We start from the raw sequence: 72089 nt of genomic DNA, 5'->3' as shown, positions 1-72089 counted from the left end.
AGAGAGAGGAGGAAGCAGGCTCCCCGCTGAGCAGAGAGCCCAATGTGGGGCTCGATCCCAGGACCATGAAATCATGACCTGAGCTGAAGGCAGAGGCTTTAACCCACTGAGCCACCCAGGCATCCCCTCATTGTGATTTTAATTTCATTTCCGTATGTGGTTTCACATACTATTTGCCTCCATACATTCTCTTTGGTGAAATATCTCTTCATGTCTTTTGCCTATTTTCTAATTGGATTTTGTTTTTTACTGTTGAGTTTCAAGAATTTCTTCATCTATTCTAAATACTCTGTTTTTGTTGAATATGGAGTTTGCAAGCCTTGGTGAGTCTGTCATCACTCACTACAGATCACCATAACCAATAAAATAATGGTGAAAGTGTATCAGGATTTGTTGAGAATTACCAAAATGAGTCACTGACACTCTAAGTGAGCAAATGCTGTTGGAAATATGGTGCCAAAAGACTTACTCAACACAGGGTGGCCACAAACCTTCAATTTCTAAAAAACACAATATCTGTGAAATATAGTAAAGCAAAGTGCAAAGTGAGGCATGCCTGTAAATTGCCTTTGTGCCTTTGTCAAAAATCAGCTGGACATATTTGGGGGGATCTATTTCTGGGTTTTTATTCTATTCCATTGATCTACTGTCTATTCTGCCAATGACACAGAGTCCTGACAAATATACCTAATAGTTGTCCTAAAATTGGGTAGTCCTATTGTTGGTGGGAATGCAAGCTGGTGCAACCACTCTGGAAAACAGCATGGAGGTTCCTCAAAATGTTGAAAATAGAACTGCCCTATGACCCAGCAATTGAACTACTGGGTATTTACCCTAAAGATACAAACGTAGTGATCCAAAGGGGCACGTGCACCCGAATGTTTATAGCAGCAATGTCCACGATAGCCAAACTATGGAAAGAACCTAGATATCCATCAACAGATGAATGGATAAAGAAGATGTGGTATATATACACAATGGAATACTATGCAGCCATCAAAAGAAACGAAATCTTGCCATTTGTGACAACATGGATGGAACTAGAGTGTATCATGCTTAGCGAAATAAGTCAAGCGGAGAAAGACACTATCATATGATCTCCCTGATATGAGGAAGTGGTGATGCAACATGGGAGCTTAAGTGGGTAGGAGAAGAATAAATGAAACAAGATGGGATTGGGAGGGAGACAAACCATAAGTGACTCTTAATCTCACAAAACAAACTGAGGGTTGCTGGGGGGAGGGGGTTTGCGAGAAGGGGGGTGGGGTTATGGACATTGGAGAGGGTATGTGCTTTGGTGAGTGCTGGGAAGTGTGTAAACCTGGCGATTCACAGACCTGTACCCCTGGGGATAAAAATTTATGTTTATAAAAAATAAAAAATTAAAAAAAAAAACAACTAAAAATTGGGTAGTCCTAACTCTTTAAAAAAAAAAAAGTTATTGCAGATATTCTAGTTCCTTTGACTTTTCACATAAATTTTAGAATAACCTTCTCTATATCTATAAAAAAGATCCTACTGTGATTTTGATAAGAATTAATGGTAAGCCCATATATCAAGTTGTAGAGAATTGAGGTCTTTATTACACTGAGTATTCATATCCACAAACATGTCATTTCTCTCCATTTATTTAGATCTTTGATTTCTCTCATCAACAGCTTATAATTTTCATGATATACACATTGTACATGAAAATTTACACCTAAGAATTTCTAATTGTTGTTGTTGTGAGTGATTATAAGTGGTGCTGTATTTTTAATTTGGTGTCTACATATTCATTGCTAGTATAGAAATTCAACTGATTTTTCTATGCTTATCTTATATCCTATAATCTTACTTTATTAAATTGGTAGTTCTAGGAGTCTGCGAGTCTCTGCAAATATTTCTTGGGAGTTTTACATACAGAATCATATCACTTGCAAATAAAGATAGTTTTTTTCTTCCTTAATAATTCTTATACCCTTTATTTCCTTTTCTTGCCTTAATTCACTGACTAGAACTTTCACTACTCCATTTGAATAAGAGTGATGAGCTCAATCCCCCTTGCCTTATTTTGATATATAAAATATAATGTTATCTGTAGGATTCTTGCAAAGTGTGAGAGCACCTTATCAAGTTGAAGAGGTTTCCAACTATTCATAGTATTCTGAGATTTTTATCATGAATAACTGTTGAATTCTGTCAGATGATTTTTCTGTATCAGCTCATATGCTCATTGGGATTTTTCTTCTTTAGCCTACCAATATAATCAATCACACTGATTGATTTTCAGATCCTGAACTGAGAGATGACTTCCCTGGAGTAAACCTCACTTGGTCATGGTATATAATTACTTATGTATATTGCTGAATTTTATATACTAATATGTTGTTAAGGGTACTTCCCTCCATATTTATGGTCTGTAGCCTTCCTGCCTTGGCTGTGTCTGGTTTTGGTATCAAGGTAACATTAGCTTCACAAAATGAATTGGGATGTGTTCCCTTCTCTTCTATTTTCTTGAAGATGTTGTATGAGGTTGGTATTAATTCTTTTCTAAACATTTCTTAGAATTCTCCAGCAAAAGTATCTGGCTCCAAGGAGATTTTTAGTTAATAATTCGGTTTCCTTCAGAGTTGCAGTGATATTTAAGTTATCTATTTTATTTTGGGTGAATTATAGTAGTTTTGTTTTTTAAGGAATTGGTCTGATTTATCTAAATTCTCAAATGTGTGGGAGCACCTGGATAGCTCAGTCAGTTAAGCACCTGACTCTTGATTTTGGCTCAAGTAAGGATCTCGGGGTCTTGAGATTGAGCCCTGGTTTGGGTTCTGTGCTCAGCAGGGAGTCTGCTTGAGATTCTCTCCCTCTCCCTCTTCCCTTCCCTGTTCAATAAATAAATAAAATATTTTAAAAAAATAAATTCTCAAATGTATAGGTATAGAGTTTTTCATAATATTCCATTTTTTATTAATTCCTTTCTTCTGTTTGCTTTGGGCTTTACTCTTTTTCTTGATTCTTGAGATGCAAGCTCACATGAATAGTGAGAGCTTTCCACTTTTTTTATGTGAACATTGGTCTTATAACATTTTCTCTCAGTACTGCTTTAGCTACATCTCACAAGTTTTAATATGTTGAATTCTCATTTTTATTCAGTTCATTGTATTTTTAAATTTCTCTTTAATGTCTCATTGACACATGGACTATTCAAGAGTGTCTTCTTTACTTTCTGATTGTTCAGAGATTTTCCTGTTATCTTTCAGCTATTGATTTTAGTTTGATTTCACTGTGATCAGAGAACATACTCTGTATGATTTAAATTCTTTTAAACTTATTAAAGTGTGTTTTGTAGTCCATAATATTTTCTGATGGTTTGAACCAATGGTGACTCAAAAAACAATGTGCTCTGTCATTGGATATAAATATAACAATTTACATATAAACATAAATCTATAAATATCAATTAGATACCTAGTATGTGCATGTGCAGAAAATAGAATCCACTCTAATCCCCTGTGTTGGAGGCCATGGCATGGTTGGAGTCGAGGACCAAACCAGGCCCTGACTTGTGTCTCTTTCAAAGTCCGAACACCTTGACAAGGTTAAGGATGGGAAAGTTGAGTAACTGAGAAAAGGGTCTGTGCTATGTGTCGTTAGCTCGCCTACGTGACTTCCCACATGCTCTCCCTACAGAAGGGAAGAATGTGGTCAGGGTCATGAGTTCTTAGTTGGTCCTTGTTATTCTGTACCTCCCATGATCCACTCCCTGGTTGATTGTCTTGCTAATGGCTTTAGCTGAGACTTCCTGGCATCACTAGGTTTGCTTGTAGTTAATGTAAACTTGTTATAGGAACTTGTGGTCATCTGACTAGGTACTGATGTATTACTCCCTCTATTGTGATCTGCCTTATAAATGCTTGTAAGATGTGGAATAAAATTGGCACTGTTGGACATCATCTTCAGTGTCCCCCCTGCCCCCATCTCTTTGTCTCTTAATTTCTTTTCCCCATCCTCTTAGCCCTCACGGTTTTCCTTGTCGATTCGTCACACTGGCTACAACACCCTTGTTTCTCATCTCCATTTCTATAGAACCCCAGTCTTCTGCAAAGTGTTTCTAATAGTGTTGTGATTTTGTTACATTGACTGCGACAAAAGAAACATCATATTTGAACTTGGCATGTGATGCTACCATGGGATGTTAGCCAGTTCCTTAGGGATCTTTCATGTTTGAAGTGGGTAATCCAAACTGTCCTGCTCCATTGTGCATTGTTGATGGCAATAAGCTCAAATGCAGCACTTACTCTAGTGCAATTGGAAACACTTATTAGTGATTTTATAACTAAGTGTGCCAATTATTTTTAATGGCTATAAGAATCTCAAAATGGAGTAAAACTCTTGTTTAAGAATTGAAGTTACATTTAATAAAAATTCTCAAGAAACCAATTATTTAGTAACAAAACTTACTGTTAGAAAGATAAAATTTGGGGGGCACCTGACTGTCTCAGTCAGGGGAGCATGTGACTCTTGATCTTGGGGTTGTGAGTTTGTGCCCCATGCTGGGTGCACAGATTACTTAAAAATAAAATCTTAAAAAACAAACAAAAAGGGCACCTGGATGTCTCAGTCAGTAAAGCATCAGACTCTTGATTTCGGCTCAGGTCATGACCTCAGTTTGCGAGTCCTGCATTATTGGGCTCTGTGCTGGGCATGGAGTCTACTTAAGATTCTCTCTCTCCCTCTGCCCCTCAAACACACCTCCACTCATACACATGTGTGCATACACTCCCTCTTTAAGAGTTTTAATTTAATTTTAATTTAAAGAAGAAAGAAAAGCTGGATTCTACTCTTTAATAGTATAATAAGTTAATTTATTAATGACAGGTCACATGAAGCTGAAGAGGTTCTGTATTGTAACTGAAAAACAACAGTTTCTCCAATCAGGTCGATGAGTCAACCTATTTCTTTAATAAACTCTTATTCTGTACCATCTGTAAGATTTTTAGATGACAGTAAAATTCGAGAAAAGTATTTTGCTGCAAAGATCTATCCCAAAGAAACAATGACCCAGATATATTTAATATTTGATTTTCCTACCTGGAAACAAAAGGTCTGTCTTGAGAGAGAAATGTTGGCGTAATACTAGTGATACTCGTCAATGGTTGGCTACAAGAGAGGTTTTTGCCTCTCTTGTGTGAAAAGAAAGTCCTAACATTATTACTATGCAATATTTTCTTTTTATTTATTTATTTATTTTAATTATGTTCAATTAGCAGCATACAGTACATCATTAGTTTTTATGTAGTATTTAATGATTCATTAGTTGCATGTAACAACGAGTGCTCATCACGACACGTGCCCTCCTTAATACCCATCACCCAGTTACCTCAACCCCCCCCACCTGCCTCCCTTCAGTAACTCTCAGTTTGTTTCCCAGAGTCCAAAATCTCTCATGGTTTTTCTCCCTCTCTCATTTCTTCCCATTCAGTTTTCCCTCCCTTCCCCTATGGTCCTCTGCTCTATTCCTTGTGTTCCACATATGAGTGAAACCATATGACAATTGTCTTTCTCTGCTTGACATATTGCCTCAGCATAATCCCCTCCAGTGCCAACCATGTTGATGTAAATGGTAGGTATTCATCCTTTCTGAGAGCTGAGTAATATTCCATTGTATATATGGACCACCTCCTCTTTATCCATTCATCTGTTGAATGAAATCTCAGCTCCTTCCACAGTTTGGCTATCCTGGATACTGCTGCTATGAACATTGGGGGGCATGATGACACACTATTTTCTTCACAGACGGAGGTGTTGCTAAAAAGTACAGGAGATGAAGAAAGTTCTGGACAATACAAAATATGTTAGATCATTCAACAATGTTTTAAAAATTGAGAACCTGGACGAAGAGCACATGAGTTTCCATGCCATACCGAGATGTGGACTAAAGAGCAGGAATTCCCAACAAGGTGTTTGAACATCAGGAGTTCTTCAAGGAAACATCAGGCCAGATTTGCAGAAGGTTTTGAAGATGAAGACTAACTACAGAAGTCAGCCTACAAGGCACACTTCTTTTTTTTTTTTTTTTTTAATCACATGAATTAGTTCAGCAAATTTCTGCAAAGCCTCGGGGAAAATGTTTTCACTTCAAGTAATCAGATTCCTGGATTTTAAAGGAAACTGAACTGTTAGAAAAATCATGTGACAAAGGGAAGTCTTGGAATGTTTCTATTGCTACTTTGGTTTGATAATGAAGGACACCAATAGGTCTCAAATCTTATTGTAATCCACATCAAAGAACTACAGAGCAAAACAGAATATTCTCCTTCCCTTTCAGTCCAAGTGTACAATGGGGTAAGGGATCCATCTCTGAGCCCTCACTCATCTGAGACCTTGACTTTGAGAAAAGAGGAAGAATTTATAAACTGCAACAGTGTATTCAAGATAAGATTTGCCAATATCTCCCTAGATCATTTCTCTAGGGAGATGCTGTCATTCAAAAGAAACATTTTTGGCTCTTTTTCAACTTCTTACATGTGTGAGCAAGACTTTTATTGCTTCATAAATATCAAAAGCAGGGACAGAAATCTTCTCATTTCAACTGAAAATGAAATCCATGTGTGTTTATCTCAAGTACAACCCAGAATTGAGTATTTGCATAGCAAAGAGAAAAAAAAAGCAAAAAGAAGAAAGAGAAAGAAAAAGAAAGATTCACATTAAAGAGTTAAACTTTATTCTGTGTTTCTAGTTTCAAAACTAAAACTTTATGCATTTATAAACTAAAAGTAATCAATGCAGGCAAATAATAATTTTGTGATCTCTAGACCTATGTTTGAGTCTAATAAGGTTATTTGTTTAAAAATATATATATTTCTCCAGGGCATCTGGGTGGCTCAGTCAGTTAAACATCTGACTCTTGATCTCAGTTCAAGTCTGAATCTTAGGGTGATGAGTTCAAACCCTGAACTGGGCTTCATGCACTTTAGAAATTAAAAAAAAAAAACATGTTTTCTAAGTGATATATGCATCTTAGACTATTTTTTAAATTCATAATACTGCTTTGGCTTATGATTTTAGAGACCTCACATTTCAACATAATCAATAAATTTTCACATTGGAAATAACACTATTTAAAATCAACTTACACTCTAAATTACAACCTAAATTAAGTCTACCAAGACTACCACTGAAAAAAATAATTTCCATTTTAGTTGAACATGGTTATTTGGTAGAGATTTATTATCTTTTGCCTTTATAAAAAGGAAAGATTAGGGCACCTGGGTGGCTCAGTGGGTTAAGCCGCTCCTTCGGCTCAGGTCATGATCTCAGGGTCCTGGGATTGAGTCCCGCATTGGGCTCTCTGCTCAGCACGGAGCCTGTTTCCTCCTCTCTCTCTCTCTGCCTGCCTCTCTGCCTACTTGTGATCTCTCTCTGTCAAATAAATAAATAAAATCTTAAAAAAAAAAAAAGGAAAGATTAACTACCTTTTTATCTAAGAAAGATCAGCAAAAATGACATTTTTTAGTTTTAAGAAATGGAAGGCTACTCTTGACCACAGTATATACCATAACCATACCTCACTATCATCAACAGAGTAGAAATTTTTGACAAGACTCTTGAATCTACTTGGATATGGCAAAAATGTCAAAATAATTTATTTTTAAGGCAAGTCCGAAATCTCTTCTACCTGTATTCTGACTGGTATCAGAATTGATATTCTTTGTGGAAAGGGGAACCACACAAAAGAGAAGACTACTAAGTTACCCAAAATAAACAGATCCACATAAAAAGATGATTGTTAGAAGAGACTGACAATTGTGACTCAATAATTACATCACAACTCACAGACCACAGTAACAATTCCAAGAATTGGAAATAAATCTTTTTATTTGTTGTTTTTTTAATTCTTGAAGCAAGAAGTCTTGAAAACCCTAAGTCACAGCCTAAGAAGATTGCAAGTATAATGTAAGAAAGATAAGTGTACCATGTAGAAAATGACCTATGTCTTGCCAACACTTATATCCTTAAACTCTGATTAACAGAGGGCACATGTTGTGATGAACACTGGGTTTTATATGCAACTAATGTGTTGTTGAACACTACTTCAAAAACTAATGGTGTACTATATGTTGACTAATGGAATATAATAATAAAAAATAAAAATAGAATTAAAAAAAACAGTATTGAATGGTAAGGGTTAGTTATATCATGGTGTGTTTGTAGATATAATCATCTTTAAATACAGGTGTTCCCTGAGATCTGGAAATTGTTTTAAGGCATTTTAAGGGTAAAGCTTGAAAAAGGATGCTTTAGTCAATTTGAATAAGAACAGGTTTGTTACAGCCTATTAAGCAGCCCACAGAGTTATGGGGAGAGTTGACAAGAACATTAAAGAGGTTGGACTTTCAGGAACAACTTGTGTCCAGCAAGGGAGCTGCTGCCCTTTCTATGATTAGGTAGCCAGTTCCCAGACTACAGCACCAACATAAGGAGGAGATGGAACTGCTAAGGGTTCCAGAACCTTGCCTCACCTACTACAATAATACAAATGTTGGCTCTCTAGCTCTCAAAACCCACAGAGCTGGTGACTGCAGACTGTGTCCTCCAGGACTGCAGAGAAAACAGTCACAGGATGGTGTCTGCAAGGAAAAAACCGCAAGACAAGCAGCTCGGCATCTTCTATGTTTTGTGTAAGTGCACCTGATCATCAAAACCTAACTCTTCTTTGGAATGTGACTGCAAAGGCATTTAAGAAGTATACTTATTTTTATTTTTCAGCCCCTTCCGTATACATGGGATCATTAACAAAAAAGAGTGGAATGGATGTTAGGAGCAAATCATGTATCCAACACAATAATGAAGTAAGTTTGGAGCAGTGTGTGATTTTATTCAGTTTAACTTAATTTTCAGTCCTGAAACTATGACCTAATATTGAAATAATATTATGGTAATATAATAATAATATTATTATAAATAATATAATTAATTATAGTTCATATAATTAATTACTTAATAATTAATTAATTAATGTGATTAATTAAAATGATTATGTTATAAGTAATATTATGGTAATCCTTTGCCATTTGGTCCACAAATGATCCCTTTACATTCTTTAATTCAGATAATTCAACTGAAATCTCAGGTACATGTTTTTTTTTTTTTAATTATGTATATTAGTAATGAGTAAATGTATTTGAGACATGCACACCATACTATGGTAACTTCAGCTGTCATACTGGACCTAACAGGGTATTTTCATTCATTCAACAAACATTTCCTAAGCACCTATTCTGCAGTGGATATTGTATAGACCATCCTTAGTTTTCTGCTTCTCATTTGTGTAGATTCCAAACTCAAAATCCAACAAGTCTCCAACTATAACTTTGATTGAAGATGTGTTGGTTGGTACTTATTTGCAGAGTGGAAGTCAGAAAAGTTCTGAAAATCCTCTTTACTCCCTTAAAAACCCATTTAAGCTCCACTTTGATCAGCTCCAAAGGAACAAGTTCATGGTAATTCCGATAATACTATGCTCCAGATCTAAAAGCGCTTTCAAGTCCCCCAAGAGTCCATTGTCTTCCTCCAAAATATCAAACTTCCAACCACTCTCTCTCATTGCTTCTCATATTCAGTAGAAGCTGGCCTTCTGACTCTCATTACCAGGCTTTAACTAGTCCTCCATTTTTTTGCCAACAGTCCCAAATATTTCATAGTTTGATGAATTCCTCACCACCCCCACCAATTTACATAAGCCAACAAAGATCACAAATGTAAGAGAGAAAAGCAAAGAACACCAGCAACACGTCTTGATAAAGGACAAACCAAGAATAAATTAAGAAGTCCCTGTCAATAGAAATTTAAAGCACAAAATTTTATTTCCTTTTTAATCTGTTGCTATAAAGTGTCAGCCATCTTCGGAAACAGAGTGAATCTGACAGTTTTGTGTTGGCTCACATTTCCCATTACAGACACCTCTCATGGCTGTCCTGAAGCAAAAATAAATTTCCCTTTTTAAGCTTCTGATGATAAAAATCTCATCTGAAGCCTCATAAATGATCCTTTATTATCTATATTAATAATGAATAAATGTCTTTTGAATACCCCTGATCTTTTGCATTAATATCACCAGATGTATTATAGATAACCTTTTGATTTAACAGCACAAACTCTGAAACAATATTAAACACTAAAGGACTGATCTTATGGAGTCACTGAGGTCAGGATTATAAACATTTCTTTCAGTTCTATGTGTCCATTAGGTGACACTAATACCTATCAGTATTTATTTTTTGAACGTGTGTGTGTGTGTGATGTGTCTGTGTGTGAGAGAGAGAGCCCTAGAAACCAAGCTCGTAAATTTTTATTTTCTTCAGCTTTTTATTTTTCACACATTCCATGTTCCTTCTCCAGTTTTTTCTAGTATGAGCTAAAGATCTCAATGGAGACAGAATTTAAAGCACTCCTATAACTTTTTGTTTCATTTCTAGCCTCCTTTTTAGAATAAAATTAATCTCTTATGAGTGAATTCCACTTGGAAAAGCTCTAGTTGGAAAGATTCTGTTAAAAAAAAAAAGTCATGAATGAGAAACGGCTATTCCTTCTTCAGGTTTTTTTATTCAACATTACTGAATACTCTTCTGTGATGAAATGCTTCCTTCCCTCCAACCCAGCCTTGCACAAATGAAGGAATGTCAGAAGCTAAGATGGAAGGAATGAGTTGCCAGGTCCCAGAGCTAATCAAGGCAGAGACACAACAATAAGGGTGCATGATATGAACATGATTTACGGCTGTTCACCTGGACCTTGATCACTTGATCAAAGTGGCGTTTGTCAGGTTTCTCCTCTCTGCTGTAAAATTATGATTTGTTTTTCCTTTTCCATTCTGAACTCTTTGGAAGAAAGTCACTCTGTGAAACCCACACCTAAGGAGTGGGCAGTTATGTTCCAACTCCTGGAGGAGAAAGTAATTATAGAAATATAAATTATTTGGAGTCATTCTGTGTGAGAGATTTGTCTACTTGCTCATAAGCATCCAATTTCTTGAGGAATGAAAACTTCTGCTCCTCTCTTTCAAACACTTCAAGTTTGGGTTAAATGGATGGCAGTCAGGGTAAAGACACCTTGTGCCACTGAAATCAGACCATGTGGGAAGCTGTCCATCCTGTTCCTAAAGGTAGCTCTACAGTCCAGTAATTGGTAAGCAGCTAGCGAGAGTGCTATGCTTGCTTATGAAATTAGAGTCATAGTTGATTGTAAGTCATGTAAAATCCTTTTGGAAGAAGATAAGGCAAAATCAATGTAATACATTAAGCTGACCAAATCCCTCGTGCAATGCTAGGCTCAGTTCTGGACCAGACATCATGGTAGAAATAGGAAAAATTAGTATGGCCAGAGAACTGACCAGTGCCAAGGAGTTAGAACCCATGCCGTAGAAATACAAATTCCATCTGTATAGTTTTCTAGGGTTTGCCAAGTGCAATCATCCACACTATGTCATCTAATCCTTTCCAGAATTGCAAACCCCCAGCTTGGTATTCCCCAGCTACACTTCTCTGCTTTGCTTTGTTCATAGTATTGTCACCAATCAATATTCCTTATAGTTTACATATTTCCCATTCCTCACCCTTGTAGAACCTAAGCTTCAAGAGGGTACAGGGGTTTAATCTGTCTTGTTCATTGTATTTCCTGCCTAGTGGATACTCAACAAATATCTATTGAGTAAATTAATTCTGAAACTATCCCCATGGAATTGACATTTTTTTAATTTCTGATAAATGGGTTCTCAAAGTAAGGAGACAGGTCCACTTTCGGACAACTGACAAATAAGGGGGTAGGGGCTGTTACCTTCACAGGTCTGCTTCCTCTGTGCAGATGAAGATCTGTTAAGAAAACTCAAGAATTTTATCCTAAACACAAGGACATTGTGTGAAGCCCAATAGTAGTTTTTAAATACTTACACTGCTTCTCCCTCTGCCTCTGCCTGCCACTCTGTCTGCCTGTGCTTGCTTTCGCTTCTCTCTCTATGACAAATAAATAAATAAAATCTTTAAAAAAAAAATAAATAAATAAATAAATAAATAAATACTTACAGAGCTGTCGTCTTCAAAAGGGCCTATATCCCCTCAGGATGACCCCAGAAGGCCTCACTGGAAATAACAAGTGGAGAATAAATGGAGGAACGTTTTAATTCCACATTAGGAAGATCTCTGATATCCTGAGAGCTCACTGGCTCCCACCCCAAGGTAAATAAGGCTGCCTAGAGTGACCTGCCTGAGCAGAAGCTGTTGAGAAAGAGTCTCCATGTTCACTTCAAGAGAAAATAATGGAAGGAACTTATGTATTGGACAGATCATTTGTGGGGACAACTTTTCAAGGCTTTCCCAACTCTAGAGTCTATTATTCTTGCTATGCAGGGTTTCCTGAACCAAAGATTGCAAAGCATGAGTTGAAATAGCTTACAGCCCAATTTCACACTGAATAAAGCATCTGTGATATCAGATAATGCATGATGAAGATTCTGAGTGCCTACTCCATGCAAAAGAAGAAAAGCAGGAACATGACACAGACCTGCCCAGGTTGTAACTTGAGAGTATTTTCTGATAACAAAAAAAATCTCCAAAACTGGTAATGATACCTGGCATCTCCTTTCCTGTCACTGTCCCTACTTTAAGCGCATATTATGTAGAAAGCACTTAACATTCGTAAGTTGCATTTTTTGGTGTGAATTTCCTTTCCCTGGTTTCTCTAGAACTAACTTATCCACAGTTTGTTCTTTCTCTACTTCAGACTTGCCACAAAACTCAACTTTAATTAAGTTTCTTCTGTTCCCCACCAAACATAATGCCTGAAAACGATCTTAGGAAGGGAAGAAAATCATAATTCGTACCTCATTTTGACATCAGTCCCATTATTTTAAATGCTACAGTTGAAGGAGAAAAAAGGCACACACACAAAAAAAGTTGATATTTTTCATGAAATACCAATAAACCAAAGAGCAATACAGAAAAAATTAGTTTAAAATGATGCTTCTTTAGCTAAAAATAACCAGGAGGAAAAATATACAAAGATGGGCTATAGAATTTCTTTACATGGTATTCTGTAACATGAGCTCTACTAAAACACTAATATCTAATTTTTTTTTTTATTTTTTAAAAGACTTTCTTATTTTTTTGACAAAGCATGAAAGCACAAGCTTTCAGAGGGAGAAGGGAGAGGGAGAAGCAGACTCCCTGCTGAGCAGAGAACACAATGCTGGGCTCAATCCCAGGACCCTGGAATTATAACCTGAGCTGAAGGCAGACGCTTAACCAACTGAACCACCCAGGTATCCTCAATTTTTTATTTTCTATGAAACTATTCTAAATTAATGACTTCTTAACTATCTGGTTGAAAGCATATGGTATCTATAATTTCCTATTATAGATATTCCTCTTGAACTGAATAGTTTAAGAGTTTAAATGGGAAATCTTTTGAAACTAAAATTTCATTACTGAGTGATGGAATAAGTGTATCCAGGATCTTCTATGCCAACAAGCAAGCTATGTGCTAAAGAGAGAGAAATGGGGAAAACAAAACAAAACAAAAACACAGGCCCTGCCCCCATATGTAGCTCATAGTTACATTGCAGAGACAGAAACAGTGGACAATTTCAATAAAATGTCCTGAGTGCTATGGGGTAAAGTGTAGATCTGTTGCAATTAATTGCAGAGCTGGGTCAGGTGAGATTGGAGAATTAGTCAGAGTTCTGCAGGTGAATATGGTTTGGGAATGACATCCTAGGAACACAGGAGATGAAGACAAAAGACCGAAATTGGGAATTGGGACGCCTGGATAGCTCAGTTGGTAAGCAACTGCCTTCAGCTCAGGTCACGATCCCAGAGTCTCAGGATCAAGTCCCGCCTGGGGCTCCCAGCTCCATGGGGAGTCTGCTTCTCCCTCTGACCTTCTCGCCTCTCATGCTCTCTCTCCCTGTCTCTCTCTTAAATAAATAAATAATAATAATAGATAGATAGAAATTGGGAATTGCATGACTGGTTTAATTGCACCCAGTACAGGTAACAAGGTCTTACCTTGTACCCGAGATAATGTCAACCACGGTGGATAGTGCAGATTTTTGATAAGCCTGTGAGTAAATAGTCCACTATAAGTGAAAAGTTGATGAGGCCCAGAAATGTGGTCCAAAGATAGGGCACTGGCACATTTTCGGAGGAATAGGAGGGATTCTGAGAGGGACACAGCCACTCAGATTTTCTGCCGACCAACCCAGGCAAACATGTTTGAGATATATGAAGCATGGAAACAACTGAAAAGTGTTAAAAGCCAAAAAGAACTTTCTCCACATGTCTGAGGGGTCACTGGGTACCAGTGGCACCATTGGTGACCATAGAGGTGAGAGTCATAGTCAGAGCACTGAGGCCTTGGAGGCAGCAAGGATTAAGGTCATGGATTAAGAATTAAGGCCACATTGACAGAAGAACTTCAACTTTGGAGGCCAGTATCGTCTCAAGATATAAGCAAAGAACTTTAGAATATGGGGAAGGAAACCCAAATTTTCTTTGCAAATCCAAAGAAGTCCCTGTGACAGGAAACCAGCTCTCAGAGCACACATGAGACCCCACTGGGGCATTCCCAGAGCTGTCTGGGAAGAGTTTGGTCATTTGGATCTTCTAGAGAGAAAGTCACCCAATCTGCAAAATGCCTTTTCAAGCCTCAAAATGCATGAGGTCTGGACTGGTACCAGAACAAACAGGAAAATGGAATTTGTGGATATTTGTAAAATATTTGTAAAAATTTATCAGCACAATATCCATGCCTGCTTCCCAATAGCATCTTAATTTCTTTTTGAGAAATTCCTTCTTCCCCATTGTGTGATGAGTCTGTCATAATAAGTTCAGATCCTTACCTCTCACTATTGGTTGTTGGCTGAATCCTTCCTCTTGAACACTTCATGCTGGGATGGTAATGCAGTAAACACTTTTTGTGATGTTGAATCTATAGACAGTAACACAAGGCAAAAAAAAAATGGAAGTTCAAGTCCCTATTATCAGCCCAGCTCTGTGATTCCAGCTTGCCAACCCTATGATGTTCCCCTTGCCCTTCCTTTGTCAATCTTTATTTCTTCAGCTCTCCCACTACTGTCATGACCTCTTGACATCCTTCTGATATAGGACCTTTGCTTAAAGTCCCCAGGGTCAAGTTTTAGTTGGTGCCCCCTAAAAGCCCTATTTGTTATAGGCTTTTATACCATGTTTGTCCTTGAAGTTTTTCCTATATGTAAATGGTAGAAGATGGAGATAGATTCTCCTTGAAACATAAACCCTGTCTGCATAAGCCATATGTACAACAGGCTGGTAGATAATGGGAAACCACTTCACTTTGACGAAATGACGTCCGCACTCCTTCAACTGGTGAGGCATCTCAGGTAGGCTTTGGCACTAAGCTAGATGGGTAAGTGGGGGAGACAAAAGGCCAAGCCTGCACAGAGATCTGCATTTTCCAATAGAAGGCAGCCAAGAGCATTGATAAACTGAAGAAACCACTAGCATGCGTAGGTTCAATTAGGCCAGATACATAGTTTTATTTCTAATTCTAGAGTGATCAATACCAAAACTTCAAATTAGCAATTTAGCACAAAGCAGGTGCAGATCCAGCCAAGAAGCTTCACAGGTGTGGAAACAATGCGTCCACAAGTGGTAAATTCCAACTTGCTGGGAATGGGGTGAGACGCCCAGAGGCAGAGACTGTTAACAGCTAGACAGGATCCCAGGGCACAGCTTCAGTGTGTTAGGATTCATTTCTAGGGGGCAGCTATACAGCAGGCCCAGTGACTGGGCAGATTATGGAGGAGGGAGCAAGTACAAGCTCAGTTTGATGAACATGAGGCTGGATAAAGCAGGGAGCCCTGTGAAGTGGGAGCTGGTTGGGCACCAGTGGTAAGGCAGGCTCTGGAGCTCCAGGTACTGGGCTCTCCATATGGAGTAGAGGACAGTTGGAGAATAGAAGCAAAGGAATGTTAGAGTCTGCCAGTGAGGCTGGGCTTCTGGATTCTAACTCCAAGGAACATGATGTACAATCAAACCCAGAGGAGGAAGACTTTCACATATTCCCATCAGGATGGCTGGGACCTGAGGCACCACCTGGAGGCCAGGAGTGGAATAACGTTGAGAAAGTGGGAATACATGGAGAAACAAAGCCAACGGCACCATCCAGGGTCTTCACCTACTGCGCTCTACCAATACACACTTACTTCTTTCTGCCCCCATCTCCTTTCTCATCCTTTGACCAGACTGGTGTGTTAATATTCTCTAGGCATCCTCTTATTTCCTAATGCCTCTTTCGTTTTCTCTTGTTCCATCTGCCTTGCCTCCACGATATCAGCTTCATGAAATCTTTCCAGTTCTATGAGGCTTATCTCAAACTCAATGTCCTCATGAATCCTTGAGTAGAAATTGAATTCCTTCTACTCTGAATTATCACATAATCCTGTGTCTTTCTGTTTCTCACTTAATATTCCGCTTCATAATAAAGTTATTTGTAAATGCCCAGTTGATTGTTTACCAGAAGTTGACCCAAAACTTACTAGAAATGGTGACAACACAGTTGTATCCTGCCACATGAGCACATTCTTCCCTTCAATGTGGGCTGTTTGTCCTTAAGTCCCAATAGGACTTAAGAGACCCATGGGTGACTTTGGACCCGGGCAGAGTCCATACGCATCAGTCCAGCATTTATTCTATTGCTGTTTCTTTAATCCATGTCTCTAGCATGTTTTCTTTGTTTAGGGGATGGAAGGAGTTCCTCTGACTTTTTGACACTTACCACTTCTTCCTGACCATTATGCTGCATGACTGTTCCTTCTAATAGGTATTGTTGGGTTTGCTTTGCTGCCTCCTGCAGTTCCCTCCCTTTCCCCACATTAACCTGCATTTTCTGGGTAATGGCGCAGTCACCAACAGCATTAAAGCTCTCCAGTCTGTCCGCCTTGCTCCCCTCTTCCTGCCTCGCTCCCAGTGGGACTTCGCCGGAATTAGCCAAGTAGGAGCTCAAGGGTGAGGCTGTTTCCACACAAACAAAATGAAAAAAGGAGAACTTGTCCAGTTAGACAGACCAGGCCCTCAATCTTGACGTCTCATAAAAGACCACAGTTAAATGGGTCACAATTGTAGCTTGCTTACCAGAATGCCCAAACCTGTTGGGCTACTGAGGAATTCTTATATCTATACACGAAGCCATTAGTATAAACTCACTTGGTTAACACTTTGCTTATACCACATGCCTAGGTTATAGAGATGTCACAAATTTAAAGAAAAAAATTTAAAAATAAACTACTGACTTCATATACTTAAATTCTTATGGAAAATACAGAGCAACAATTTTCATGCACTCAGACATTAAACATCTGAAATAGAAATATTTGTACATAGGTACATGGTTATGTATTACCATATATGTGTATATTGTGATTATATGTTTATTATATTATATATATGTTTTATGCTTATTATATAAAATAACTAGCTACGGGGTTGCAAGAGTGATCATGACAGAGGGAGATGGTATTGCCATGTTGAATAATAAGGCAATTGTTAAGTAATTTTGAAAAGAAAGCATCCTAGCATTTGAAAATCAAGAGAACTCCAAACTCTCAATTTTATGTAATAAAAAACTGAGACACAGAATAATTATGGTCACACAGCAAACGACAGAGAAAACATTTGAACGAGAGTCTTACAGTGTTAAACTAGGTATAATTTTTTACATGCAACCCATTAAAACAGTACTCAAAGGCAGAAGCAAAAGAATCCCTACTGGAATTAAACAGTTGCAATTCACTGCTTAGGTTACTTGCTTACAGCCAAAATCAGATGGCTGGTTTTCAGGTTAAAAAAAAAAAAATTTTACCTCTTGCAGAAATTTCATTAGTGTGAATGTTATGTTGTTCATCTGTAGTGTGTGCCATCTAATTTTCATTCGCTGGATGGTTGGGCAAAGAGAAAAGCCATAAACAGATGCACTTCTTCAGAATAAGCAGCCCAGCTGTAAATGAATGAACTGTTGAAAAGAGGAGACCTAATTTCACTCTGCTGCATTAGCCTTTTTTTTTTTTTTTTTAAAGATTTTATTTATTTATTTGACAGAGAGAAATCACAAGTAGATGGAGAGGCAGGCAGAGAGAGAGAGAGGGAAGCAGGCTCTCTGCTGAGCAGAGAGCCCGATGCGGGACTCGATCCCAGGACTCTGAGATCATGACCTGAGCCGAAGGCAGCGGCTTAACCCACTGAGCCACCCAGGCGCCCTGCATTAGCCTTTTTATCTGTCTGTATCTGCTACTAGATTATAAGCTCCATGAAAGCAAGGCTGTGGTCCACTCTGCTTGCTGCACCTTGCAAGGCACATTGTAAAGCCCAATGAATGTTGGTTAAATGAACTAAAAGAACTAGGTTTCATACTTGAGTTGAAAATCTGGGGGTGAAGATGGAGACGGCTCTAAGTGAGCTGTATATGAGATAAATGGAAAAGAAGAAGTTCTGAAAGCTACCCATCACAGTAATTAATACAGAGATGTGAGGTGAGCACTTAAAGAATAAAGATCAAGAGTTGTGCATGAAGAGTTGAGAAATGATCAGTGAGGCTCAAAAAAAAAAAAAAAAAAAGTGGGGGGAGATCTATGTGGTTCCTGTGCAGAGCGGAAACTACACAGTGCAAAGGCTGACCCTAATAATCATCACAAAGTCTGGTCTTAAGGCTAAGTTCTATTTGGCAGAGTATTAGCCAGAGCATTTGCAACCAGTGTGGCCCAATGTGTGGGTGTAAATGGTCGTTGATGATAAGTCCCAAGTGTTGAGCTTAAGACAGAAGCATGGGGCTAAAAAATAAGAAGCAAGCCCTTAGCCAAAAGGAAAAATGAACTTCCATCCATAATTTGTATATACAAAAGATCACAGACCTACATGTAAAACCTAAAAGTATAAAACTTCTAGAAGAAAATACAGGATGAAATATTTGTGACTTTTAATTAGGCAGACATCAAATGCATATAATCCATAAAAGGACAGATGATATATTGATGTGCATTAAAAGTAAAAATGTCTGCTCATCAAAAGATACTGCTTACAGAAAGAAACCACAGCTTGGATGAAAATCTTCGCAAAGCATATATCTGATAAAAGATTTATGTCCAGAATATATAAAGAACTCTGAAAACTCAACAAAAAGAAAACAACACATTTGAAAAATGGGCAAAGAAAATATATAACTGGCAAATGAGCACATGAAAAGATGCTCACATCATTAGTTACTAGGGACATACAAATTAAAGCCACATAGAAATCCTTCTATACACCTATTAAAATGGCTAAAATTAGAAAGACTGGCCATACCAAATATTGGTGAGAATATAGAGGCAGAACTGGAGATCTTAGCCACTCCTGAAAGAGATGTAAAATATTGAACACTGAAAAAATAAAATTGAATTTTAAAAAATGAAAAAACCACTTTAGAAAACAGTTTGGCAATTTCATAAAGAGTTAGACTTATCATATGATCCAGCCAGTCCAATCCTCAGGATTATCTCAAGAGAAAATGAAACACACATTTATACAAAGATTTATACAAAGATAGAACATTACTTCTAATAGCCCCAAACTTGAAACAATCTAAATTTCCACCAACAAGGAAAGTGATCAAACAAATTGCCGTGTGCTCACATAATATGCTACTACATACCAATAAAAAGAAATGCACTCTTGGGGGCACCTGGGTGGCTCAGCAGGTTAAGCCTCTGCCTTCAGCTCAGGTCATGATCTCAGGGTCCTGGGATCGAGCCCCACATCGGGCTCTCTGCTCAGTGGGGAGCCTGCTTCCTCCTCTCTCTCTCTGCCTACCTCTCTGCCTGCTTGTGATCTCTCACTCTCTGTCAAATAAATAAATAAAATCTTAAAAAAAAAAAAAGAAAAGAAAAGAAAGAAATGCACTCTTGGTAAAAGCACCAGTATGAATGGACCACAAAATAATTACGTCAAGAAACCAGATAAAACAGAAGACATTCTGTACGACTTCATGTATATAAAACTCTGAAAAATGCAAACTAATTTAGAGGGTCAGAAAGTAGATCAGTAGTTTTGTGGATTGGGTTTATGGGGAGGAGGGGGAATGAATGACCAAGGGTGTGAGGTAGAGGTATATATGTCACAACTCATTGAATGTTAACACTTTCAATATGTGGATGACTACTGTGTCAATTATATCTCAATTAAGCTTTTACTTAAAACACACACACACACACCTAGGACCAGATGTCCAGAGCCCAAGACCTGAAAAAATGTCACAAAATATAACGCAAAAATGTTGAGAGGGAGGGTTCAGAACAGGGTGTTAGCAATGGCATTTACTGTGTGCTCAGTCATTGGAAGGGCAGCCTGGTCTGCTAGGCAGTAAGGGAAGTAATTTCACTCCTGGGTATTTACCCCCCAAACATGTAAACACTAATTTGAAAAGACACATGCACTTCTCTATGTTTATTGCAGCATTATTTGTAATAATCCTATCAAGAGTGCCTATCGATAGATGAATGAATAAAGAAGATGTGGTATCTATAGATAATGAAATACTACTCAGCCATAAAAAGAATGAAATCCTTTCATTTGCAACAACATGGATGTAGCTAGAGAATATAATGCTAAGTGAAATCAGTCAGAGAAAGACAAATACCATATGATTTTTCGCATATGTGGAATTTAAGAAACAAAACAAAGAAAAAAAGGGAAAAACCAACACACAAACTCTTAGCTGTGGAGAACAAATCGAGGGTCACCAGAGGGGACGTGAGTGGGTGGGACGATGGGTGAGGATTAAAGAGTGCACGGTGAGCCCTGAGGAATGTATAGAATTACTGAATTACTATATTGTACACCTGAAACTCATATAACACTGTATGTTAACTATACTGGAATTAAAATTGTAAAACAAATAAAGTAAAAAACAAAAAACAAAAACAAACAAACAAACAAAAAAAAAAAAACACCTCAGCAGTAAGAAAACAGTTATTTAAAAACAGGCTAAAGACCCTAACAGCTCACCAAAGAACATATAAAGATGGCAAACAGCCTATGAAAAGATCCTCAACATTACCAGTATGGAATTTCAAATTAAAACAACACAATACTATTATACATCTAATAGAATGGCCAAAATCCTAAACCCTGATGAGGATGCAGAGGAACAGGAATCTTCATTCATTGCTGATGGGAAAGAAAAATAGTGTAGCCCCTTTGGAAGCCAATCTGGCAATTTCTCACAAAACTAAACATACTCTTACCTATGATCCATCAGTCATGCTCCTTGGTATTTACTCAGAGTTGCTGAAAACTCATGTCTACACAAGAACCTGCACGGGAATGTTTAGAGCAGCTTTTTTCATAATTGCTAAAACTTAGAGGCAACCAAGACACCGTTCAATAGGTCAACTTTAAATAAACTGTAGTACAGGCAGACAATAAAATATTTGGGGTGCTAAAATGAAATTGAGCTATGAAGCCATAAACAGACATAGAGGAAACTTAAAATGCATATTACTAAGTGAAAGGAGCCAATCTGAAAAGGCTACATGTCGTATGAATCCAACTGTACGACATTCTGGAAAAGGCAAGATTGTGGAGACAATAAAAGGGCCAATGATTGACCTGCTTAGTGGGGAAGGAGGGATAGGAAGCCTGAGAACAGATTTTTAGGATAGTGAAACTGTTCTGAAACCATCATGATGTATCCATGTTATTATAAATTGGCAAAACACATGGAATATATAACACCAAGAGTGAACCCAAGTTATACTGTGGGCTTTGGGGGTCACCTGGGTAGTTCAGTCAGTTAAGTTCCTGACTCTTGGTTTCTGAGCTCAGGTCACGATCTCAGGGTCATGAGATGCACCCCATGTGGGCTCTATGCTCAGCTCAGAGTCTGCTTGAGATTCTCTCTCCCTGTCCTTCTGCCCCTCCCACTCATGTTCTCTCTCTCTAAGATAAACAAACCTTTAAAAGAATAAACTATGGGCTTTGGGATTATGATATGTCATTATAAATTCATTGCTTCTTACAAATGTGCCATCCTGGTGGGGGATGTTGATAAGGAGATGTGATCGACAAAGATGTAGGCAGATTCACATGTCTGAGAGTGGGAAGTTGGTGAAATGCTCCTGTGTGGAAATTCAAGAATTCTTTCCTTAGTAGTGTTTTACAGATAGGTTCTCTAGCCTTCAACATTTCAGATGAAAAAAAAAAAAAAAAAAAAACCACCCATGAGAAGGATGAAAACATCAATATCTGTTCTCTAGGGCCATGGGAAAGTTGTTCCAAACTAAATAGAATCTAAATTACTATTCTGACTTAGTCTTTTCCAGGTAGTAAGTGAGGCAAACGTGCTGGCCTCGAGAGTATTATTTTGTAAAATAGGGCATTTATGGCTTCAGTAATTGGAAGTTATCGAGGGCTTGTGAAAAGAAGATAAAGGTGTTTAAGTGGTTGAAGTGGGGGGTAGGGAGTACTGTGCACACGTGTGAAGGTGTGTGTTTCAACAAATCGAGCCTTCACTGGCAAAAAAAAAAAAAAGGTATTTTAATTATCAGACATTACAGAACTATCATTTTTACAACTGCCATTTAAGTACACAGGAGTCAAATTCCCTTGATGGCCTGTGAGATGCTGGGAGTGAGGGCTACACTTCAGATCATAAGAGGACCATCTGATGCATTTTCACACTCTTTGGGTTGGCTTTAAACTCTGCTGACTTTCTCTAAGGCTCACTTCCTCTTACCCATACACATTCTCTTGCCCATATAATCCAAAGATTAGCCACCTTTCTGAATAAATGCGTAGAAGCTATTTAATAAATCTCTTACTTCCTTTTCCCAGTCCCCAATCACCTACTATAATTATTTCTTAATGGGCCAAGTTTCCACTTTACCATCTGCTTGCTGAATATATATTTGAGGAAACCCATTTGCTCACTGAATTATTTTCATCCTCTTGGATTACAGCATTTCTTCTTCTTCTAATTGCCCTAGTAAATGTTTCTGATCTTTATGTCACTTCTGATCTCTTTCCTATTCCTGGACTGTGGATTCATGTGTCATTAGGATAATTTTTTCAGATTTTTGAGATACCAAGCAAGAATTTATGATCAACATAAGAAAATACAATACACTGCAAGGTTGTGCTCTAAAAGGATAATAGACTGAGTCCTTTTCAGTAGATGTCTTCCACCCGCCGAAAATATAGTTTCTAAATCCTGAGTAAACATGGAATAAATTGTAAAATTGCTAAAAAAAAATATGGCAAATCCTAGGCCCCATCCACAGAACCCATAATACACATCTGTAGAGGAATCTGCTTTTTTAACAAGCATTCCAAGAGATTCTGATATAGGGTGTTTATGGGCCACTCAGAGAAATTCTTCAAAATACATGCAATGGTTGGCTGGTATTGCAGGAATCCACAAGCTTCTACTTCAGAATATTAGAAATGAGAGTTAAAAGAGCTTCAAGATTGATATACTCTATAATTCCACGATGTCTTAAAGGAACTAGGTTTCTTCCATCTTTCAACCATGCCACATGTGACCTGCTGGCTTGAGCTGCCCCCCCACCCCAGAGTTGCCAGATGGCTGCACAGTGCCAGATATCGCACCTCATATCCAGAAATCATAACTCCAGAAGAAGTCATGTTTCCCCTTTGCTTCTTCTAAAAAGAATCCTTTTCCAGATCCACACTTGCCCATTTCACTGGCCTGAGCTGGGTCCCACATCTATCCCTAAGCCAACATGTGTCATGAGAAATGGTCAAGATCTGGTCAGACTGGTCAGGAGCTGAGTCACGTCATGGGGGCAGTGAACAAGTAAATCAAATAGAGAAAAAGAAAGTTAGAAAGGCCTTGAGGTGGTAGCCCTCAATGCTCATGTGATATCCTAGCTATTTTCCACAATGTAATTTTCATATAATTCCTCCAGAGGAGAGCGCTGTGGTTTCACTGATAGTAGAAGTCACTATCAATATGTAAGGGCAACAAGAAAATACAATCTAGCCTTCGGATTAGGGTATTAACATTCTCCAAAGGGCTATTCCTGCTCCCACTAAATTCTAGAAGGCCCTCCAGAGTGAAAATCAGCTGCATAGGATGCTCAAGACACAGTGTTGAGCATGTAAGTTCACCTGGTATAAAGGTGTGGTCAGAGTGTAATCCACGGAACATAATCCACAGAACCCCTTTCTTGTGGTACAATTTCCAAGCAGAAAAGAAAAAACTAGAAAGGGAAGTGTTGAGGAATGATTGAAATGATTTCAATGAGTTGAGTTCTCATTGAAACAAACAAAAAGCAGGAATAACAAGCACACCTACAATGTCTCAGGAAAGACAACAAACATTTTAGCTAATTGTTTATTTTTAAGAAAGTGGAGAAAATGCAAGCAGAACTCATGGGCGGCTTTTGGACAACACTCCTCACCCACCCACATTCAGAAGAGCAGCCCAATGCTGCAGTTGAAGAGGACAGATGGGCTTCCAGGCATGGGTCATCCGCCCGTGAGATCTTTGGTCTGATGGGTTCCATTAGTAACACGGAACATCCACTGACTCTAGAGGCGTCAAGTAGATTAAGTAGAGTAGGTCCAGACACAACAGTCATGGTCTTCATGCCCACCATTCTGCCCTGTAGGTGGCCATATTTTTTACCTGTCCATCAAGGTCAGCTTCCATGCTCCCTTTCTCAGTATTTTAAAATGGATCCATGAGTGGGAGTACACAGGGTCCAGAGAGCCCTGGAAAGAACCGCTGCCAGAGGTTGTGGAACAGAACTGACAGTGGGCTCCTGAGCCTGGCTTTGGATCCAAGGTCACAAACCCATGTCTTAGACCCAGCTGCACCCAATGCCCCATGGCCTTATTTCTTGAAATTACTAACAATGAGAAATAAATATTTTATATTATGTAATAAGCCCTTAATATAAATTCAAAAATAAAAAGAAACAGAAATTTTATTACTCTTTGGATGTTCAAACTAACTTGTGAAAAAGAAATTTCATAACCAAATTTCTTTTCTCTTGGGACTCACAAATAGAACTTTTGGTATTATAAAGATAAAGATGAACACCATACTCAGTTTAAAATAAACCAAATGGGGGTGCCCGGGTGGCTCAGTAGGTTAAAGCCTCTGCCTTCGCCTCAGGTCATGATCCTGGGATCCTGGGATCAAGCCCCACATCGGGCTTTCTGCTCAGCACGGAGCCTGCTTCCCCCCACCCCCGCCACCTGCCTCTCTGCCTACTCTGATCTCTGTCAAATAAATAAATAAAATCTTTAAAAAATAAAATAAAATAAACCAAATGGTCTCCCTCTCCTTCTCCCCCCCCCCCCCCCACACACTCATGGTCTCAGTCTTTCTCTCTCAAATAAATAAAGAATTTTTTATTTTAAATGGGGCACCTGGGTTTCCTAGTCAGTTAAGCATCCAGCTCTTAATTTCAGCTCAGGTCATGATCTCAGGGTCCTACGAATGAGCCCCATCTCAGGCTCTGTGCTTGCAGGGCATCTGCTTGAGGATCTTTCTCCCTCTCCCTCTGATCCTCCCCCTACCTCTAAAATAAATAAGTCTTTAAAAAAAATAAATAAACCAAATGGCAAATTAAATAATTTCACACCAAAATTCATAAATGATCCCCTGGACTAATAGAGAATAGACTTCCTTTATTTGATTGCATTTCATAGATACTGCGTTTTTTGATTTTACAAATTGAAGGTTTCACACAAGTCTTAGACACCATTACTCCCACAGCTTTTTCTCACTCCATGTCTCTGTATCACATTTGGGTAATTCTTGAAATTGCTAGAGTTAGTTGGACAATCAGATGATCAGAGCCAGGGTCCGCAGCAAGAAAACAGGGAGCTGGGACAACTAAGACAAAACCACACTAGCATTGCTGTTTTGCAGCTTACACAAGATCTCAGTAGCATCCTGTCTAGCAGCTTCTGTAGAAGTGACTTTTGCAAAAGATCCCAAGATAATATTTTGTCACTGTCACAAGTTAAGACATAAGTCTCCAGATGTTGGTTCAAAAAGACCATTGGTACGGAAACATTAACCTGATAAGTAGGCAGATGCATGACCAAAGCCCTGACTGGCACAACACAGCACATCCTGGTTACTTGAAATAGTTCTACAAAAGATTTAAATTTGGGGGTGCCTGGGTGGCTCAGTGGGTTAAGCATCTGCCTTCAGCTCAGGTAATGATCTTAGGGTCCAGGGTCCTGGGTTTGAGTCCCACATCCAGCTCCTTGCTCAGCAGGGAGCCTGCTTCTCCCTCCCCCTCTCCCCGCTCATGCTCTCTCTCTCTCTCTCTCTAATAAATAAAATCTTTAAATTTTTTTTTTAATTTTTAAAAACTGAAACTGAAGAGCAGATATGGGACTCCAAAACAGATACATGACTTGAAATAATGCTGAAAGACATCAACGGATCATTTTCAAAACTTGTATAGGTATTGTGTGGGCAATTATGATAAACAGAACATATTCCAAAAGACTCAGAGATCAACAAAAAGTACTACTCCTCTAATAAGGGAATTAAGAAATAAGCTGTGAAAAACATATAAGCTGTGAAAAACATATAAGCTGTGTTTCAGAAAACATGTAAGCTGATAATTTTAATGTTATTCAACTCCATTTCATTAAATTCAGGAAGCAATTCTAGTAAAACACTAACAGATTATCGGTCTCTAGTTAGTGATCATATATGAAAATAAACATATTGTTAAAAACACAAATGAACCTTGGAAGACACAACGCTAAAATGAAATAAGCCAGTCACGAAAGTAGAGATACTGTATTATTCTTCAAATTCGTAGACAGAAAGTACAATGGTGGTTATTACTACCTGGGTGGAGGGAGGAAAGCGGTGTTAATATTTTGTGGGAATAGAGTTTCAGTCTGGGAAGATTAAAAAAAAAAAATTTCTGGAGATCATGGCGTCAGTTATACAACATTGGGAATATACTCACAGTAAGCCCTATAAATTGAAAAAAAAATTTAAATAAACACAAAGAACCCAGATACACCTTCTGGAAAAAAGTAGCAACACATATTTTCTTACTATAGTTTGATTAATTAAGGACATTGTCAGTAAAATGGCCCATCCACTACTTTCTAGTCAAATGAGAAAACCACACATGCACACACACGCACACACACGCATGCGCACACACACACACACACACACCCCAGAAAGAGGAACAAGGGAGAAGGAGGGGGGGATTTGTAGGAGAGATTGATTCCTTCAATCAATGTAAATAAATTTCACTGAAACTAATAAAATCTATACAGTCATTTCAGTATGAGAAGGGAAGCTGAGAGTACATCCATTTAGATACAAAATCATGACTCATACTACGCTGTCCTTTCTAAAGACCACGAGGAAGCCAAAATGTTTTCAAAATTACATTTTCCACATCACCTGAGCTGATATACCAGAGTAATGTGAACTATTATAAATTTGACTTTCAAAGGGGGTGTTTCAACCTGTATTTTCCAGTGTGGAAAATTAAGCCAATCCTTCTGAATTGATTAACTGCAGAAAACAAATGCACAGGGGGGGGTTGGGAAGGAAAGATATATTTTCTGACTCTCTCTAGGCTACTCTTCGGGGGAATGTATTTTTGATATTCTCTCGGGAAGCAATGATGCAAGGTTGTCATTTAAAAAATCAAACATCACATTTAGTTACATATGACAGTTGCCAGACTGTAACCCAATTTTAATTGGGGCATCAGTACAGTTCCTTTGTGGTTATGCTAAAGGTGGGCGCATGTGACTTCTTATTTGTTTTGTATTTATTAGTTGGAGTGACAAGACCATGAACCGTGGGTGTCCTGCACGAGCCACGGCATAAAGTGGCCATGTAACAAACACTGCTGAAGAAAAGGAAGGGGAGGAAGATGTAGAACAGGGTCAAGGAAAGAATCACTTCTCTGTTTATATTGTTACCGAGCTCCCCGAGATACTCATCCCATAGCTGTCCAATGGCTGTCTAAGAGACAATGGGAGTCTTTTCATCCATCAAGATTTTAAACAAATGCCTGCATACAGTGTTTCAAGGAATAAAGGAAACAAGGAAATGCCCTTATGAGAGTTAAAAACAGGGATTATTTCCCTAGAAGCAAGACTATTTAATGTGCTTTTAACAGGAGTGGAGAGTCAATGGCCCCTGGTATCCCCAGCCTCTCCCTTTTGCAGACTCCAGCCTGCCTACTACACAGACCTGAAGCATCCGGAAACAGCCCTGTACATGTGAACTGGGAAGACTGACCATTTGGCTGTCTCTTCCTTCCCCACCCATCACCTTTTCCAATTCTTCCACCAGCCATGGACTCTCTTTTAATCACCTCCGAAGAGGTATTTGGAAAGAAGAGTTTGAGGGAGAGGAGGAGACAATGCAACAATCATTCTTACACAAAGGCAGAGAAGGAAGCCCAGCAGAGAGGACAGAACACGGAGCCTCATCTGCAATGCAGGGCCCGCCATCCCCAGATGTTACCAAAGCATCAGGATCTCTCCCTGCAAGAAAAATTGGATTAGTCACCGTCTTGTCTCCTAATGGACACACTCTGTGATCTTTAGAGCTTCATTTACTGGGTTAATAGTGCTTTGCCTGAGTTCCTTTGCTATGGAAGGAGGAAAAAAAAAAAAAAAACCTGTAAGAAGAAATATTCTGGGTGCCGTCCGCAACCACTGACACGAGTAATATCGTATTCATCACAGACAGACCTCGTATCTCATTACTGCCGAAGAGTTGCCCTGGAGGCATCTGAGCTTGGCCAGGCCAGGCCTCTCATGTGGAACCGTTCAGGTATATTGTGAAATGATTTAATGCGATAATAATGTCCACTTTGCGAGATAGATTATGTTTTTCATAGTGGCTGATGGTTAATGAATGATACATTAGCAAACATCACTAAAATATTATTGGGAAATGCAGATGAAAAGATGGAGTTCTTTTTCTGCTTCTTCTTGGCTTTCTCCCCAAGCGGTCCTCCTGATGCCCTGCCCCCGCTTTGATGCATAAAGATGGAAAGCAAAAGAATTTCCAAGAATCGCAAAACTTAATTTATTTAAAAGAAAAAAAAAAAAATCCCGGCCATGTGTCTCTGCCTCTCGGCCTCTCCTTCCAGAAGGAGGGATGAATACTAAACACATTCAAACAGGAGCTGAAATATCTCTTCTTAAATCAAATGAGAATCAATGAAAGTGCGAACCTGAACAAATACATTATATGTTGACCCAGTTTATTAGATGAAGCCGTTTACCCTGATTTGATTTATCTGGCAATACACAGCTCAGCTGTGAAATGAGATAAGCCGAGCCCATTCACCTTATTCACTGTATTATCACAGCTCTTGCTAGCACTGCCATGGTTAAGGGTCTATCAGCATTTCCATTACAAATCCCTCTTTGCAGCTGCAAAGATTCACTCCCAGCTGCTCTGCGGCATGGCAGACCCTACATCCAGGAGCACAGCCTCTGAAAAGATGGATGTCTTCCATTTTATTATTCACGGTCTCTGTTGCTGAGTAACCCGGAGGACCGTGAATGACCCCCACCTCCATGAGGCTTGTGATCACCTGCCCGAGAAGGCAGGCACGTCCCCGTGTATACTTTATTTGGATTCTTCCCTTGCTGACCTTCCCTAGATAGATATTTCCAAAATGTTCTCTTTTTGCTTCCATTCATTTCAGAATGCAAAAGCATCCACATTTTCCAAGACCCTTCTGCATCCTCAGCAGGTCTTCATCCACGACCCGATGAGGGTCTGGGATCAGAGAAGACAGAGACGGGCACTGCAGGAATAATGGGTAGAGCTGCCCAGGAGGCTGGAGGACTGACCCGTGATTTTGAGTTCTTCAATAAACATCTATACTCCAAATGTCCAGATTCAATGAAGTTAGGCACAGAGAGATAGAAGCCAGCATAGAAGGAGGTGTCTATTATTAAAGTTTTGTTTAAGAGGCAATAAAAAAGCATTCTTATCTTTTGGTCTCATTCCTGTTTCCAAGACACAGAGCAGGCAACCCCAGAAACCCCAAGTGGGTAAGAATCTTCTGCGATCCTTCCTGACCCATCTCCAGATTTTGGGGTGTGGCACAACAAGCCACAGGAGGAAGGCAAGCAGTAAGTCCCAGGGAACTCGTGTCCAGCATGATAGCTATCCCCTCCCTCCCTAGTGAGATCCCCACTAGTCTCAAGTCTGAATGGGCGCATAAGAATTGCACGCAGGGGACACCTGACTGTGAAACCACTGGAACCTCCAGGTAACATGGTGGACTGGCCCCATGTTTTAGCCCTGCTCTCTCCTGAAATGCCACTAGAATAGGAGAAAGGGAAAAGAACAGGCACAAACCTATTGGGACAAAGAAAACAGGAGAGGATGCATCATAACATGAACAATTTTAACCAACTTTTTGGAAGTTGAAAAGAGAGTAGAAGGCTGGTAACTGACTTAGCAGAATAGAAGAAAACTGCTTTGGGGCGCCAGGGTGGTTCAGTGGGCTAAGCCTCTGCCTTTGGCTCAGGTCATGGTCTCCAGGGTCCTGGGATCGAGCCCCGCTTTGGACTCTCTTCTCGGCAGGGAGCCTGCTTCCTCCTCACTCTCTGCCTGCCTCTCTGCCTACTTGTGATCTCTATCTGTCAAATAAATAATAAAATCTTTAAAAAAAAAAAAAAGAAAGAAAGAAAACTGCTTTGCACCTCGAACATCAGTAATGCTCTTCACAATAGGGCGAGAATAACAGATTTACTGTCTGAATAGATTCACCCAGGGAGGCTCCAGATGCTGCTCATGGTGGAGAGTGGGTGATATCATCCTAAAAGAGAAAGATGATAGAGAGTAGATGGAGTGAGTAACGGGCCGCTCGACCCCCTTGCCTCACTCTTCTCCTAAACTGCTGGTGGCCATGCATGTATGTCTCTCAATGCAGGAGTTTTGTTTTTGTTAGTTTTTGTTTTTGTTTTTTTTTTTTCCTTTCAGTTGGATGGAAAGTAACAGGGATAGAATGAAGCCAATAAGGAAAAAAGGCAAAGTATTAATTCGAGCAAAGTCAAAAAACTGTGCAAGGAAAAAAAATAACCACAGCATACAGCGGGTTCAGCAATGAACAATATCCACAAAGTTCATGATCATGAATGATGTAATAAATGGTGATTATAACTATTTGGGGGAAATAAGGAGAGTGAAGTATGAAAGGCAGTGTGAGGAAGCTAAGTCTTCATCTACCCGAACAGGGCAGAAGGGGGTGGGTCTAAAATTGATAGATGAACAAAGAATATAAACATATTTAGAAATGAGGAAGGCTCTGACCTCCTACTCTGCATCTGGATTTATCTATGACCTTGAGGATGGCCCAGCTGTGGGAAATGGGAAAGGGAAGAAAACGGGGAAGTGCCAGAGCCCTCCACATATCCCTCTCCATCTCCGCTCTACCTACACAACCCTATTTCATTTCTAGAATACTTGGGACCTCTTCCCATCACATACCCCATCTCCTCCATATACTCTCTCCTCTCCCTTTCTTCTCCTTCCTCTCCACTCTTCCTTCAGCTCTCCACTCATATTATGTTCTTCGAGAAACCCTATTGTCAACTCTCATGTCACCTTGAACAACTCTTCTGAAGCCAACTTACAGGGCTTTGATCCTTTGATCTATGGAAAATACTAAGCACTCCTTGCACTAGAAGCAGTAGGGTGTCTATAGTATTTCTCTCTCCTTGGAATTCTAGTGACCAATATGGTAGCTGCCCATAAAAAGCACACCAAATGTGCTGAATGCAAAGAAAGAAAGAAGGGAGGGAGGGAGAAAAGAAGGAAGGAAGAGGCGAGAAAAGGAAGGTGAAGCACAAAATAAGGAATAAATGAGGTTGGTGTTCTTTTAATGGAGAGTCTTGATATTCCCAAACTTGTGTAAATCCAAGATATTTCCTAGGGAAGTTTGTGCCTCTCCAGCCATGAAGTTCACATTCATTAGTACTTAAGTGAAAAAAGAATCTATTTCCTTGCCTCTGTAGTTAAGAAATTCCCCTTATGAACCCTTTTATACTATTGGTGAAAATGTAAACTGGTACAGCCATTATGAAAAACAGTACAGAATTTCCACAAAATCTTAAAAAATAGTACTATCAGGGGCACCCGGGTGGCTCAGTCGGTTAAGCATCTGCCTTCAGCTCAGGTCATGATCCCAAAGTCCTGGGATCAAGCCCCACTTTGGCTCCCTGCTCACTGGAGAGCCTGGTTCTCTCTCTCCCTCTGCCTGCCACTCTGCCTACTTGTGCTCTCCCTTTCTATCTGTCAAATAAATAAAATATTTTTTAAAAATAGTACTAGCATATGATCCAGAAAACCCATTTCTGGCTATATCCAAAGGAAATGAAATCAGTACCCCAAAGAGAGATCTGCACTGTCATGTTTTTTGCTGCATTATTCAAGACAGCAGAGATATGGAAACAACCCAAGTGTTCATTAGCAGATGAATGAATAAAGAAAATGTGGTATAATATTCAGCTTCAAAAAAGAAGGAAATCTTGGATTTGTGACATGGATGAGGCTGAACTGCATTATGCTATGTGAAATAAGCAAGACATAAAAAGACAAATACTATACTATGTCACTTATACGTGGAATCTAAAACATCCTAACTCAAAGAAGCAGGGAACAGAATGGTGGTTACAATGGATTGAGAAGGTGGGAGGAATGGGGAGATGTTGGTCAAAGGGTACAAACTTTCAGTTACAAGATGAATAATTTCTGGAAACCTAATAATTTCTGGAAACCTAATGATGGTTAATTTTCTGCATCAACTCAAATGGCCTAAGGGGGACCCAAGTAGCTGGTCAAACATTATTTCTAGGTGTTTCTGAAAGAGATCAGCATTTGATTTGGGTGTTTCTGAAAGAGATCAGCATTTGATTTAGTAGACTAAGTGAAGAGATTCACCCTCAGCAATGTGGGTAAACATCCCCCAGTCTTTTGGAGACCCAAATGGAACAAAAAGGTGAAGGCCGTGTAAATTCACTCTCTCTTATTGTGATGGGATATCCATCTTCTTCTGCCCTTGGCCACCAGAGATTCAGGTTCTTGGGTCTTTAAACTCTGGGACTTATACCAGTAACCCCTGACTCTCAAGACTTTGATGTGGGGATGGGAGTCCCACCATCAGCTACCTTGACCTAGAGGCCTTCAAACCGGGCTCAATTGTGCCACCTGCTTTCCTGGCTCTCCAGCTGGCAGACAACAGATGGTGGGACTTAGCCTCCTTAACTGTGTAAAAGACAATTCCTGTAATAAATCTCCCTTCATATATAATCTTTCTCAATATCCTATTAGTTCTGTTTCTCCGAGAACCCTAACTTATGCATTACCATAGTTAATAATAATGTATTATTACCTAAAATTTGCTAAGAGGACAGACCTCAAGTTTTCTCACTACCCAAAAAATAAATAAATAAATGAACGAATAAATAAAATGGCAACTATGTGATGTGATGTGTGTGTTAATTAGCTTTATTGTGGTAATCACTTGACAACGTGTAAGTCTAGCAAAACATCACCCGGCACACTTTAAATGTGCACAAGTTTTATTTGTCAATTAAGTCATACTTCAGGTAAGGTAGAAAAATGCTCCTTAAATATTCAATGCTCCTTCCTCAATGATAAACCATCAATATCATTACTCAAGACACAGGAAAGAAGTAACAAAGAAACTGGTCTTTGAATCTATTTTAAAGGTGAACTCAATAATATGCAGCAGGTATATTTTTATATGTCCCGAGCTTGTACCTGACAATAAGTCCCAAAGTATTCATGAGAGCAAGTCACTGATTTGGGGACAGATGATTTCTTTAGGACCTTATGGGATTCGGAGGTTAATTTCACTTAGTATTTAGATACCAATGGGAGGAATTGACCAGATTTCCAAAAACGTGCCCAAATCCAACCGACTTCCTTTTCCTCTGGTGTAGAAGGTAGCATTTGATTTTGACAACTCTTGTTCCCAAACCATGAAGTCTGACACCCTGGTATTTTAAACCACACTACTGTTTTTGGCACAGACCTAATAACTGTTTAGAAGCCTCTGGCTATACCAGGAGAGCTGGCTGTGGGTCAGGGAATTTTTCAGATGTCTCGAGGTAGCTCCAGAAAACCAAGATGTCTCAGTGCAGATAGTCTGTCAAATTGTATCAAAGCCATATAGACATACTTCCTTCAAATTTACTTCCATATTGTTAGGCCCTACAAGGAAGGAATTATGGGGAAACCTCTGGCTATATACATATACACCTCTCATGACAATACTCAAGTCTACTCTAGAGTAGCTGGACTCTAAGAGCTGTTAGCCATTCCCTGAGTTTAAGACTCAACCATGTGAATATCTAGGATGCTGATAAAGGATAACACTTGTCTTCTAGGAGACATTTGGACTCCAATACTGCACCTAACTAACACCCGATAACATTCTGTTATTCAAATTTCCTCAAGTATCGTCTTTAAAAAATAAATTCTTCTAACACTAAACCAAGCTGTTTCTACATGGGGATTTTTCCCTTCTTCAATTTACAAATGATCCAAGTTTATTTCTCACATCTGTTCTGCATACGAAGATCTGCTATAGTATTTGTATGCTTGGAAATCCCGTTTGATTGCTTACACTGGGTGCCCACAGGCCTGTAACATAAATTCAGCTGGGAGATAGTTTGTAACTGCTGTAAAAGCAACGCAATGCTAGAGAAAGAACCCCAGAGCCCTAACTACTACCTGTTATAATCACACCAAATTCTCTAACCAGGACAGCAGTTTTTCTTTATATTACACAAATATCACTTGCTTCATGTTAAATTACCTCTATCCACCACCAAGCACTGTTGTAGTGCAGGAGAAGCAGGATAAAGCCTCTCACGTCAAGGTTATTTCCTGAAGTCCAAAAGTTTTTGTGTATTTTGAGGAAGCATGAAGTATTTTGAAGTGGCAACAACATGAATTTTGAAGCCAGACACATCTGGATTTCAGACGTGTCTCTGAACTTGAACGACCGTTCTTAATCGTGAGGATAATGTTATCTACTTCGTAGATATGAGGTAGTAAATTCAATGAGACATTTACCATCTTTTCCTAAATTGTAAATAAAAGACACAAATGAACGTTAAGATACATCCCAATTTTACCAGAAAAAATTAGGGACAAGAAAAGTAGTTTCATAATACATGTACTGGAATTAATTTCAATGTGATTTTGGAAAAGGGGGGAATGGCTTGTTAATTTCAGTATGTTTGTGTCATATACTGAAATCCTGTTGAAAGCCAGATCATTCTTTTTTCTGACCCCTATGTTCTTATCACTTCTTCTGAATGCATTTTCCCTAACTTCCAGTATTCTATCTACTACTGGCTTTCCTTGTCTTCCTTAGGAATGGAAGCCTTCCCTTCTTAGCAAGGCACATTTTTTCCCAGATTAAGGATTCACTCCCTTACTGTTCTTACGCTGGACACAAAAGTGATATAAGTAACAGCTTCTAGGAAGCTCCCTAAAATATAGTATGTTTGTGTCTTTTGATGCTTTTGTTTTCTCTTATGCTTCCTGGGAGAGAAAATGCAGCTACATTGTCTGGGGTTCAGGAAGGCTTCCTATATCATGGAACATCACACCGAGGACAGTGGATCAATGAGAGCAAGCCGGATCCCTGGCAATTAAGAGAGATCAAACCAGAACCCACGATCCACCCCAGGCCTCCTTCCTCAGAGAGAAAAGATAAACACCTACCTTGAATAAGACACCATCATTTTAGGTTTACTGGCACACACATCTGAACCAAATCCTACTCCTGACACATGTTTCTTCCTGTTTTCTTCTGGAGGCAGTGTTTGCCCCATCTAGTAATTTTCAAACATATTTCTTCTTTTCCATTTTCTTGGTTGGTGGCAAGACCACTCTGCAGCCCATTTGTCAGATTTCTTTGTAAAGGCTATAATATAAGAAGTTTGAAGTTTAGCAATGCCTTATCTGCTTCTAAATCTTCAATTCTAGTAAGAAAATTGATTCTAAAATATTATAACTCGAAATCCACCTCCTTCTTACAAAATTTCTCTCATTATGTTGTGTCGTATGATGCTCAGTAGCCCTCAGTAAAGTGGGTCACTAGCCACAGGAGAATTGTGAGATACATTCCTTGAAAGGAATATTGGAGGAAATACGCCTTTTAAGCCCAAAGAAAAATTATAAATAAAGGACCAAGTACAGTGCCTGGCATATAGCCAGCTTTAATTAGAGAGAAATGGGTGGAGATTACAACCACCCAGGACCCTGGAAACCCTTCCCACCACAAAATGACTTAGGACTCAGCTAAGAGTCTTGAATGTCCCACCATCATTCCCATATGAGAAAAGTATGCTCACAAGTTTATACCTGCAAAATAACCCTTTACCCCCAGAGCTCTCAGTTGTTGTATGAGGAGTTTCAACTTTATTATTGTTATGATTTCTTAAAAGCCTCAAGAGAAATTCTGATTGTAGCACTTTTCATGGACTTCTATACACACCCAAACATCCCTTTGGAGGGATGGAAAGCAACGGAACTCCAGCCCTGGGGAGAGCAACCGATCTGTTCTCATGACCAACATACAGGTCCCTTACTGGGCTGATTGAATTTTTCCCTACTGTAGCAAAAAATAGGAAAGCGTCTTCTAAGGAAGTTCAACACATCAGCCCATGCTCATTGCATGAAGCTGATCCAAGGACCCCATCTCTGACCTATCTCGACTCCAGATACTCAGACACATGAACCCCTGTCAAACCAGCCAGTTGTGGGAAATCAGCATGCTTCTCTGATGCTGACAAGAAGGGCACAAAAAATGCGTAGGGAATCCACGTCTCTGTGCACTTATACCAGGTATCTATCCCCAGAAATCTTCTCTCAGCTGCAAGAAAGAGCAAGTCCTTATCAGAGCCTTGGCAGGATCATTTATTTAGCTAGGTAACTTTACTCAGCCTCAGTTTCCTGTTATTAGAAATAATAAATTGAGAGATGGGACGTTATGAGGTTCAAAAGAAATAATGTGTGGGAAAGTGCCTGAAGTGCTCTGAACATTTATCCATACGACAGCTTAGGTAGGAAGTAGACATGACACTAGTATTTTCTAAGAAGCTGCAGTACATTCTGCATAGCTCTTTCCAGTCAATATGCTCAGACCACAGAGGAGAAAAATCCAAATTCCCTTTTGGAAACCAGTCTTGCAATGAAGATTTGTCCATTTGGCCATGGCACCTTCTACATGACCAGTCCCTGTGGCTGACACGATGTCCGTGTTCTAGCAAATTTTGCAGAAAAATTATAAATGAATGAGTGAAGGTATGTATGTTCTATGAAAACCCAGCTCATTTTCTCAGCCTCTTTTAGGATGACAAGTCAATGTGACCTTGAATTCCATAAGGAATCCCTCTGTTTTGTATGTCGGACTGATAAACAATTGGATCTACCACAGAGCTAGGACTTTGAAAGTCACCAAATTGAATAAACATAGAAAACATGATGCTGTGACCCATCATCAGCAGGACATGAGTCGTCAAAATATTCTATCCTAAAATAGACAGACAGCCCCAAATTCTTTGATAATCCTCCCTTGGAGACGTGGGTCTATGCCTTAGCTTTACCCAAGCCTTAAGAAACTGGAAGCTTCCACCCCTCTCTTGGAAGACTCTTTGGAGTCAGCATGTAAGTACTGTGAGTAGATCCCAGGCTGGAGGGGCCGTAGCAGACACTCCATTCAGTAGTGTCACGTCAGTCCAGTCTTCTAGCTACCCCTGCTGTTAGTTTCTTATGGATGCTGTACCTGAGGTGGTCGCTTAAAGCAACACACATTTATTTTCTTATAGTTTTGGAGTCAGAAGCCTGAAGTCAGTTTCACAGGGTCACAATCCAGGTGTCAGCAGGGTCTCACTCCCTCCAGAGGCTCCAGAGGAGAATCTGTTTCCTTGCCTTTCCCAGCTTCGAGAACCACATCTAGGTCATTCCTTGATTCTTGGCCCCCTTCCTCCAGTTATAAAGCCAGCAATGCTGTGGCTTGCTTCAGTTGTCATAGGACCTTCTTCTTCTGTAGTCAGATCTCCATCCCTTGCATCAGGACACTTCTGATGACAGGTAGAGCCCACCTGGTTAACTCGGGATAATCTCCCCATGTTGAGATTTTTAACCAAATCACACCTGCAAAGTGCCTTTGCCATACAAGGTATTATTCACAGGTCCCAGGGATTAAGACCTGGATATCTTTGGGGGCCCACCACACCACCAATGCACCTGACCTGTGAGTGAAGCTGTCTCGGATCCTCCAGACAAGCCCAGCTAAAATGGAATGCATCACCACGTGATCATGTTTGATGCCCTGTGGGATGGAGGAACCATCCAACTGAACCCTGCTGTAGTTCCTGACCCACAAAATCATGAGGTACAAGATGATGGTGGTTGTTTCAAGTTTTAGGATAATTTGTCACCTACAAACACATTAACTGGAGCAAGTACTGATAGATTTGGGTTGATGGATTTCATGCTCCTCCTATAGGTTCATCTTGTGCCAGAAGAACATATCCTTTAGAGAGTTGTCAGGGTCAAAAACGATTTGAGGATTACTGCAGCTTCCTCTATCATCACTGTTTGAGATGATGCTAATAAAGAGAAATCGCGCATCTATTCTATTAGAGGAATTAGTTTCCAGCAGGTAAAGGCACTCTAGAGCATCTTCTCCTTGTGCTTCCTTAGACTTTCTTTCCCTCTTCTTTTCTCCATTTTTCTCCTCTGAGTCTAAAGTTGAGAGACATTCTCTGAGAGTGGGAGTCATGGGCCTGAAGAGAAGCATTTCTGTTTCCGTTTTTCCTCATTTTAATCTCTGCCTTCGTGAGTTGTGACAAGCTCACCACACACCTGTCAGAAAGCCGAGCTACCGCACAGCTGTTCTTCACTCCCTGCCCTGGTGGGTCCCTCTTCTTCCGACCTGGAGAAACCTGTTAGGGTATTTTTAATATTCTAGGAGATGAGTTGTCCTAATAGCCTTTGCTCTTATTCTGTCTCAGTGGGAACAAGACATCCTTTCTAATTTTCTTGTTTGGAAGACTGAAATCCTTGATGCTGGCTCTTATGCATGCTATGTTAATAAATACTCCTCAACCATTCAAAGCATTGGAGAGTCTGGTAAAAATTACAAAAGACTTTATAAATGAATTTCTGAATTTGTTTACTCAAACTGTGATGCACACATTCTGTTCCTTGTAAGCCACTCCATTTCTTCAGGGGCACAGATCACACATTTACTTAGAGAAATGCTCACGTCTCCAGGATTGTGGAGGAAGAAGGAACATGAAAACAAATGTGATGTCATCACAGCCTAACCCCAGCCACACTAGAAGTCTTCGTGTCTGCAGCAATTTATCCTGGAGCTCAATGCTAATCCCCCTGCCCTCTTCAGATTTATAGCTAACAGAGCTTTAGGTAATCTCAACCAGAGTATTTTGTTTTAATTTCTTTTCAGTGTAACAGAATTCATTGTTTTTGCACCACACCCAGTGCTCCATGCAATGCGTGCCCTCCATAATACCCACCACCTGGCTCCCCCAACCTCCCACCCCCTGCCCCTTCAAAACCCTCAGGTTGTTTTTCATAGTCCATAGTCTCTCATGGTTCACCTCCCCTTCCAATTTACCCCAACCCCCTTCTCCTCTCCATCTCCCCATGTCCTCCATGTTATTTGTTAATGCTCCGCAAATTGGCACAAATGAGGATAGGGAAAATCTTGGAGAAGATGATAGCTAATTTTATGTGTCAACCTGACTGGCCCTCAGTGCCCAGATTAAATACTGTTTTGGGGTGTATCTGATCCTGATCCCTGGGTGGGCAACATGCAATCCTTTGAGGGCTCAACAGAACAAAGAGTGAGCAAAGGAGTCCATCCAATTTTCTCATCAATAATGAACTAGACATTTCATCTTCTCCTGCCCTTGAACTGGTACTTACACCATTGGCTCCCCTGGTTCTCAGGCCTTCAGACTTGAACTGAATTACAACCACCTGTTTTCCTGGGTCTCTAGCTTACAGATGGCAGATACTGGGACTTCTCAGCCTCCTTAATCACATAACTAATTCCTCATAATAAATAAATGTGTCTATGTCAATATAAATATAAATATTTATAATTATGTACATATCCTATTGCTTCTGTTTCTCTAGTAAACACTGACCAATATAGAATAAAGAGTAATTTTAAAAAATACCAATAAACTAAAATTCACTCCATAACCTTTTCAAAGAATCTGAATCTCACCAATGGTCTTTGTGTTTTGGGATGTCTGTTAAAACGACGGAAGCCCAGGCCTTACCTCCTAAAAATACTGATTCAGTGTCTCAGTCCTAAACCCTACATTTATATATTCAACAAGATTCTAGATGATATTGAAGCAGCTTGTGCGTGGCTTGACTGGAGAGAACGAAACTTTAGAGACTATCACTCTTGAGTCAAGAGACTGCCCAGTGTGTGGCCCTTCGAGTGAGGCTATCTCTCTGAGTCCTAAAAACCTTAGTAACACTCCCCGGAGCGATGAAATAAAATATAGCATCTCAAAGAGTCTATAGCATATGGTTTTCTCCTTCTTTTCTGAAGAATTAGGATCATCCATTCTCTTACCAGCCCAACAAGGAACATTGAAACTGTGTTAGAAGATAATTGTTGTGCTCTCTAAATCATGTCTCCAAAATTGAGTACTCGTATAACAGAGCCCGATAATACAGTTACTTACTTGCAGGTGTTTCCAGGTGGTTGGAATATCATATTTCACAACACCTAAAAGAAATTATTTGCCGTAGCTCTCCAGCAATATCCCTCTCCAAATTTAATCATAAACCCCACATTCTAAAAACTTAGCACTAAAGAATTTATGACTAACCCCTGAAAATATCAGCAAAGTATTAATTTGACAAAAGTAGTTGCTCATGCAAGTAACTTTGGGCATAATGTAGTTCTTGGAGTGGACCTTGACCTTATCCTAAATGATTGCATGCCTTTTTGGAAGGCCTTGCCTTGGGTCCGTCTAGACCTCCTCAAGACTGTAGACACGGAGACTTCTTGATTAATACAACCCATTTTCAGTTCTCATTAATCAGTTTTAGTAACAACAGTAAGTAAGGAAGTGCTACAGAACCATCTTGTGGACCCAAAATAGAGTCTGTCAGATCCTCTTAGGTTCCCATTTCTCACTTTAGAAATTTCCATTTCCTTTTGCCAAAAAAAGTGGGGGAGGGAGGGCCCTAGTTGACAAGCCCCTTTCCAGGACCACACGGTTTTGGATGGAGGGATGCTCCAAAATAGCATGTTCCCGGACCTGATCAGGCTTGTTTTGTCTGGCAAATGAATTATGTAAACCTTATCCACCAGAAACTGTTTCAAGTCAATTAATTGTTGTAATTACTTAAGATTTCTTTTTAATGAATATGGCTCTCCAGGGACTCGATGATATCCTGTCATCTGTAGGGCCTGATAAATGAAATGTGATTTGTGGCTCACTGCAAACTGAACCCTTGTACTTGAGCAATGTCTGCTTCCCGCGTGCTCGTTAAATGGAAGAAATGCCCTTGATGGAGGCAGGGACATTCATTAGAAACAGTTCCCAGTTAGCTTAAAAGTGAGGGGCTGAATGGCTGCACTCACCCTTCTCCTATTCCTCTTCCTTCTGTCCCTTTGGAAGGGAATTAACCAAGCCCATGACCTCCTGAAGTGGCACATTATAATCATTATCAGTCTCACCATTCCATCTCTTATCTCCATTAGGTTCAATAAATTGAGGTCTCAAAGAGCTATTTGGGGATGATATTTGGAAACTAATATAGAAAGTGCAAGATTATTTTTCCAGCCTCTGCTCTCTCCCCACTATTATTTCTCTCATCTTTAAAGATTCATCTCTCCAAGAGCTGATAAAGTGGGGTGGCTCCTATCTTAAATGGACACCCCATTTCCAAGTGATTAGTAAGCCATATATAGCTACAGATAAGAAAATCTAAAATGACACAACAAAATACTGGAAACCAGTTTTAATTTTCTGAAATGTGGGCACCATCTATACTAGCAAACAAGACTTCTATAATAAAGAACAATTTTTAAATGTATCTGTTGTCTTCAGTGGTTTTATTTTTGCCCAGCAAATCACATAGTCTACCATGATAAAATAATGTCTTTCTGGGACATTTCTACTTGGTAACCATAATAATCATAAAGCAGTGTCAAGCTAAAATTTCCAGAAAGGATTAAAGTAACTAAATATTAGGGACCCCACAAAACCCATAAAACAGCCCACATTGTTAAGGAAATGTTGAAAAAGAAAAACAAAACTGGGGGCATCACGTTGCCTGGTTTCAAGCTTTACTACAAAGCTGTGATCACCAAGACAGCATGGTACTAGCACAAAAACAGACAAAGAGACCAGTGGAACAGAGTAGAGAGCCCAGGTATGGACCCTCAATTCTCTGGTCAAAAATCCTTGACAAAGCAGAAAAAATACACAGTGGAAAAAAAAAAAAACAAGTCTCTTCAATAAATGTTGCTGGGAAAATTGGATAGCTACATGTAGAAGAATTAAACCAACCATTCTCTTAAACCACTCACAAAGATAACTCGAAATGGATAAAAGACCTCAATGTGAGGCAAGAAGCTATCAAAATCCTAGAGGAGAACATAGGCAGTAATCTCTTCGACATTGGCCACAGCAACTTCTTTCAAGATATGTTTCCAAAGGCAAAGGAAACAAAAGTGAAAATGAACTTTTGGGACTTCATCAAGATCAAAAGCTTCTGCACAACAAAGGAAACAGTCAACAACACAAAGAGGCAAGCCACTGAATGGGAGAAAATATTCGCAAATGACACTACAGACAAAGGGCTGATATTCAAGATCTACAAAGAACTCCTCAAACTCAACACACAACGTCAAAAAATGGGCAGAAGACATGATCAGACACTTCTCCAATGAAGACATACAAATGGCTATCAGACACATGAAAAAATGTTCATCATCATTAGCCATCAGGGAGATTCAAATCAAAACCACATTGAGATACCACCTTACACTGGTTAGAATGGCCAAAATTAACAAGATATTAAACAACATGTGTTGAAGAAAATGTGAAGAAAGGGGAACCCTCTTACACTGTTGGTGGGAATGCAAGTTGGTGCAGCCACTTTGGAAAACAGTTGGAGATTTCTTGAGAAATTAAAAATAAAGCTTCCCTATGACCCTGCACTACTGGGTATTTACCACAAAGATACTGATGTAGTGAAAAGAAGGGCCGTCTGTACCCCAGTGTTCATAGCAGCAATGGCCATGGTCACCAAACTGTGGAAAGAACCAAGATGGCCTTCAACGGATGAATGGAAAAAGAAGATATGGTCCATATATACATTGGAGTATTATGCCTCCATCAGAAAGGATGAATACCCAAATTTTGTATCAGTGTGGATAGGATTGGAAGAGATTATGCCAAGTGAAATAAGTCAAGCAGAGAGAGTCAAGTATCAAGAATCATATCATATCATATTCATTTACTTGTGGAACATAAGGAATAACATGGAAGACATGGGGAGATGGAGCAGAGAAGTGAGTTGAGGGAAATTGGAGGGGGAGACAAACCATAAGAGACTGTGGACTCTGAGAAACAAACTGAGGGTTTTGGAGGGGAGCGGTGTGGGGGGTTGAGTAAGCCTGGTAGTAGGTATTATGGAGGACATGTGGTGCGTAAACAATGAATGCTGGAACACTGAAAAGAAGCAAAATAAAATAAAATGAAAAATAAAACAGCATCGTTATCTTCATTGTCTTAATTCAAACATTTGATACACAGTTGAAAACAATCAAGTACTGCAAGTAAAATATATGTTTGTTGTGAAAGCCATCATTTTCACTAAAATTCATAATTTTAATGGATTGTGCTGCTCGTTACAATGAGTATCTGAAATAAAACACATGAGGCAGAGTTCTGGAAAGGAATCAGTTAACTACTCCAAAATATTCAAGCAATGTTTGTTGATTCAAAGTGAATCAGTGTTTCACTTCCTTTATTTCAGACTGTTACCATTAGTAACGTCATTAGTTCTAAAGGTCATTAGTTCTAAACCAAATTTAGATAGGAAAGTTATGTAACAGACCAACACTGAATTATGACTACAAACCTTTTCACTGTGGCATATCTTTCACTGTTTTAAAAATCATAACTCAAGGAAAAGCCAAGAATATCTAAGACATTGGAAGATCAGAGATTTTATTAAAGCATTGATTCAATCAATTAATATTTATTGAGTGGATGATAAAGAATTAAGCACTCTCCTAGACCCTTTAATTACAATGGTGAATGACCACAATGATAGACTCATTCATTGCATGTTTACCATATGCCACAAACTGTCCTAAGTGCTTTGCAAACAAGACGCAATCCCTGACCTCAAGAATGCATTAAGCCTTAAAATTACCCTTTGTTTGAATAAAGTTTATACAAGACTGACAGCTATATCATAATATTCAACTTCTATTTACTGCTTCTGCAATGTCAGTACCCATGTTTCTAGTCATCTGTTCTAGTCCAGATGAAACAGCTGATAATCAAGTACTTACCCTTATACTAATTGTAGTTCCCTGGTGATGAAGAGCTTTCTAAGTGCTGGTCCTGATGTCCACATTGAACAATTGTGACTTTTGGCAAGTTATAGAAATATTTTTATCTCTATTTCCTCAGCTGCAAAATGTAAATAATGACCATAATCATGATGATGATAATGGTAACTGCCTCTTAAAATTTGTGTGAAGAACTAAATAATTTAATGAATCATGAGCACCTTGTGTCTGGGACACAGTGAATGATCAATAAATTTCTTATTTTTGGTATGTTACTGTTATCATTGTTATTGGAATTATTACTGATAAAAAATAAAGGCCCAGAGAAATTAAGTAACATTCTAGTATTATATAACTAGAAATAGAGAACTAAAATTCAGAACAGCCTTCTTTCCCCCAAACTGAGGACTATTTCTTAGATAAACTCCTGTGGAAAATGCTGTGACATATTAAGATAAGGTTATACTTAACAATTCTCCTCTTCCTTGGTTGGCATCATCAGTGGCGACAGGAATCATGTCTGGCAATTCTAGGTGATATAACTCTATTAGGAACACTGGATTTAACATAATTTTAGTGAGATGAAATCTTCTAATGCATGAATTCATAGAACAGTAAAGAAGTAGCACAGAACAAATTCTAAACCTTCAAAAGCCCCTAGAAAGTATTATTATTACCTTATTTTTATGCTAAAATTAATGTTCAGGTTGATTAAATCACTCACCTAGAGTCATACAAAAAGTGGTTAAATTGGGATCCTTTATTTTTGGGAGGGAGACAAACCATAAGAAACTCTTAATCTCACAAAACAAACTGAGGGTTGCGGTGGGGGGAGAGGGTGGTTGGGTTATGGACATTAGGGAGGGTATGTGCTATGGTGGGTGCTGTGAAGTTCATAAGACATGATTCACAGACCTGCACCCCTGGGGCAAATAATACATTTTATGTTAATTTAAAAAATAAAATTTTTTTTAAAAATTGGGATCCTATATTTCCCCAAATCTTAGAAATACTTAGAAGGGGCAATGATCTGGCACTATTCCAACTCCCTCTCCAGCCGTCAACTGATGGCACATACAGTTAAATATCTGATGGATCAAGTTCCTCTCATTTCATTTACAAATTTTTTTTTAGGAATTCTTTCCCATTCATTGTTCTGAAACATCATACATTTCAGAATCATGCTGTCAAACACACAAAGTTAATCTTATTGGAATTTTCGTATTACATTAAACCTATCAATTAATTTGAGAAAAATTTATATACACATTTTAAATACTTTCCAACTGGCAAATATGTCATTTCTTTAATTTCTTGAATCTTACTGTCTTTAATATATACTTCTTAATTATCTTTAGGTAGATACTAAACATTTCTGGTTCCAAATTCTCTAAGTGGTTATTAAGGACATTTTGCTACTGTAAAACGACCCATTTTCTATTATATTTTTTAATTGGGAATTACTGATATATAGGAGGCATTGATTTTTTTTAAGTTCTTATTTTAACAAGTAAGTCAGATTTATAGTTGTCCCATCCATGTATATTCTTCCTATTTTCTTGGTCACATGGCTACCCAGATTTCCCAACCCACCTTGCAGCTGTGTGTAAGCAGCTGACTATGTTTGACCAGTAGGATGTAAATGGAAGTTACATGTGCAACTTCCAAGCCATCTCTTTAAAAAAAACAAAAAAATCTTTGTCTTTTTCTCCTGGAACACAGGAGAAATCTTCTTCAATCAAGAAGCAGTGAAAAACTATAGAGCAAGAATTAGCAGGCTATGTCCTGTAGACCACATCTACCTGTGGCTTGATCTTTGTATGGCCCATGAGCTAAGAATGGTTTTAAAATTTTAGGTGGTTGCAAAAAAAAAAAAAAAAAAAAGGAAAAGAAAAGGAAGGAAGGAAGGAAGGAAGGAACGGAAAGGAGAGGAGAGGAGGAGGGAAAGGAAGGGGAGGAAAGGAAGAAAGGAAGGAGAGAGAGAAAGAAAGAAAAAGAAAAGTTAAAAGAGATGAAAATGTGACAGACTGTATGTCCACTCAAAACCTAGAGTATTTACTTTCTGCCCATTACTTGCCCATCCCTGTTCTTCAGACTGATTATTGGGCAACTTGGAGCAGAGCAGTTCTGCCACTCTTGACCACTGATCTCTGGACTGTTGTAAAAGACGAAAAGAAATTTCTATCTTATTTAATCCATTATGTTTGAGGTCTCTCTGTTACAAGAGCCATTAATCTAATTAATCAACTATCTGACCTTATTAGTGTTAACAGTTTTCCAATTGATCTCTTGCAATTTCTAGAAAGACAACCATGCCATCTACAAATAATTGAGGGTATTTTTTCCTCTCAGTAACAAACATATTGCCTCATGTATACTTTTTTGGTCTTATTTTTAATAGCTGTAAGTTTCAGGACAACATAAATTGATAGTGGCAATAGCATATATCCATGTTTTGTTCTTAATTTTAATGGCAATGCCTCTAGCTCTTCACTGCCTAGGAAACTATTGCCTTTTGATTGTAGAAATTTGTCATTATCTTAAGAATACTCAGAAGAAAAATTGTTCAGTGGTTTTCCTCATTTTTTATTTATCTTTTGTAAGTTTTATTAATCTTTTGTAAGTTTGCAATATTTTTATAAAAGAAACTAGAAAGTTTGCCATCTGTGCTTAGAAACAGCTTGTGTAGTGTAGGAATGAACTATGATTTGAAAGTTTAAAGAAAGTTATATCAAAATAATCCAGCCCCAGAACATTTTAAGGTAATTCTTCAAAAATATTTTTAATTTCTTCCATGATTATATTCAACCATCTATTTCTTGAGTTAATTATGATCATTCATGTTTTCCAAAAAATCATTCATTTTGCCAAGGTTTTCAAACTGTTAACATAAATATACACACCGTTCTTTCCATCTTATGTCCTCAATATCTGATGTAATAATCTCTTATTTTGCTTCTTTGTTTTCTCTCATTTTTGTTTTGTTGTTGTTGTTATTTTTTAAAGACTTCATTTATTTATTTATTTGACAGAGAGAGGGTACAAGTAAGGGAGCAGCAGAGGGAGAGGGAGAAGCAGGCTCTCCACTGAGCAGGGAGTCTGACTCAAGGCTTGATCCCTGGACCCTGAGATGATGACCTAAGTAGAAGGCAGACACTTAACCAACTGAGCCATCCAGGTGCACCTGTTGTTGTAATTGTTTACCAGAACTACCAGAAATTTGCTGGTTTTTAATCATTTCCAAAGAACATGCTCTTGGAGTAAAGTACTAATTTTACTTTCAATTTGCTAACAATTATTTTGCATGTGTATTTATCTGTATAATTTTCTTATCTTTACATTTTTTAGGTATGTTTGTTAGTTTCTAAGATTTTTAATAGATTACCTACTTCTTATATGTTTCTTTCTTAATAATATAAATTTATAGTGCTACAAAATTTATTCAAGGTATATTAGTCACATACTATAAGTTTTTGAGCTGTATCTATCCTCTTTATATTATTTTAAGATAATGTGTGCTGCAATTTGGGTTTCCCTGAAAGCAGACTCTGAGCAAGTGCCTGGGTATAGAAATGATGTGATGTGATATGATTCTGAAATGTGATTCTTTAAGCATAAATGAGGATGTGAGGACTGTCAAATGGGGAAGGAGAATAAAAAACAATAGAGGACAGGTTAATAAGTGGTTTAATGCTACAGGCAATGGGAGCTCCACCTCTGAAAAAAATGTTTACATCATATCGTGGAAATGTTCCATTAAAAAAAGAGAAAGCTGGGGTATGTATCCACAGAAATTCCTAGGAGTATTAAATCCTCAGTAATTCCCCATTGCCATGTCTGGGAACTCAGCACACTGGAGAAATATTTCAAGTAAAAAAATATAAAGCCATCATGGTTCAAGATATGAAACAATTGCTATTCATGGATATTGTTCACCTCGGCTGCAAGCAAACCTAGGCAAAGTCTAAGGGACTAGGAATGAGCATCAGCAGGATCTATGATACATACTAACAGATCTGCTTCCATTTTAATTTAGGAATTTTTTCCCCAAGTGGTTTTTTAGGTCTTCATTTTTAAATGTGTATTTATGTGCTCTTAGATGTTAATACAAATACTCATTACACACTAAAATATTATTCTCAATTGTAACATGTAAGATTTTCTTTAAATGAAAGTATTACATATTAATCTTTGGGAAATTTTAAATTTTAGAGCATTAATACTTTTTTAGCATAGCTGTTTTATAGATTCTTCCATCCATTCAACAATTATCTATTCAAGTTTTTTATCATCCAAATAATTTAATATTTTTATATTCTTACCTTTAATTTTCTTATTTTGACACAATTTTAGACTTGAAAAATTGAAGAAATACCATAGAGAATTTCTCTATAAACTTCATCCAAATGCATGGGTGTATTTCTAGGATCCCTTCTATTCTGTTGATTTATTTGTCTCTCCTTTTATAAGCATCATGCTATCTTGATAATTATAACTTAATATTAAGTCTTTTTTAAGATTTTATTTATTTATTTTATTATTTTTTAAAAAGATTTTACTTATTTATTTCTCAGAGAGAGAGAGGGAGAGAGAGTGAGCACAGGCAGACAGAATGGCAGGCAGAGGCAGAGGGAGAAGCAGGCTCCCCACCAAGCAAGGATCCCAATGTGGGACTCGATCCCAGGACGCTGGGATCATGACCTGAGCCGAAGGCAGCTGCTTAACCAACTGAGCACCTAGGGGTCCCTATTTATTTATTTTAGAAAGACAGAGAGAGAGTGCTTGAGGGAGGGGCAGAGGGAGAAGGAGAGAGAGAGAATCTCAAGCAGACTCCCTGCTGAACACAGGGGGTTCAATCCCATGACCCTGAGATCATGACCTGAGCTGAAATCAAGAGTCAGTCTCTTAACTGACTGAACCACCCAGGAGCCCCTATGTTAAGTCAGAAAGTATAAGTTTTCCAATTTGTTTTCATTTTTGTTTTTAATTTAATTTAATTTAATTTTGTATGTGTGTGCTCCAAATTTATGCACCACACCCCTTTGGTTCCTTTGATTTTCATAGAAATTCCAACATAAGTATTTAAAGCTGTAAATTTCCCTCTAAGCTTACTTTAGTTGTATCTAACAAATTTTGATATGTTGTATTTTCATTATTATTCAGTTCAAAATATTTTTTCATTTACACTGTAATTTCATCTTTGACTTTTAGATTATTTAAAAGCAAATCAATTAACTTCCAGATTATTTAGTGTTTTCATAGATATCTTACTGGTTTTTAATTTTAATGTGATTAAAATATATTTTTAGTGTAATTTCATTCTGTGATCAAAGAATGTACTCTTCCATTTCAATCCTTTTAAATTTAATGAGATTTGTATCGTACACCATATGCTGACCTGGCTGTTCACATTGGTGAACATATCATGTACTCTTGGGAATAAAAAATATTCTGCTTTGGTTGAGTGAACCTATATCAGGTCAAAATGGTTGATAGTGTTGTCCTTATTGATTTTTTTTCATATAGCTTTCTATCAATTTCTAAGAAAGGCATGTTAAAATACCAAGCTAGAATAATGGAATTGACTACCTCTCTCCTTATTTCTATCAATTTTTAATTAATACATTTTAAAACTCTATTAGGCTTACACACATTTATGACTGTTTTTCACTCTCTTAAAAACAACCAATACTTTTATCATAAAATGTCTTTATCACTGATAATGATCTTTGCCTTGAATTCTGTTTTATCTATTAATTTCACTCAATTTTTCTTATGGTTACTATTTGCATATATATATTATTTGTCCATTTCTGTTTATGTCTTTATGTTTAGAGCACATTTTCTGTAGACTGTCTTTAGTTGGGTTTTTATTATTATCCAGGCTGATTATCTCTGTCTTTTAATTGAAGTCTCTAGCCCATTAATATTTAGTGTACTTGTTGATATGATTGGAATTAAGTCTACCATTTTATTATTTATTTACTGTTTATCCTCTTTGATTTTTAGTCCCCTATTCTTCTTGCCTTATTATGAATTTCTGGAATATTTTTTAAATTCAATTTTTATTTATCTATTGATTCTTAGATTTATTACCCTGCATTATTTTTTAGTGCATGATATAGGGGTTACTCTATACATCCTTGATTTTTTACAATCTTTTTATAATTAACATTGTACCATTTTCTATTTTCTATGCTATAGTTGGCATATATATTACGTCTACATACAATATACATCCCATAAGAAAATGTTATAATAATTGCTTTAAATTGACCCACACAGTTTAAAAGAAAATAAGAGAAAAAAAATTCATGTTTATTTACCCAGATAGTCACCATCTCTAATGCTTTCCATTCCTTCCTGAAAATATGAGTTTCCATCTGGTATTATTTCCTTTCAGTCAGAAGAACTTCATTAGCATTTCTAGTGCAGGTCTGCTGCTGACAAATCCCCTTGATTGTTTTTCATTTGAAAATGTTTTTCCTTTGCCTTCATTTAAAAAGACATTTTCACTGTATATAGAATTTGGGGTCGACAGTTTTTCCTTTTCTTTCAGCACTTTAAAGAAGTTATTCCATTCCCTCTGGCCTCCAGAGTTTCTGATGAAAAATCAGTGATTATCCAGAATGTTGTTCCGTTGTATGTGAAGTGTCATTTTTCTTTGGCTGGTTTAGATATTTTCATTTTATACTATACTGACTGCACATACTTTTTCTGCCAATTCTCCCTCTCTTTTTCTTCTGGGACTCAAATGACACGTCTACTAGACATTTTTATATTTTCCATGGTTTCATGTGGTTCCATTCATTTCTGTTTAAATTGTTATCTCTTTGTTCAACAAATTGGATAATTTCTGCTGCTCAATCTTCAAAATCATGAGCTCTTTTTCCTGTCATATCCACTATGTTGTTAAGCACATACAATAGTTCTCAAATTTTAGACATTGCATTTTTCAGTTATAGAATTTCCATTTGGTTCTCTTTTTAATAGTTGGTAATTCTCTGCTGAGATTTTCTACATTTTCATTCATTTTGACCATATTTCCCTCTATACCGTTGAGTATAAATATAGTAGCTGTTTTGAAATCTTTGTCTACTAATGTCAGCATCTGGATCATTTTGAGATCACTCTCCACTGATTCCTCCTTTGCTTGAGTATGAATCACATTTTCATTTTTCTTTATGTATCTGGTAGCTTTAGGTTTTTTTCCTGAACATTAGGAATGTCATATTATAAAACTATAAATTCTGTTCATTTCTCTAAAATTTATTTTCTTTTAAATAAATAGTTTATTCAAGTGAATTCAGATACCAAACTCTGAAACCTCTGTCTGGTTCTTTTGGCTTTAATTGGGATGACTGAAGTCTACCTTTTAGATGTGTTGTTCGAGTGTTATCTAGAGATTTGAATAGAGTTTTTACTCTTATTTCAGGGCTCCCCTCTTCTCTGGTTCTGTCCTTTCAGAGATTTCTTGTCTCAATCTCTGGATGCTGTGGACCTGGAATTCTGTCCTATGTATCTTTAAACCAGTAAGAGGATGAGTTCCAATTCATATTTTAGAAACCCCACATGGCACCAACTGGGACTTACCCCAAGCTAAAGCCTAAAAATGTGAGACACACTCAGTTTCTTTCCCTTGGCCAGCTTTTAATGTTTCTCTAATATCTGCCTGTTTTTATTTGCTCTCCAGTGTCTTCAATAGATAGATATAGATTAGATATAGATATAAATATAGATATAGATGATATAGATACCTGAGATTATAGTCATTATTTATGGAAGGACTAATCTGATAGAAGCCACTCTGCCATTACCCAATTAATCATTTTTGAGCATTTGTGTGTGTATGATTTTTGTAAATGGGGATATTGTGCAATTCATTGGTCACAATGAAAGTGGGCATTTCACAAACTAAAGTCAAAGAGCCAAGTAATATGAAAATATATAGCCCAAAGAAAAGTGCATCCTTTTGCATGAATATTAGGCAAGAGGAGCAACACACACAGCCTTTGTAAAGTATATGTTGCTTTTAATAATGTTGCAATTATTTAGAATGCAATGATATTTATGGGATTATAATAGTCTCAAATTTGGACAATGTATATGAATAAAATAATTTAATCACTTTTTGCTTGAAATTGCACTTTGCCTGTGGGTAACTTGTAACCACTAGGGACTATAAGAAGTCTGCAGAGGACAGTTGGAGAAAATCACCCATCTGTCTGTATAATAGATGCACTTTTCAAAATTTTCTTCTTCCTTATCACACCGTTTTTCCTCTTTATAATTCCACAGCTCCTATTTATTCACATTTCAGGTAGGCAGACATTGCAACCTTTGTTCTCAAAAAAAAAAAAAATTAAATAAATCTCAAATGTTAATTTTGAGGTGGCTTATATTAATATTTGGTATAAATATTTCCATTTCCTTTCCCTCAAGTATATAGCAAATGTCACCAACTATCTTGCTGCCTCTTCCTTCAGAATAATTCTTGTATTCTTCTTCATTCCCAAAACAAGACTTACAGATGTTAGACATGTAGTATGTGCTCAGTAAATATCCAGGTGAATAAAGGAATCTCATCCATTGTTGTGTTTTGTAGACTTATTTTCTTGGGTCACAACTTCAGCCATTAGACTCCTTTGCTAAGAAGTAAAATTGTCTTATTTAAACATTCTACTTTGCCTTGAGTCTAAATCTCAAAATCCAAATTAAGTTTCCTTAACTTTTATCCTAGTAAATATTTAAGTCCCAAATACAGTTGATAGACTAAAAACAGGACCTCACCAGCAGACATTACATGTTCCTCTCTCTATGCTGCCCCAGTTTCTGGATCACTTACTATCAGTCAAGGAAGGCTAACCAGCTTCCCAGGCAATTGGGCAGAAAAGCAGACACTCCTCCAAGAATTCATAGGTGAAAGATATCTGAGATCTGCTCCAGCTTGGAGTCACTTGTGCTGTGTTTTGAACCCCTCATCTGGGAGAGTCCATTCTCTTATATACAATCAATTGTTCAGGAAGTGATCACTTCTGAGAAACCCATTCTTTGCTATCAGTGGAGGTTCCTTTCTTCTCATCTGCCTGTGAGGCCTCACACCCTGACAGATCTCTTCCAATAGCCAGGACCAATTTACTTGCGTTCTGCCTTTTCTTTTTTTATATGACTTACTTTTCTCTAGTTAATATCTCATCTTCCAAATAATAGTTAATGGTTTTAGATCACCTTCTTCTATGCCATCATTTTAGGTCACTTATAATCTTGAATTATAGATGGATTACACAGATGATTGATAGATGATAGACATTTATTTATTTAACTAAAGAAATTTTTTTAAAGATTTTATTTATTTATTTGAGAGACAGGATCACAAGCAGGCAGAGAGGCAGGCAGAGAGAGAGGAGGAAGTGAGCTCCCTGCTGAGCAGAGAGCCCGATGCGGGGCTGGATCCCAGAATCTTGGGATCATGACCTGAGCCAGAGGCAGAGGCTTTAACCCACTGAGCCACCCAGGCGCCCCTAAAGAAAATTCTTTTTAACTGTTTACCTCATACTCACCCATCTGTGCTCATATACAATGTTTCTGCAGCTCTTTAAGCAGAAAATTGAATTGGTACAAAGAACCAAGAGAAATAAAAACTTCTTTTTTTTTTTTTTTAAGATTTTATTTATTTATTTGACAAACAGAGATCACAGTAGGCAAAGAGACAGGCAAAGAGAGAGAAGAAACAGGCACTCCACTGAGCAGAGAGCCCGATGCAGGGCTCGATCCCAGGACCCTGGGATCATGACCTGAGCTGAAGGCAGAGGCTTAACCCACTGAGCCACCCAAGCACCTGAGAAATAAGAACTTCTTGACAGATAGGGCTCTCCTAAGTCTGAAGGCCTCTACAACATGCATTGAAGTCAAATTTCTTTGCTCATCCTCGCTCCAGGGATTCTAATTTCATACAGTTCTCCCAATCACATTTTTTCTAATTGCTTCAAATGCCCACACAACTTCTCACCTCTCTTGCCCTCCAGAAGCTTAAATTCACAACTCCTTACACAACAGATTTCTCTTTTTCGAGTATTCAGAGATCATTTGCCTCTTCTTTCAAACATTTTCCCTGCACTCTCTTTTTTCATTGTCTACTTTGTCTCTCTTGTTTCCCGGGATACTCTTAATTTTTCTTTTCTATCTTTTTTTGAGTCTGTCTTCCATATGTATTGAGACAATAACAAAACAACCAGCCAATTCAGGCAACCTTGAGAAGCGGCATACAAACCATGTATGGCAATGACAGATAAAAAGAGGCAAAATTGGACTTTCCCTTTTCAGCCAATTATTTGTAGATGTAAATCCTCATTCTCTATTCACATAGGGGGTCTTTTTGTATTTGCATTGAGGTTTCATGGCCGTGTCTTAAATTTGGATAGTGCCATATTTTATTATAACGATCATTATAAAAGAGATTGCTAATACCCTCCCCCCAAAATCTGTCAGAGCCATTTTAGGTGTCATTGCACCACTAACTCAAGCTGTTCATATGGAATGAGAGTCATCAGAATCAAGAGGAAAACTAGGAAAAGAAATAAGAACCATTTTCCAAAAGTGCAGGAGCACGTGAAAACTTGTCTAGGCTAATCATCAGGAGTGTAAAATTTTTATTTCTCAGTTAATAAGCACCACCTGTGTTTATGAAAAGTCTCTGATGACTTGTTTTGTCTCTCGCAAAGAATATAAAGTGTTCTTAGAATGGATTCCACAGAGTACACAGATATTATTAATACACTTTAAAATCCTTCCAAATGACTGATGTAACCTTCATTATCCTCTTTCCACTCCCTACTACACACTTTCTTCTTTAATTTTTTCATTGAAATGATATAATATAAAAAAATCGTTGACTGCATATAAATCAATTGCCTGTGACATGTTACAGGGAGAAGGGAAACATCAAGATTGCCAATAACAGGCACTCAGTCTCATAAAACTTGTAATCAACTTCCAAGCCAAGGCGTAAACTGTAATATATTGCTACAAACGTATAACAATAATAAACTATTTGAATTGCACCTTCACATTCTCTGCCGTTAATAACAAATAAGCATGAAAAATTTTTGACAGTCATTCATTTTAATGGGTGTCTGCTTGTTTATCAGATGTGTCATTTGGCATTACAGAATACACCCTTATCCTTGGACGGGTAGGAGGAAAGAGGGTGCCTAAGCTTTGGATACTAGCTACAAACAATGAGAACTCCATTCATAGGAAAATTCTAAAACTAAGTTGTTGTTTTTTTCCTCAGCTCAAAGATGGTACCAAATTTTCCCTTGGCCCTACGTGAATATAAAAAGCAAGTCTTCAATGTGTTTAGTGTTTTATTATTTGGTCTCTCTCGGACATCTATTGCTGCATAAAACCACGCCAGAAGTAGTGGCTTCAAACAATAACAAATCACTTAGTTTGCTGAGAAATCTGGGGGCTAACTGGGTTCAGCTAGGCAGTACTCATCCGAGGTCTTCCATCAGTTGCAATCAGTCTGTAACAGGAGCCAAGATCTGACCAAGGTCACATTGAAAGTCTTTGATGCATGTTCAGTGCCCGGGGTTAGGGAGCTCCAAATAGCTGGGTACTGGAACGGTGGGCAACCCTCCACCCTCTCTCCCTCCCACTCTCTCCAGCTCTTTCTTCTCCAAGGTGTCTCCGCACAAGTTGGTCTCAGGGTGATTGAAGCCTCGTGCTCTTGAGACAGAGCATGTAGAAACCATGCCACATATCCGGACCCCAGAAATCCCACTCTTGCTGCGTTCCCTTCACTGGAACCGTCACATAGGCACGGGTCCCATTGGAGGGGAGGAAATGTGGACTCCATCTTTGGGTGAGGATCTGGCAAGGTTCTGAGAGGTTCCCATCTGGGATGGGAAATAACATTGTAGCTATTTGTGCAGAAACTACAATCTGCCACACAGATTTACACATTCCAATGCACACATGCTCACACCCGATAAATAGAATTCTTGATTGATAACGCAGTGAAATCCCACGTGGCTGGTGGTGTAATGTTTCCTAAACTGTATTCCAAAAGCTCCCATCAGTGTTCTGTAGCTAGATAGCTCTGTAAATGATCATGTTCAACTAATAAAACCCGAATAATTAGTGGAGGATTTCTTAGCACTTTTAATCCACTAAGAGGCAGAAAGAATCTTGTGAAGTTTGTCACTCAAAATATGGTTCATGGACCAGCAGGATCCCATCACCTGGCCGCTGGTTAGAAATGCAGAATCACACACCCCCATCAAGCCCACTGAGTCAGCATCTGTATTTTAACAAGATCCCCTGGTAATCTATGCACAGAAACTCTGGGAAGCATTGTCTTGGAGGACCATGTTGTGTGCAGTACTTTTTTTAAATGAAGTTAGCCAAAAACCCAGTTTCCACCATGAGCACTTCCTGAAGTTACTAGGAATTCATTTGGGGTGTTGCCATAATAGGTCAGGCCCAGCTCTCTTCCACTTCTCCAAAGAGAACCTGCTGGTTCTACAGGACCCGGAATCCCCTATCTCAGGCTGGAGAGTGGTGAAAACAGGTCCTTGTCTCCACCCCCTACACTGTAGTCCTGACTCTGTCTTCTCCCCACGCCCCTAGAGCTTGAAACAGTGAGGTTTCTCTTTGCTTCCCTTTCCTTCTGGTTGACATTTCCCCTGTATCATAATCTAAGCCATGTCTTTGCTTCATTCTCTGCTATATCCCAATGCCTACAGCACTGCTGGTCCTATAAGAAGGATTGAAATCCACAGAACCCAAGGGTAAATGAGTGAGTGATAGCAGAAAGGGAGCAGAGTAAGAGGCCAGCTTATGAATTATGGGAATACAAGTCAGGAGTAGCCACCACTCTGCTCTCTTTGACGTGCCACTGTGCTGTCCACCCAGAGAGCCTGGAACTTCCTGAGGACAAGCCTGGGTCTTGCACAGATGGGAGTTACCTACAGCAGCCAGTGTGGTAAGGGACCAGCAGTCATTTGTCACAACATAGTCAAGGTTGGGTAAGCTCTGGGGGCCTTTTTTACATCCCAATACACTTCCTGCTCCTTTCCTTCTCAGCCACAGCAGTCACTCTTTGGTGCATTGTGAAAGGGGGAGGAGGAGAAAGAGAAACGGGAGCGGAAGGAAAGGAGGGAGGAGACAGGGGAGGAGGAAGAGGTCAGGGGCTTGAGAAATGTGGGGCTGATCCGGGAAAAAGATATGACCACAGGAGGCACAGGGTTGCCTGTGGAGAACACCCTCACAGCATGGGGGGGTCACCACTCAGAAGGATAACAAGGGACCTCTCCGGAGAAGGGGCTTACACATCTAGGGGATGGAGCTCAGAAGCATGGTGGGGAATCTCTGGGACAGAGAGCTCAGAAGGGCATAGCAGCTTGGAACCTCTTAACCGCAAGCCTTACTTTATCAATAGGTAACAGCAACTGAACAAGTTTGCACCAGATCTCTAAATGGCTAAACATTTGTTTGTGCAGACTGTTCTTTAAATAATTGGTGTTTAAAATGTTGAATTTGGCACAGGTGACCTTTTGAGCTAACAGTGAAGTAATTAGCATCATAGGAGACAATGCACAGAGGCCATCCATGGATCTTTCACATACCAGGGAGGAACTGCAAAAACATAGAAGAGACTATGGACTTCTTCTTAGAAGCCGGGATTGACTAATCCCACATTGAGTAACCCCATGTGGGCCAACCAGGACATTCAAGAATCACTGGACTCCATTAAGCCACCAAGAAACCCAAATTGCTCTCCCTTCAAAATACTTAGGAAATAGTAGTGACGTACCAAATCCTATCACAATACCTTACGCTGGCTGAGAAGATCTGGTTGTTCTGCTTGTGCTTTATCCTTGACTATAAAGTCTGAAACGTCAGCCAGAATTTCTCTTGCTTAGGAAAACAGTATATACGTGGAAATGTGGCTGGTTTATGATGACACTATTGGCTGGATTTCGGTTATGCATTTTTTTTTTCAATAAGGAAATCATGTGAGTGGAGTTTGTGTTTTATTTTTTTAAAAAAGGCAGTATCATTAGTTGAGCTCTCAGACGGCATAACCCTTCCCACAACACGTTCAGCCACCAGGAACCACATAGATTGGAAATAGAAACACACTACTGCACACCCATGAAAGGCGTCTTTGTAAAAACATTGGTGGGAGGGGAGGGGGGGATGCATCTAGATCAATCAGCTTCAAACACAGGATGAGATATTATCAAAACAGATTTCACTCACGCACACAGCAATCAGCTCTCAAGTTCAGCTGTTGCCTAAATATGTTGAACTTCCCATTAAAAGGTAAATTCTTGGCAGTATCTGGGGGGAGGAGGTGGCGGGTATGGCAAATAAAATGTTAGAATGTTCATGTCTCCATCCATGGAACAAAATGAAGGTCATTGCATAGCCAAGTTACCCGTGCACTTGGAGAAACATAAAGCCTTTCATGTCAGAAGAAAAATAAACCAATTTTTATACTCGAGACTACAATAGCTATTTCCGTTTTCAACCTGGTGGTTTGTTTAAACTGTAGGGACCATTAGAGGTCTCCTGCCAAGCAGACCGAAGTGGATTTCGGTTTTGCTCTTATGATCCACAACAGCTGTGCCACAAGAAACAGCAATTTCCCACCTACATCAAGTTCGGCGAAGCGAGGAGGTAAAATGAGGGGCTTTCCATTAACATGGGAATTATATAAAGGAGTTGTTTAGACAAAAACCACGTCTAAGATAAGCTTCCTATGTTGCAATGCACAAGGGTTGAATATAATAACCAATTGGTTTATAGATTCGAGGCAACTTGATCCAAGGTGACCTGTAAGTGTCTCTGCTCAGAAACACATGTTTGGGTGCTCCTGGGTGGCTCAGATGGTTAAGCATCTGCCTTCGACCCAGGTCATGACGTCAGAGTCCTGGGATTGAGTCCCGCTGAGCAGGGAGTCTGCTTCTCCCTCTCCCTCTGCCTCTCTCCCTGCTTGTGCTCTTGCTCTCTCAAATGAATAAATTTAATCTAAAAAAAAAAAAAAAAAAAGGAATACATGCTTGTTACATATTTGACTCCAAAAACAATCTTACCTAGTAACGCACAGAGTCTATTGGTAGAAAGTGGACAATGGAGATTTTATGCTTGATTTTGGCAAATCAAGTCACAATTTGGAAAGAAAAATGAAGTGTGTCAAGGCTAGTGTCTAAGACGTGATGGCACCATCAATCCGTTCCTAAATGGGACCCTCACTTACCCAGTCATCCAAGATGTAGCTGAGCCCCCAAATCCCTCCAGATGCTCCACAGAGATACAGACTGGGAGAATTTCTTCAAAGTGCAACTTTAGATCCCTCGGGCCAAAGCTTGTATACATAAAAGACTTTGCACATGCTTCTTTATATCGAAAGTCAGAAGTCTTTTCTTAGCAGGGTCCCCAGAAGAGAAATAATTATATCACTAAAGGCTCAGGGAATTTCTGATTTTACATAAATACATACACCTACACAAACATACTTAACCCACTGAGAAACAACACCATCATTCAATAGTCGGTGGACACCTTCTCCAAAAAGCACGGCTCAAGAGGAAGACGTAAGTCGGAGATGGTTGTCAACGCCTTCCAGTTCCCCCATCCCAGGTTCCCGCTCATCACTCCAACCATCTCTGGGTGCAAATCTCTGAGCAGAGGGAAGTTCGTCACGCAGGTGCATTCCCTATACCTGCCACAGTGTGAGGCCAGCCCGGTTCTGGCCCCGAGGAGAAGTTCTCTTTCCTTGCAGCAAGATAATGTTTTAAAAAGCTGACTTTTAAACCTCTTACTGAATTTTTTAATGGATTAAATTCATCATGTCACCAGCTGCTGTGCAGCTAATAGAGCCATAAAACACTGTATTAAAGGATTACCCATGCAAAATTTCCTCTTGCGCTAATGTGAATTTTAATACTTTTAACATTTAGTTGAGATGGGAATGTCCAAGAACAGCTTGTTCAATAGGTTGTTCTATAAAATTAAGTTCCTCGTCTCATCAGAAATGCCAGGACTCCATTAAGTTAAAATTTTACAGAGAGGCTAAGATGATTCACTGTGTAGCATTTGTGAGGAGGGAGACAACATCTGCTTCTACATTAATGCTCTAACAAAAAGAAAGAAAAAAAGAAGAGAAGAGAAAAAGCAAAACAGGCATGCATCCCATAAGTTCACGGAGACTGTCCTGAACAGAGGAAAATGCTAAGCTCGGATTTGTGGAAGGTCAATTTATACAACCCAAAAATGCTGCTCATAGTGTATATCCTCCTGACTGTCATTTGTCAGAAGTTCACAAAGTCTTAAAGTATACAAAGTGGCAACGATGCAAAACCACAAGTATACCATATCTTGCAGAACAAAAACGTGATTATGTGCATCATCTAGATGAAGGAAGAGAGAACAGAGGGAGGGTGCTGCTTGTGGAGGACAGGTGAATCATAGGGAGGGAATCTAGAAATTATGTAGTTTCCCTGCTACGTTTTATAGGTGGTCATTGCTGAGACCCCGAGAATTCCCAGATTGTTCGAGATCACTGGCTAATCAGTGCAGAGTGGACAATAAAGCCTGGGTCTCCTGTTGCCTAGAAAAGGGACCACATTCTACTTTCCCTATCTATAAGTATGTACACATCGATCTCGTATATATGAAATGATTTTCATGTAAACAACAATAAAGAATCAATAAGTAAACAGTAACAAGATCACTCTTCTTGTTGTGAAACTTTGTAAAAGAAGTAACAAAGCTTTCAAAACCAGGCTACCGCCCCCCCCCCCAATATTTACCTTGAAATTTTATTTTATCTTATCTAGATTTTATTTATTTATTTGACAGACGGAGATCACAAGTAGGCAGAGAAGCAGGCAGAGAGAGAGAGGAGGAAGCAGGCTCCCTGCTGAACAGAGAGCCCGACACGGGGCTCGATCTCAGGACCTTGAGATCATGACCTGAAACAAAGGCAGAGGCTTTAACCCACTGAGCCACCCAGGCGCCCCTAACTTGAAATTTTATATCCTTAGTTATGTCTCCTTGGGCTGTTTGCACGAGGGACCCCTCAAAGCCTGAGTGTCACTTTTACCTGAGTGTCTCAAATGTTACGAATTGCATACTAAAAAAATTGTATCTTCAGTGAGGTTGCTGAAAACAGCACGGGCTTTTTCTTTAATGCTTCTCAGTAATTGTCTAAATGTAATCATCGACAGAGGCTCCAAAATCTCATCACAATTCAAGCGGACATTAGGGTGCGTTCTGCGCCTGATTCGAAAAAACAACCCGAGATGATCCGTTTCAATGGCAATTCTCCGAAGCCAGTGTTCTTCACCCCAGCTGAATTTTGTCCACCGCTCCCTGTTTTGTACTCTGTATGTATTACTGTTCTGAGAGCCTGTCATTTCTTATCAGAATGAGAAAGGCTAAAGAGATAATATTTCAATAACATACTGGCCTGATCATAAAATAACTCAATGGAAATGTGTAACTGCCTCAGGCAGCCCGGCAGGGTACTCAGCGTCAGATGATTTCTATTCTGGTTTTTTTTTTTTTTTTTTTTTTTTATGGTTACATTTTCTGTTATATCAGACATCCCCTCAAGTCTTAGTTATGCTTTTATTCAAAAAGGAGAAGCATAGTATAAAGACCTACAAAACTTATTATGATATATTACTATAAAGAAATAAAAGTAGCTGCCACCCTAAGCATATTGATAAGGACAGGCCTGCCACATTAATTGACCTTTTTTCATCTTACCCACCAGGGCTGAGGCCTGAGTTTCTCAGTTGCTAGGCAACAGAGGTCACAGTTTTCAGGTCTTAAATGCACAACCTAGTCAAAAAGACGATGATGGGATCTTCAGAGGGGAAGCAGACGTTTGGCGATAGCAAGAATTTCAATCCCATTTCAATGGCTGGGAGGTTTTGATTTTTTTTTTTTTTTTTTTTTTTTTTTTTAAATCATGCTGAAGGGCTGAAATGGAGAAACTTTAACTTGTCAGAAGATGGTGGGAACAGATTTTTCAGCTCTGGTGATTAGAACCTATGGCTGAAACCATAGGAAGAGAACGGAGTCCGGCTTCTCTTTGATAAGCACACTGACATAGGGGTCAGAATTTGAGCTGCTGGTACAACAGTGATCAAACCCTCCCTCAAAACACGTGTTACACCCAGAGCCGTGTCCAAACCACAGAGCGATCCCGGGAGATGAATTCGGGGGGCTAATGTGGGGGTGGAGCGGTGTTCTCCTTCTGCTTATTTTTTAACATTTTCTCACCAACCTGACTGCATCCCACCATGCTTAATGACAGCACTGCAGGCACACATCTCCTAAAGGTCAGCTCCAAGAAAGCTCATTCCCCACTCCTTTTCTCTCCCGCCAAGTCAACACTTCCTTTAAACTTTAATAAAGGCCATGAGAGACCATCTATTTCTCCACCGGAAAGAAACGCTCCATCTCTACATAAATGCCTCCAAAGCTAGGTTCCAGTGGTATGTGTTTGAACTTGAGTGATCGGACCCTAATAACATTTTATTAAAAGATTTTATTTATTTATTTGACAGACAGAGATCACAAGTAGGCAGAGAAGCAGGCAGAGAGAGAGGAGGAAGCAGGTTCCCTGTTGAGCAGAGAGCCCCATGCGGGGCTTGATCCCAGGACCCTGAGATCATGACCTGAGCTGAAGGCAGAGGCTTTAACCCACTGAACCACCCACACTCCCCGCTAATAACATTTCCATGATGGCAACTTTTTTAATGAGAAATGTGGTAGGTATAAGCAAATGTCAAGAAAAAGCAAGAGAAAGATTTTGAACTTTCCATCCCGCAATTTATTTATTTGAAAATCTTAACCTGGGCAAAGAGCACCTCTTTTCATTTTACTTCATTTCAATACCCATTCTGTAAGCAGAGTAATACCTTGTGGAAGAGGCCTGGTAATAAACTCCTGGGGTGCCTGGGTGGCTCAGTGGGTGAAGCCTCTGCCTTTGGCTCAGGTCATGATCCCAGAGAGCTGGGATCGAGTCCCACATCAGGCTCTCTGCTCAGCTGGGAGCCTACTTCCTCTTCTCTCTGACTGCCTCTCTGCCTACTTGTGATCTCTGTCAAATAAATAAATCTTTAAAAATAAATAAATAAATAAACTCCTGAAGTTTTATTTTGCTCAAAGTGATGTTTTGGGGAAGGGAAGAATAAAAACACGAGCGTGTGCTTACGCGCGGGTGTGTGTGTGTTGGGAGAAGAGTAACTAATTATAAACTCAAGGTGAATGATTTGGAATCTAGAATTTAAAGGCAGATAGCAGGGGTTGCCGGTTTCTTTCACTCTGGGCCATGTCTGAGTTCCCCTTGATCCCACCTGATTTCCACCGTGGCCGCAAGACAGACGCCCTGACTCATATAAATAGCAATGAGATAGCCAGCAGGCAGGTCACGTGCCTGGAGACTGAGGCTGTCAGATAACTCTAATGATTTCTTTGGCCCTTCAGGGTGAAATATTTACTTCATACTTTTTTGGTCTAATATTTGCCATTTCCCTTTCCCTGAAGATAACTGTCATTTCTAGATATGTCTGCTGCGTTTTCCAAGTTGTCAGCCTCGAAGAACATAAAATGACATGGTTGGAAAAACTGTGGGCGCCCCATTCCCCTGGGTCAGAAGGCAGACAGATGCCAAGCCCAGTGGGGGACATTGTCTCACTTCTTTCTCGGTGGCCTCGGTGGCTCTTCTGTACCCGATCCTTTCTGATTCACAGCTCCTGCTTTTTGTTACGTCTTGTTGTAGCTTCCAGAAACTCACAGGTCAGAAGGCAGGAGTGAGAAAAACAAGCTTTCTCCTGAGTGACTTCCCTCAATCAAGGACAACCTCAGTCAGCCTATTCAGACCAAGTGTGGACAGTGGTCCAGATGCTGTTTGGAAATGGCTTGGCTTGGACAAAAGGACAAAATGGGGAGTAAGAGTTTAGAAACTTCCAGCACCATCAAAGGAGCTGATTTTATGCCGTTTGTGAATCTGACAAAAAATATTTGAACTGCTGCTTTGTGGGTCCTTGTCGAATAAACTTTTAAAAAATAGGTTGTATTGTACAAATTATGGGTCCATAATAAGTTGAGGGGAAAAAAAATAAACTGGTCCTCAGGAAGTCGTGTCTTAAATTTGATGTCCTTATGCTCAACTTGAAATGTTCTGGTGCAACTGTGACAAGTCAAAAATCTGGGCAGAGTTCTTTCCATTGGCAGACAGGAGCCCAGTAGGACCCTGTTGACCAAAATCTGTTTCCTTTTGCATGATGCTTCCAATTTGCTACTTTGAGCTAAGCATTCCTTATTGGAGTATCTAAGGGGCCAGTGTAGACTCACTGATACCCATATGGAGTCAGAGTTAAACTGATCTTCACTGAGTAGACTAGGCAGACTTTTAAGCTCTGGTGTAAAAAGAAAGAGGTGGGGTTTTTTTGTTTGTTTGTTTGTTTGTTTGTTTTTTAATGTGTTGAGACAGAGTCTTAGTAGAAAATCCAAGAATCTTGGTTCTGAAACAGCTTTGCATGGATCTGACCTCCACATCTCTACCATGGGGTGCCTCTCTCCATGGTCCTCCCCCACCCCACACTCAACAGAAATTGATCCTGACCTGCTCTAAAATTTCTCACTCTGATCCAGCTGATGAGAAACTCAGACGACAGCTGAGTTTGCCCCAGTGGGATTACTGGTTCTCAAATCCATTCTCCACTTTCCCCTGTTCAGTGTCACAGGGATGGTGGTTTCCAGAATCCCTTGTCCTCTTGGGTCTCCTTAGGTTTATTCAATGCAAGGCAAGGGGAAGATGCTGGCAGAAGAATGCAGCTTACTTCAAGATGCTACTCCCAGTGTGGAGACTACCCATTCTGAAGAGGTCTCAGAAGAACCACAGACAACACCTCCAGGGGAAAGCTCATCATTACCTAGTCAAAAGAGCCCAGGGAACAAACATGGTTAGCATTTGTCAACCTGACTCCAAGCACCACAGAAAGAGGCAGGTGTGCAGCCTAAAAAGGGAGCTAATGATATTTCTGAAGAGTCAAATGACAAGAAGAAGATATCATAAACATATGAGGGCCTGCTGTCATCTCATCAAAGTGAGAGGCTCCCACCAGACTCAGGAGCAGCACCAGAGGGAGACCATGGACCCTGAAGATGGTCTTGTGAAGAGACCCTTGAAGAGACACAAAGAGAACTGAGACTTCTAGAGAGCCACCCACAGCCAAAGGGTCTTTCAATAATAAAGAGCAAAAGTTAAAAAATAAAATTCTAAAAGGACTAGGCAAGACATATGTGACTTTTCTTTGAATTATCCTTAAAAGGGGCTACTTCCTCCAACCATTACTTAAAGCCACATCTAACATTTGGATTACTGTGATAGCTCCTTCACAGTGTCCCTACATCTGCTGTCCTTGTCCCAGCACCCTCCACTCAATGGAGTTAAAGTCCACTTTCCAACATGATACCCAAGAGGGATACCAGGGATTTCCTTCCTTCTTGTTCTACTTCCACAGGCATCTCTAGAAGCAGCTGCATCTGTCCAGGACCCCAGCTCCAACCAGGAGCTCTCCACTATGGTTCTAGAACCAGCCTAAAGAGCCAGCTTCTGGAGTCTGATAACATCACCTTTCCCCAAGTTCCTCCAGCCCTTCCTCCTGTTGGTAACCTTTGAGTGCCCCACTGACTTGTCCTTCTCCTTGGTTCTTCTAGGCCTCCTGTAGCCAAACTCCTGTGTTAAATTCCCTTTATTTGATATGCCCAAAGGGATAGTTATTCTCTTGACATACATGCTTGACTTGACACATGTGGTTGATTATAGGTAAGTCTGCATAGGTGACTATGTAACTACTATCCAGGCATAGCTTGGTCCATCAAGATGTCTGATGGAGGGGCGCCTCGGTAGCTCAGTGGGTTAAAGCCTCTGACTTCAGCTCAGGTCATGATCCCAGGGTCCTAGGATCAAGCCCCACATCGGGCTCTCTGCTCAGCAGGAAACCTGCTTCCCCCTCTGTCTCTCTGCCTGTCTCTCTGCCTACTTGTGATCACTGTCTGGCAAATAAATAAATAAATAAATCTTTTTTTTTTTTTTTAAAAAAAGATGTCTGATGGAGAATAGAGCACACACATGTTAATAATGTCTACAAGCCTCTCACTAGACTAGAAGCTACTGGGGCATTAAGATCTTATCTTGTTCATTCACTGTATCCCCAGCATCTAATACAATGCCAACACCTGATTCTCACACAATGACTATCGCTTGACTATATTTAGATGAAGGGTAAGGAATATTTTACCTAAATACATTTTTAAAAGCAGAAAGAATTAACACATCTTTTTATACTGTGCAAAATTAAGATTGGAGGGCTTCATTTCATGTCGAAACCACAGGATCCTGGTCATACTGGTTGGTCGACAGATAATTGGCTCATCCTTTCAGTGATGCAATGAGCCCAAAGGAACTTAATTTTCCAATTAAAAGTAAGTCAATCAGATTTGCCTTCAAAAAGCAAGAGAAATTGCCTCAGCAGAATTCCTTTCTGAAACCCAAATTTTGCTAGTTAAATTCTACCTGGCAAAGTGTGCTTACTTGTAGGAGGTAAATTATCACATCATAAAACTGTCTGGTAGGATTCTAGCTGTTTGAGGTGTTAAATACCTCTGTCGCCTTCAAAGAAAACTACTTTTGACATTTACTTCTTAGAAGAAAGGCAAGAACTAACAGAGGCAGGGCTGGCCTGAGGCAAAATTGGGAAATCTTAGAGATTGTTCTTGGTTGACCTGCCCCCTTCCTAACGTCACAGATTCCCACACCTCTCTCCAGCCTTCCTTCCTGCTGCCTCCCCATCTCCAAGGGCAGGGTGTGTGCATCTAAAATCTTCACTTCGCCAAGCTACAAGAAACTGATAAAAGCTTACAGATCCGTCCCTCTCTGGAATGTGTGTATTTTTACAGTAATCAATGAGATTAGTGTTTCTGAAATTCTGGCAACTATCAAAATCCCTGGGGAAACCATTGCAAAACAGGTTTCTTGGTGCTAACTGAGATCCTCATCAGGGAGTCATGGATGGAACCCTGGGCACAGGCATCTTTAGCAAGTTCCCGAGTGATGCTAATGCTGCCGCACGGGGGTCACTCTGAGAACTACCAAATTAGTGAAAGATGCCCACTTGTTGCCTGAGACAGGTTCAGATCCCTCTGAGTGCATGAGGCCTGCCCATTTCCACATTTCTCAAACACTTCTGAGCATCAAAATTTAATAAATAAATACCCAAATGTGTTTTAAAATACAAATTCCCCTGAATTTACCCTCAAGACTCTAACTTAGGGTGCTGGTGGTACTTCGAAATGTATACCAAAAAAAAAAAAAAAAAAAAAAGAACTAAGGGTTGCGGCAGGGGTGGGGGTTGGGTAGGAATAAGGTGGCTGAGTTATAGACATTGGGTAGGGTATGGGCTATGGTAAGTGCTGTGAAGTGTGTAAACCTGGCCAATTTGCAGACCTGTACCCCTAGGGCAAATAATACATTATATGTTAATTTAAAAAAAAAAAAAGGCTCTTCATTTGGCCCTGGGGTTTAGGCCTTTGGGAATCCTTCTCTTGGGAAGTCAGTGTTACAGGAAAAGAAGAAAAGCAGATCTGAGTTCAACCCATCTCACCAGTGGAACTATTGATATATTATTGAATCTCTACAAGCTTCAGCGTTTAATCCACAAAATGGAATCTTTGGCAGCCTTAAATTTGCTCCTTGTCCATCCCCTGCCCTGTCTACTTGAAAAGCAATGCCTAATCCCGGATGCAGTGAGAACAAAAGAAAGAAGGAAAGATAATGCACCTGTTAATGAAAAAATTTTTAATTTGGAGCCCCCGGTCAAACTTTCAGGAGTGAGATGGGAGGGAACATACCCATGTTACTCCTTATTTGGAAAAAAAAAAAAAACAAAAACAAAAAAAGCCACTTCGCCAACCAATGGACAATGGCCTCCTTAAAAAGTGTTGTCTGGAGGCACCTGGGTGGCTCAGTGGGTTAAGCCGTTGCCTTTGGCTCAGGTCATGATCTCAGGGTCCTGGGATCGAGTCCCGCATCGGGCTTTCTGCTCAGCGGGGAGCCTGCTTCCCTCTCTCTCTCTCTCTCTGCCTACTTGTGATCTTTCTCTGTCAAGTAAATAAAGAAAATCTTTAAAAAAAAAAAAAAAAAGTGTTGTCTGCCTGGGTAATCAGCAGACACCTTCATGTGGGTTCTTTAACTAGAGCAAAGGTTATGTCTGTTGATGACTTCTAACAAGGGGCTTGACTCATGTAATTATCGCCCCCAATTCCTGGCTATTTTTTTTAATTGGGGGAAATCCTATCATCAAAAAACTTAGAAAAAGGAATTGGAGTCATCCTTGTAAACTTGTCAGACTGATTAATAGAGTTTACCTTTTGCCACCAAAAAAAATGACATATGACTTATAAATTCACTTAGTTTGTTCAGTAGTTTCCAGAGTGAGTGCTAGGCACAAGGGCCATGAAGATGAACAAGACCAAGCCCTTCAAAACATTCATAGCCAATGAGAGTTAACAGTCAGGTCAGCCAAGCCCTCACATAAAATGTTGCAGGTGCCTGGACAGAAGCACAAAGAGGGTCCAATGCCTTCCTCGATGTGTGCAGTTAAATCCTATAGGACACAAGGGTAGGTGTGTCTCAGAAATCACCTGCAAGTTTGGGGCACCTGGGTGGCTCAGTCCATTAAACATCTGCCTTCGGCTCAGGTCATGATCCAATGTCCTGAATTTGAGCCTAGCACTGGGCTCCCTGCTCGGTGGAGAGCCTGCTTCTCCCTCTCCTGCTGCCTGCCACTCTGCCTACCTGTGCTCTCTCTATCTCTCTGTCAAATAATTAAATAAAATCTTTAAAAACAAAGAAGTCAATAGCAGATTTACTAAAGGATAAATTAAATAATGTATGCTAGTTGTAGAAACCAGTGAAGACAGTGCCCTCTGATGGGACACCTGGATAGCTTAGTTGGTTAATCGTCTGTGTTCAGCTCAGGTCATGATCTCAGGTCCTGGAATGGAGTCAGGCATCTGTCTCCCTGCTCATCTGGGAAGTCTGCCTCTCCCTTCCCCCCACCCACCATGCTTGTATGCGCGCTCTCTCTCTCTCTCTCAAATAAATAAAATCATTAAAAAATAATTAAAAATCTGAGTCCCAGCCCAGACTGCCAACATGCAGGGAAGGCCCAGAGAACGTGTTTCCCTAGAGAGTTCCCGGGTGATGCCCATACTGCTGGTCCTTGGGAGAATGTTGGCAAGGGGCCAGCCAAATGCACTTAAGTGGTTTGCAATACAGCAGTCAGAGCCCGGCAGGCAGAACTACCTGGTTGGAGAACGGATGACTCGCAGGGCGAGCATCCCACGGATCAAAGGCTGAAACACTAGGTGCTGAAGACAACACGAAGACTGGAGGCTGAGAGCCTAACAGAGACACGTGCGCTTTCACACTCACGGCCCCAAGTTCAGCACAAAGCCAAACTCCCAGAGTTTTTCTAAAACTAAAAGAGGCGAGACACACAGGGAACTTGGCTCTGGGGCCGGCCCTCGGTTGGCTGGAAATGGCAGCAGGAAGTGGTCCCGCGGCCGCTCTCTCACTGCACACGGTCTCCATCAAGGTCAAGACTGATAGTAACAGAAGTTTGTGCAAGGATGATTACAGTAAATGCTATGGGTGTGGTTGAAAAATAAAATTCAGTGGAGGAACAGATTATTCCTAACGGCCACCTCATAAGGATCCTTCAGGATTCAACGAAATAAAGCATCAAAAAACCCCAACGTGTCCCTCTTATTTATATTAATAGGGACTCAGAGAATTGTTCATTTCTTTCTCCCTCCCTTCTCTTGATTCTAACTGAGAGGATTTCTGGGAGATTCTCATGAAGTGGATGGGGCTTAAACAAAACTTAAATTCTCTTAAATTGTGCTGCTTGTGTGCTTTTTCCCCGTGTTTTGAAGATATGGTATCCCCCAGACGGCCAGACCACCCAAATACCATCCCACTTGCTTCCAGACCCAGCGGATTTCAACTTCCCAGATTGCAAAGCATTGCTATTTCCCTGCTAATAACTCCACTACGAAATCGCGAAATCGCTCCCGTGTCTGTGTGATGGAGGGTAACAGGGTAACTCACCGAAGTGTGACATTAGGGATCAGAAACTTAAAAACTTTTTTTTTTTTTTTTAATTCTATCAGAAAGATCATGAGAACTGCTTTGGTCAAATTCACCGCACATGTAAAGGCCTTTTTGAACTTTTTACCTTTTGGTCATGCTTTTGATCTGCAACGCACACGATCTCATTAAAAGCATATTATTTAGCTTAAACTTTGAACACTTACCATTTTTCCCCAGTAGCCTGGGGCTCAAGGCAATGAAATGCAGTTCATGCAAGCTTTATGTCAATGGCAGCAAGTCATAAAGTATCTGCCAGGATATTGTTGCAAAGGTATGCGAGACAAAGGGGTGGATTCTGGCTCACACGCTTTGGAGAGCTTTGCAAGGTGAGGTCAGTACCCACCTGCCAATGAAGTGACTCCTAATTACTCAGGAATGCTCAGCCTGGCCCGGCTGACACACAGGGCAATAAATCTTAGTGGAAACACCAGACACCTGGTCTTCGGATCAGGATGACTTCCTAGGTCCAGTTACATGAATTATCTTGTTTCTCAATCCTCATACCATCTTTGGAGAACAAAGAACAGCCCAAATTATAAAACCCGCCATCGATTTGCGGTGTATTTTTCCTTAGCTCACTGAAGGTGACCAAAGCCAGCAACTGTCACCGTGAATAGAATGCATATAAAGAACCAGACCCAGGGCACCTGGGTGGCTCAGTGGGTTAAGACTCTGCCTTTGGCTCAGGTCATGATCTCGGGGTCCTGGGATTGAGCCCCGCCATTGGCCTCTCTGCTGGGCAGGGAGCCTCCCCCTTTCTCTGTCTGCTTGTGATCTCTCTCTATGTCAAATAAATAAGTAAAAAAAAAAAAAAAAACCACTCCCATTATTTATAATTATATCTAATGGAGTTTACTGCATATGATTCTTTATGTACTCCCACGCTGTGTGTAGAACATAAGTAGAAGACAAAGTCTGCAGGGCACAGAGCTGCATGACTCCCAAGAAACACTTTTAGTCAAGGAAACCTAAAACACCAGATCATCGTTCATTTCCGGGGGTGCTATTTTCCCAGGTAATGTCGCCTTCTCTCTGGATGCAAGTCAGCCCTTTTCTGCTTCAATAATGCGATTAACTGCAGGAGTATTAAAATAATTCCTCTTAATGACGCAGCCCAAAGTCAAGTATGGAGGAGACCTGATATAGCCGAATATTCAGGGG

This window comes from Mustela nigripes, chromosome 5 (genome assembly GCF_022355385.1).
Source record: "Mustela nigripes isolate SB6536 chromosome 5, MUSNIG.SB6536, whole genome shotgun sequence".
Classification (NCBI taxonomy): domain Eukaryota; kingdom Metazoa; phylum Chordata; class Mammalia; order Carnivora; family Mustelidae; genus Mustela; species Mustela nigripes.
This window is presented reverse-complemented; position numbering follows the sequence as displayed.